The 72,089-nt window shown below is 40.5% G+C and overlaps 1 protein-coding gene and 1 pseudogene across 2 annotated transcripts; one reads left to right on the top strand and one right to left on the bottom strand.

The window, feature by feature from the left end:
- The first annotated feature begins 3,961 nt into the window (after nt 1-3,961).
- On the top strand, nt 3,962-57,544 carry GCH1 (GTP cyclohydrolase 1). 2 transcript variants are annotated; one of them, XM_043920373.1, is made up of 6 exons: nt 3,962-4,479; nt 37,078-37,187; nt 45,087-45,142; nt 53,119-53,150; nt 54,435-54,519; nt 55,512-57,544. In XM_043920373.1, exons 1-6 carry the CDS (start codon nt 4,140-4,142, stop codon nt 55,705-55,707), a joined length of 819 nt encoding a protein of 272 aa, XP_043776308.1. In that variant the 5' UTR covers nt 3,962-4,139; the 3' UTR covers nt 55,708-57,544. The 2 variants fall into 2 exon arrangements, with proteins under 2 accessions (XP_043776308.1, XP_043776307.1); XM_043920372.1 differs by having other exon boundaries at nt 3,965-4,479; nt 55,238-57,544.
- A 5,629-nt stretch (nt 57,545-63,173) lies between these two features.
- LOC122705627 overlaps nt 63,174-72,089 on the bottom strand; it is a 10,738-nt pseudogene continuing 1,822 nt past the window's right edge.

The raw sequence follows: 72,089 nt of genomic DNA on the forward strand, positions 1-72,089 counted from the left end.
CTAAGCTCTGGGATCCCCCAGCCGGGCCCCAACCCTGCCTCACCTGAGTCAGATGCTTTCCCAAGGCTGGCCTACGGAGCTCTGAGGGTGGACGGTGTGTCTGGCTGCCTAGGCCACCCTTCTGGTACTTCCCTTGGCATACCTGGGCCTGCCCCCACCTTCCAGCATCCCCTCCTGGGGCCAGGTGTGGGCCGGTGACCCACCCATCTTGCCACCTACTCAACTCCTGGATGCTCCCAGTCTGCCCAGCCTTGAGTGTCCATATTACACCAATCACACAAAATCATTTGTGAGGAATTTTCTTCTATTTTCTAAACTCTATAAACGAGTTTGTCTTTTCTGTTGCATTTTTTTTTTTTGTATGTAGCTTTTACATGTTACATTATTACCTTTCTTTGTTTAGTTTTGTTCCTCTGGGGATTGTATGTTTGCTGCTTCTTTGCCTCCTATCCACACCTCATATTATCAAGGATGACTTTTTTGTGTTTTCTGTTACAGCAAACCTGTTTGTTTTTCTGACTCTGCCACAGTTTGGGGCTGGAGGAGGTTGTGTCGTATCTCTTTTTCTGTGAGGGACTGTGACAGTTAGGACAGAATTCAGCTGTGGTGGTTGGACTCCCTATTAATAATTCTCTATTTAGCATCTGCCCTTTCTTCCGAGATGGTATTAAAGATCCTCTACCAGGGTCCTGGGCTTTTCAGGTGGCGCTACTGGTAAAGAACCTGTCTGCCAATGTAGGAGACAAAACAGACGTGAGTTTGATCCCTGGGTTGGGAAGATCCCCTGCAGAAGGAAATGGCAACCCACTGCAGTATTCTTGCCTGGAGAATCCTATGGGCAGAGGAGCCTGGTAGGCTACTGTCCATGGGGTTGTAAAAGAGTTGGACCCAACTGAGCATCTAAACGACAACAAGCAAGCACAGGTGATTGTCTGGGGCATGTCTATTCTTCCACTGTGAGGTACTTTTGGGCTGGAGATGGCCTTCTCAACTCAGTGAGGTTGCCCTCAAGCCTTCCCTTCCATCTCAGAAAGTCCGTTCAGGGTTCACATTCTCCTGTTTTCTCTCTTGTTCCATTCCTCCTCATTCAGAACAGAAGAAACGTAAGGGCCTCCATTCACTTTGCTTATCCCTACATGTTGGGGATTTAATGAGACATCTCAGGATTGCACTGACTCCATAGGCTAACTTCTAGAAATTAGAGGCGGAACAAGGACATTTTTCTTGTGTCCATCTTATTATTATTTTTTTTATCTTGCTATTATCTATGTCCATCCTGATCCAGAATCTCCTCCAAAGTTTGGATTTCAAATAAAAAATTTCCATCAAGTACACTTAGAGAAATTCACTTTTTTTTCAATTACCATTGTCAAATGCCTAATGTTAGTTTACCTGTTACCCTTCGCAAGTGATTACATATGTCTGTAGCCCTGCGGTATTTTCAACCTTTGGTGCCGTGTATCTCACTCGTTTGCTTCTCTGTTTTGCTACTGCCCTAGAAATGGGAGAATTTAAAAAAGGAAAAAATTCCCTGGCTTTTTGGTAGAAGGCAACTCCCAGACATCACTTTGTTGACAAAGGTCTGTCTAGTCAAAGCTATGGTTTTTCTAGTAGTCACGTACAGATGTGAGAGTTGAACCATAAAGAAGGCTGAGCACCAAAGAACTGATGTTTTCAAACTGTGGTGCTGGAGAAGACTCTTGAGAGTCCCTTAGACAACAAGAAGATCAAACCAGTCAATTCTAAAGAAAATCAATCTTGAATATTCATTGGAAGGACTGATGTTGAAACTGAAACTCCAATAGTTTGGCCACCTGATGAGTCAGCCACAAGAGCCGACTCATTGGAAAAGACCCTGATGCTAGGAAAGATTGAAGGCAGGAGGAGAATGGGGCGACAGAGGATGAGGTGGTTGGATGGCATCACTGACTCAATGGACATGAGTTTGAGCAAACTCTGGGAGACAGTGAAGGACAGGGAAACCTGGCGTGCTACAGTCCATGGGGTTGCAAAGAGTAGCAAAGAGTCAGACATGACTGAGTGACTGAACAACAACAAAAACAACTCCCAGGTTGAGTCCAAGGTGAAAATGAGTCGCTTGTTGGGTTTAAAACAAACGCTGTTGTAATTCCTGGCTGTGAACGCCTATAGTTTCACTGCTGAACCATTTTATACTAATTAATTCTGTGGAATATAGCCCTCCTCTTTTAATTTATTCCCTCTTCTCCCATTTCTACTGATAACCATCTCTGCCAACTACCTACATTTCACTGTTAAACTGTTTGTATAGTGTTCGTGATTTTAAAGCTTCCTTGTATTACCTTTGGGCATTTGGCTGAAATGCATGGCCTCCATTTTACAAGTAAATATATAACAAATCCAAACACCTTGTACTGGTAATTGGTAACAAAAGTGCTAATGCCTAGTGGCAGTGTTTATAAGAAAACGTTCATTTTTAAGATAAAAATTTCATTAGAAATTGCTTTGGGAAATATATTAATCTTTACAAGGGCTACTGAAAAAAAATCTTATGGACAGCATCTTCTTTGAATCCCTCCATTTAAAAAATACTTCATTTGGTATCTTTGTTTTCATTTGTTAAAAAAAGGTCATCTTTTAATGTCCCAGCTTGAAATAGTTTGAGACCCAGTGGATAATTCTGACTAGGAAGTATCATTGGACAGTCGGCAGAGCAGTTAGAGGGAAAAAATATTATAGGATCTTGCAGGGGTGTGGGGGGCACTTACAATAAATAGTAGGAGAGTGACAAAGAGGCTTTCCAAGGGAGGTTCATATTTCTTCATCAGTATAATTTGATATTTAATGTATACAGAAGTCCAATAACTATTTTTTAAAACCCCACTTACACCAATATTTCAGACTAAAAGTTCCTGGGAGGCTAGGTATTTTCCATATTTCTTTTCTTAAAATTTAGAACAGGGCCATGCCTGAAGCAGACATCCAATAAATAGAAATTAGTAGTAATGACTGAGCCAATTTATTAGTATATATCAATTCCAGGGACTTCCCTGCTAGTGTGTCTGCTCCTAAGCCTTTAAATATCTGTCTATATGTCAGAAATTCAGCATAAGAAACTCTCTGGAGCAAATCATAAAATATTAACTTGATACATGTTTTAAAACTCACCTTTGGCATTGTGAAATAATCCCCCTAATGAGAAAAAAAGGTCCATTTAGAAAATCTTACACAGTCAAAGCAGATGTCACTGGTTAAGAGTCCAGTTGATCAATAACGTTTCACAATCTCTAACAACATCAGGGGAAAGGTACTTAGCACGTCACTGTTAAAATAATCAGCACCAAATTCCTACAATTGGGTTTCCACAAACCGCAAATGGTTCTTTGATGAAAGCCCTAGTTTTTCTTCGCTTGCTAATCATTTTCTGCAGGGTCAAAGTTCTGGCCACCACATAATACCATCCTCCTAGATACAGTGATTCACTTAAGGGCCACTTGGTGTAACATTCTTCCTGACAGCGCCAGGAAGCAGGTGCGTTGGACACCTTTTTAACTAATGAAATCAAGCGTTTCAATTCATATTATTCTCTTGACCTGAAAGTATGAGTTGGTTTCCATACCCACATTTTCCCGGACAAGGCCACCTGTTTGCTCATCTTTTGACAGGACGAGGGGACCAGTACACTTCTCATGCAGCCTCCTCTTTGCCCTAAGAGGGAAGAGTTGACTGGGCATTCAGACCTTGCCTCCCCACGCTCCGGCCACCAGCCCCCTTTAGGGTTTGGTTTATCTGGCCACAGCCAAAGGGTCCAATCCAATCCTCCCGGCTGGTGCGGGTGGGGCTCGGACAAGGTCCTCCCGGCATCTGCCGGCCTCCAGGGCACCGGGCGGGGGCCGGGGCGGGGCGGGGCGGAGTGAGCGCCGTGACGCCAGGAGGCTCGACCAATAGAAACGCCCCGCGGCGCCGACCGAGCCGCCAGCCCATAAAAAGGAGGCGCCGCAGCACTCTTCTGGCTCGCTTGTTCCGGACTCGGAACGTGTTCCTACCTCGAGGCCTACCTTCCTCAGGTGACTCGGGTCACAGCCCACTCCCCGCCCGGGAAGTTCACCTGAAGTCCCTCACGCATCTGAGGGTCCTTCCGGAGCAGCAGCGGCGGGTCCATGGAGAAGGGTCCGGGGCGGGTGACGCTGAAGTCGCGGGGCGCCAGGTGCAGCAATGGGTTCCTCGAGGGGGAGCCGCCGCGGCCCGGGCCAAGCCCTCCCGCCGAGAAGCCGCCGCGACCGGAGAGCAAGAGCGCCCAGCCGGCGGACGGCTGGAAGGGCGAGCGGCCCCGCAGCGAGGAGGACAACGAGCTGAACCTCCCCAACCTGGCGGCCGCCTACTCGTCCATCCTGCGCTCGCTGGGAGAGGACCCTGAGCGGCAGGGGCTGATCAAGACGCCCTGGAGGGCGGCCACGGCCATGCAGTTCTTCACCAAGGGCTACCAGGAAACCATCTCAGGTCAGTGTGCTCGCTGGCCGGCCGACGTGCCGGGTACGGGGGAGGTGGCCGCGGGAAGCTCCGCGCCAGCTCGGGGAAGTTTCCGGAGTTGCTCACTCTTGGCGGAGGAAGCCGAATGCTGGCACTTGCCGAACCCCGCCCTCGGCCCTGGCCCAGCAACGGGCCAAGGACAGGGGCCTGGGTGGGACTCATTTCGGGCTCCTGGAGAGTCAGCGGCCTCTCCCCCCGGGGCCTGTCTGTAGCCGTCCTCGCGGGGTCCTCCCCACTGGCTGCACGCAGCCCTCTCCTCCAGCCTCGGCTGGCGGGACCACGGTTACCGAGCTTCCTTACGCCCCCGGGTGGGAGCCTGAACGTCCAGGGCCGGATACCTGAGGAACGTGCATCTGGGCTCCTGGAAGTGATGGCTTCTTAAGTCATCCTTGCTTTTGAGGTCTCATTTTTTGGTAGGTCTGGGATGAAGTCTGGGCTTCGTGTGTTAGGAGCGCCGGGGAAGCCTCGGGGACCCTCATTCTCGCTGACTTGCCAGGGCACCCGGCTCTTAAGAAAGTCATAGTTATGTTTTGTTCACATCGAGGTCACTCCAGCTCAGGACTTCCCCAGAACTGGATATAGTTCTGGGTACAGGCTTTCCCGGAGTTTGAGGTGTGAAGTTTCTTGGGTTAGTTTGCTTCCTAAAGCCTTCTCCCCCTTTCCTACCCCACTCCGCAAACCCCAGAGCAGGAAAGCGTCTCCCTGGGAGTCGGGGAAGTTTTCTGGGCAGTGAGACCCGGAGTCCCTGTATCACCCACCCCCCATCCCCCATCCCAAAGGAACAGGGTTGACCCAGTGCTGTCCGCGCCAGGGGAGGGTCAGGCTTTTGCCCAGGAGGCTGAAAAGCAAGGGTGCAGGGTCGGAGTGGAAATAATAGAGGACTTCGCTGCCTGTTTTCTGGGTGAGGGTTGTTGGTCAAATTAAAAAAAAACAGGGAGAGTTAAAAAAAAAAAAAAAAAAGCTCTGACTTCCACAGGTGGGACTAAGGACGTTGTTTTCCAGTTCACATCTTCTGTACCTCTTGGTGACTTTTATTTCTTTGACCCAAGAAACCTTCTGCCGTCTCCATTTCTCAAAGAATAACAGAGCTGCTTTGCAAGGTTACCTCCCGGGTTAGGTTATTTCCCCCGTCAAATTTCTGGAGACTTCCTTAATTGATTCTGGGAAAAACAGTTATTTTTGCACTGGTCTCCCCCCTAGCACCCCCGAAAGGAAGGGTGGGAAATCAGTGTGAGAGGGGTGAGGTCCAAAAAGGAAATGACAGGACATCCTAAAGCCCAGACATGGGTATCTAGTTCTGTGTCCTTGTTTCCTTTTTTTACCCAATGTTGGTAAATGTTTGGAGCCTCGAATACAGAATTTCAAAATGCAAAGACTGAAGAATAAACATTCTTCCTTTGGTAAATATTCTATGATTTGGTGATATTCCACGATGTAATGTAGAAACATTTTCTCAGGGCCTTGCTCGTTCTGCCTCTTGTGGACACTGAAAATGTCCTTCACATTTGGTCAAGCTTTGGAAATCTTGCCTTAATAGAATTCATAGAGAGAGCGATTTCTGACTCCGAGGCAAGTCACAGAATTACCTTAAGTGTCTCAAAAATATTTACTTAAATGATTCGTAGAGGTTTGTTTCATGAGCCATAGAACTAATGACTGTAAAGAACACTTCATTCTACCTAAGAAAATGATTCTAGTCAACTGTTAATTTATTATTTAAAAAGTCTGTGGACCTAGGAAAAGAAATCCGATTAGGGAGAATCTAATCATCACCCTGCCCAACAGGGCCTGGGCAGAGGAGAGAAATGGGGAGAGACTGCTTAACGGGTTCTAGGTTTCCTTTTGGGATGATGAAAGTGTTCTGGGATTATAGAGTTTTGATGGTTGCACACATTGTGAGTGTACTAAATGCCTCTGAATTGCACATGTTAAAATGGTTAAGATGATGAGTGTTATGTATATCTTTTACCACAATAAAAACTCACAGACCATTTAAGAATATTAATACCCATTAACTGAATACTTTTCATGCTCCAAGTGCTTTATATGTGTGGTCTTGGTTAACCTTCATTTTTGAGGTAAGCACTGTTCTTTTACCCCATGATAAGGAAGCAGAGTCAGAGAGATTGACAGCTTCAAGTGGTTGAGCTGGTGTTTGAATCCTGGCAGACTAAAGACAGATCTCTTATCTGCTTCCTTATGTTGCTACTTAGTAAGGTATTGTCAGTGTTACTTTCTCTACTAAGCATTTCAGACTGAGTTCTGACCTAATACTTGGATCACCAGCCTTAAAATAAAGTGGAGTAAAGTGGAGTACAATGGTGAAAAATCAGTCTATCATATGTAGTAAGGGTAAATGTTTTGAGAAACTCCCAAGTAGGTTTATTGGTATAATATTTTTCTGCAGGCGGTATGTACTAGCTCCATACGTAGAATGTGTTTCTTATATTGTGGTCAAAAATTTGAAAGCCTCTATCTAGAGGATCATACTTAAGTACTTAATGTTGATTTCTTAGAGGTACATAAAGAGAAGACAGAGGAGAGGATGACAAGGATGATGCTGAACTTAAAGGAATGAACCTGAAAGGGTGGAGGTCCAGGCCTTGGACCCACCTAGGTGGGAGAAGGAAGGATACTTTAAATCTATAGAAAATACAGAAGTAAGTAATAGAGAAAACACTCTTACCCAATTCCTAATTTTCATTTCTTTAGAGATCATAATTCAATGCCCAATATAGATTATTTTGGATAGAAACAAACTTCTTTGAAACTATCACTTTTCTATGCTTATAAATAAGATACTTAACACCTTTTATCTCTCTGTATTAATTCCTGTTACTGGTGTTGAATTAAGTATTGTAAAATATAAAATTAAATAAATTTGTACTTTATATTCCCCAAATTATTATTGTTTATTTTTTCAGTTCCTCTTGAGTGGATTGATGCTAGTTTCTGGTGTTTGGGGAGTCTTTCAGTTCTCCTTGCGCTGCAGTGTATCTTCATGACCCTTGCTTGGTTCACTTTTCTTTACTTTCCTGTGTGTACCTTTTAATGGATGCCTCTGTGGTCAGCTGTAACGGGGCTGTGTCAAGGTTGTGTAAGTCTCCTGGTTGTTGTTCACCTCTGGGTTGTAGCTTGTAGTGGAGGGAAGGCTGGAAGAGAAACGCATCTCTTCCAGGAACTGGCTATCCTTTGAATAGCATCACAGGACAGCTCACCTTTACCTATTGCTGTTCCATTTGAGTTTAACCACATTCAAGTTCTCTTACATATTCAAGATTTTACTTTGCTGAGGTCTTCTTTCTAAATATTTCCTGTATTTCCACTATTTCTGAAATTCAGAACCTTAATTAAATTGGAGGTTCTACTATTCCCTGAGGTCTTTGGTCTTCATGTCCTTGTGTCTGACCCTTCCCTTCCCCTGTCCTCTCCTGGGTGTAAATGGTAACGACCTCTTAGATAGTGAAAGTGAAAGTGTTAGTCACTCAGTCCTGTCTGACCCTTTGTGATCCCTATGGACTGAAGCCTGCCAGTCTTCTCTGTCCATGGAATTCTCCAGGCAGCTATACTGGAGTGGGTTGTCATTCCCTTCTCCAGGAGATCTTCCTGACCCAGGGATTGAACCTGGGTCTCCTGCATTGCAGACAGATTCTTTACCATCTGAGTCATCAGGGACACCCAAAAGTGAAAGAGAAAGTTGCTCAGTGGAGTCCGACTCTTTGTGATCCCATGAACTATACAGTCCATGGAATTCTCCAGGCCAGAATACTACAGTGGGTAACCTTTCCCTTCTCCAGGGGATCTTTCCAACCCAGGGATCGAATCCAGGTCTCCCACATTGCCTATGGATTCTTTACCAGCTGAGCCACAAGGGAAGCCTTAGATAGTACTATCCACCAGAGGTTGAGTATAACTTGTCTCATTAATTGTCCTTTTTATGAGTTTACGGAAATACACGAGAATCTTGACTCTTCTATCACATTTCTAGTTGCAATAGATTTTAGCTTGTCTTGCCCAGGATGCCAGGGAAGTTTTCATAAATCAAGCTGACAGTGCCCCAGGTTCACATGGGAAGCATGTGAACCTGTAGTGCAGGAGGAGGCGATGGCACCACAGGTGATGGACTTCTTGACTGTCTCCCCACTCTGCCTCAACCATGTACACTGCAAGATGACAGCTATTCTCTAAAGATAAAGCCAGGCATTAGATATTCTGTTTGCACAAAATTGAGTCTTAGCTGCTTCATACTGAAATATGCCAGCACTCACAAAAGGTTTTCTTTTTCTTTTAATCACAAACTTCTTCGATTTACCATATCAGAATCCCATGATAAACTTAGAATTGTAACAACTTCTAAGATGTGAAGGGGGTGCAAAAAGTCAACTTATTTATTATCCCCTCCCATATTGTGGGCAAAAGATGAGTTTATGCCCATACTGTGGGCAAAAGATGAATTTATGTCCCAAGTTTTAAAGTATGTTGTAGAAAAGTTAACCTCATCATTGAGAGGTACTATTTTGGGTGTGTATAGTTCATTTAAATCTCAATTCACTACTAAGTTTTGTTTTCATTTTGTTAATGAATTCTAGTGTATTACTTAGTTCTGTGTATTGCTGGAAAAGGTATTGTGAATAAAGGAGAAAAAAATAACAAGACTGTTAAAGTATATGACTGGATTTTAGGGTATAGTCATTGAGAATGGAGGAGAAAAGCTAGTCTTACTAGTTTCTTCTAAAAATGTATTATCTATTAACATTTTTTTTTTCTGGCCTGGGAGGAGAAGTCACTACACATAACTTTGAAATACCAAACAAACTGGTTCTTGTCCTAGTTTCAAGGGACTGCCATATCAAAGTACTACAGACTGAACTGTTCAAACAACAGAACCTGTCTCACAGTTCTGGAGACTAGAAGTATGAATTCAAGCCATTGGTGGAACCACACTCCCTCTGAAAATTGAAGGGAGTCAGGGGCATCCTTCCCTTGCCTCTTGCCAGCTTCTGGGGGTAGCTGGCAGTCCTTGGTGTTTCTTAACTTGCAGCTGCATTATTCCCATCTCTGCTTCTGTTGGTGTCCAAATTTCCCTTTTTTAAGGACATCAGTCACATAGAATTGAGTCCATTTTACTCCAGTATGCCTTGTGGTGCTAGTGGTAGAGAACTCGCCTGCCAATGCAGGAGACATAAGAGACACGGGTTCGATCCCTCGGTGAGGAAGATCCCCAGGAGCAGGGCATGGTAACCCACTCCAGTATTCTTGCCTGGAGAATCCCATGGACAGAGGAGCCTGGCAGGCTACAGTCCATAGGGTTGCAAAAAGTCAGACGTGACTGAAGCAACTTAGCACACTTGCCTCTTTTTTTTTTTTTTTGCCTCTTCTTAATTTAGCTAATGATGTTTGCCTTTAACTCTATTTACAAATAAGGTCACACTCTGAGGTATTGAGATTTAGGATTTCAACTTATCTTCAACACAATTTAGCCTATTCGAGTGTTAAGTGATGTTATTCATTAGACTGTCTGGGAACTTTGCAATTGAATTTAATTTATTCATTGAGTACCACCCACTGTGCTGAATGCTGGGAAGTAGACTGAGTAAAACCAGGTATGGTTTCTTCTCTCATAGAATAGTCTGTTGCATTAAATCAAATATTCAGTAGAATCACATGAATGTGTGATTATAGATTGAGAAATGTAATGATGAAAAGGTGTGTACACAGCTCAGTGAGAGCATTTAACAAAGGAACTTGATCTGTGCTGGGAGATCGGAAGTGTGGATGCTTGAGCTGATGTCTGAATAACAACAAACACAACTGATTACTATGTGCTGAACACCGTGTGCATTCTTTACATGTATTGCCTCATTGATCCTCACAATAAGCCAATGGGGTAGGTAATATTAGCCCTATTTTTAGGGATAAGGAAACTGAGGCATAGAAAGAACTTACCCAAGTCTTGAGCTTCCCTTGTGGCTCAGCTGGTAAAGAATCCGCCTGCAATGCGGGAGACTTGGGTTCCATCCCTGGGTTGGGAAGATTCCCTGGAGAAAGGAAGGGCTACCCACTCCAGTATTCTGGCCTAGAGAATTCCACGGGCTGTATAGTTCACGCGTTCGCAATGAGTTGGATGTGACTTTCACTTTCACTTTATCTGAAAAGTATCAGCATTGGGAGAATGATAGAGAATGAGAATCATCATAATCTCTCACAATTTAATTGCAACAATAGTAATTTACAGATTTGCTTGAATCACCTCCCTTCTCCTCCTCTTCCCTTTTTGTATCTTCTCTCTTTTCTTTGTCCAGCTCTGGAAACTGTTCCATGCCTGGGCATTCCCCCACTGACTCATTGCTGTATACCTCCCTAATTTGAGTCCAGTATTTGGTTGAGTCAGATTGCAGTAATGGAATTTGCCAGGAGAGGGCAACTATCTAATCTTTGATGAATCCTAGGTTATGAATCTAAGATTATATGAACAATTCATAATTCCAGGTAATATAATGAATATGTTCCCTATGGTTATACATTCTCCATTGAGTTTATGGAAATTAGATTGAGGGATAATTTAGATTGTATGGCAGAAAGTGAAGAGGAACTAAAAAGCCTCTTGATGAAAGTGAAAGAGGAGAGTGAAAAAGTTGGCTTAAAGCTCAACATTCAGAAAACTAAGATCATGGCATCTGGTTCCATCACTTCATGGCAAATAGATGGGGAAACAGTGGAAACAGTGTCAGACTTTATTTTTCTGAGCTCCAAAATCACTGCAGATGGTGATTGCAGCCATGAAATTATAAGATGCTTACTCCTTGGAAGGAAAGTTATGACCAACCTAGACAGCATATTAAAAAGCAGAGACATTACTTTGCCAACAAAGGTCCATCTAGTCAAGGCTATGGTTTTTCCAGTAGTCATGTATGGATGTGAGAGTTGGACTGTGAAGAAAGCTGAGTGCAAAAGAATTGATGCTTTTGAACTGTGGTGTTGGAGAAGACTCTTGAGAGTCCCTTGGACTGCAGGGAGGTCCAGCCAGTCCATCCTAAAGGAGATCAGTCCTGGGTGTTCATTGGAAGGACTGATGTTGAAGCTGAAACTCCAATACTTCGGCCACCTGATGTGAAGAGCTGACTCACTGGAAAAGACCCTGATGCTGGGAGGGATTGGGGGTAGGAGGAGAAGGGGACGACAGAGGATGAGATGGCTGGATGGCATCACCGACTTGATGGACATGGGTTTGAGTAAACTCCGGGAGTTGGTGATGGACAGGGAGGCCTAGCGTGCTGCGATTCATGGGGTCGCAAAGAGTCAGGCACAACTGAGCGACTGAACTGAACTGAACTGAATCAAAGATTGTCCAAAGATTGTCTGAATCAAGGTAAATTTGTTACACTCAAGGTTGAGAGAACATTTGCTCATTAGAATTTGGTTTTATTGAAGCCTGAGTCACAGTTTTCTAGAAGAAAAGTGACTGTCTGTCCTTACCTTAGAATGTCTAGCAGATTGCCCAGCACATGTAGACAACTTGATGAATGTTTGAATTAATTTCTTAATGACAAGGACCCTTTCTTAATGTGTGTCTTCTAGCACAGTGCTCTATGCATAAATGCTCAATAAATGCTGATTTTTTTAAACACTAAAGAAAGATGTAGGGGATTTAGCTTTATGAAAAAGTCATGGGAGTTATTTCTGTTGGATCTCCTGAACACTTCTATGCCAGAGGTCATCCTTTAGACATCTTTGTGTCCTTCATGGAGTCGTGCACCTGTAGAAACTCACCTATTTGGTGAGATGGCTTTTTCTATATTCAGTAAACATGTTATTCCAAGGTATCAATTGAAGTGACTGGGAATTGATTGAAGTGAGTGGCCTGTTTGCCTGGCACATCAAAATTCTCATGGGGAAAAATTGCTAGAAAATGTCAGGATTGCAGTCAGTTTTTAAATTATTGTAGAAATATTCAAATGTATACAAAGTTAGAATAGTATAATGAGTTTGTATATGCCTATCACAGGTATCTCTTTACAAATTGCTTTGTTTGAATAAGGATTCAGATAAGATTCACACATTATATCTGATAAATGTCTTCATGTCTCTTTTAACTTGTTGGTTTGGTATTCCTTTTTATCTGCTAACAATTTGTTGAAGAAACAAGGTCATTTGTCTTATAGAATTCCCCACCTCCTGGGTTCTGCTTATTATTTTTTCACAATTTATTAATAGTTTAACATGTTCCTTTAGCTCCTGTGTTGCTTATATATTAGTAGTTAGATTTAGAGGCTTGCCAAAGAAGCTGAAGTTGATTAGTTCAATGAAGACCTACAAGACCTCCTAGAACTAATGCCAAAAAAGATGTCCTATTCATAGGGAATTGGAATGCAAAAGTAGAAAGTCAAGAGATACCTGGTTTAAGAGGCAAATTTAGTCTTGGAGTACAAAATGAAGCAGGGCAAAGGCTAACAGAATGCCCTGGTCATAGCAAACACCCTTTTTCAATAAGAGATGACTTTTCACATGGAGATCACCAAGTTGTCAATACCAAAATTAGATTGATTACATTCTTTGTAGCTGAAGATGGAGAAGCTGTATACAGTCAGCGAAAACAAGACTGAAAGCTGACTGTGGCTCAGATCATTAGCTCCTTATAACAAAGTTCAGGCTTAAACTAAAAAAAGTGGGGAAAACCATTAGGCCAGTCAGGTGCAACTTAGATCAAATCTCCAATAAATATACAGTCGAGATGACAAATAGATTCAGGGGATTAGATCTAGTAAACAGAGTGCCTGAAGAACTATGGACAGAGGTTCATAATATTATAACAAACCATCCCAAAGAAAAAAAATGCAAGACAAAGTGGTTGTCTGAGGAGGCTTTACAAACAGCTGAGTAAAGAAGAGGAGCGAAAAGCAAGGGAGAAAGGGAAAGGTACGCCCAACTAAATGGAGAGTTCCAGAGAATAGCATGGAGAGACAAGAAGGCCTTCTTCAATGAACAATGCAAAGAGTTAGAAGAAAGCAACAGAAAGGGAATGACTAGTGATCTCTTCAAGAAAATTGGAAGTATCAAAGGAACATTTCATCCAAAGATAGGCTCAATAAAGGTCAGAGACAGTAAAGACCTAATCGAAGCAGAAGAGATCAAGAAGAGATGGCAAGAGTAAATGGAAGAACTGTACAAAAAAGACCTTAATGACCCAGATAACCACGATGGTGTGGTCACTCACCTAGAGCCAGACATTCTGGAGTATGAAGTCTAGTGAGCCTTGGGAAGGAAGCACTGTTGCCAGTAAAGCTAGTGGAGGTCATGGGATTCCAGCAGAGCTATTTAAAATTCTAAAAGATGATGTTATCAAAGTGCTGCTCTCAATATGTCAGCCAATTTGGAAAACCCAGCCATGGCTACAGGACTGGAAAAGGTCAGTCTTCATCCCAGTTCCCAAGAAGGGCAGTACTAAGGAATGTTGAGACTACCAGACAGTTGTACTCATCTGCCATGCCAGTAAGGTTATGCTCAAAATCCTTCAAGCTAGGCTTCAGCATAATGGAACCAAGAACTCCCAGATGTTCAAGCTGGCTTTAGAAAAGGCAGAGGAACCAGAAATCAAATTGGCAGCATTCATTGGATCATAGAGAAAGCAAGGGAATTCCAGAAAAACATCTACTTCTGTTTCCTTGACTATGCTAGTAAGGCCTTTGTGTGGATCTTAACAAACTGTGGAAAAACTTAAAGAGATGGAAATACCAAGACCATCTTACCTGTCTCTTGAGAAACCTGTATGCGGGTCAAGAAGCAAGAGTTAGAGCCTTATGTGGAACAACTGATGGGTTCAAAATTGATAAAGAAGTATGTCAAGGCTGTTTATTATCACCCTGTTACATGTACAGGGCTTCCCTGATAGCTCAGTTGGTAAAGAATCCACCTGCAGTGCAGGAGACCCTGGTTCAATTCCTGGGTCAGGAAGATCTGCTAGAGAAGGGATAGCTACCCACTCCAATATTCTTGGGCTTCCCTTGTGGCTCATATGGTAAAGAATCTGCTTGTAATGCAGGAGACCTTGGTTCGATCCCTAGGTTGGGAAGATTCCCTGGAGAAGGGAAAGGCTATCCACTCCAGTATTCTGGCCTGGAGAATTCCATGGACCATATAGTCCATAGGTTGCAAAGAGTTGGACATGACTGAGTGACTTTCACTTGCACTTGCATGCAGAGTACATCATGCAAAATGCTGGGTTGGATGAGTTACAAGCTGGAATCAAGATTGCTGGGAGAAATACCAAAAATCTCAGATATGCAGATGATACCACTCTAATGGCAGAAAGTGAAGAGGAACCAAAGAGCCTCTTGATGAGGGTGAAAGAGGAGAGTGAAAAGCCTGGCTTAAAACTCAATATGAAAAAAACTAAGATCATGGCATCTGGTCCCATCAGTTCAGTTCAGTTCAGTCACTCAGTCGTGTCCGACTCTTTGTAACCCCATGAGCCGCAGCACGCCAGGCCTCCCTGTCCATCACCAACTCCTGGAGTCCACCCAAACCCATGTCCATGGAGTCAGTGATGCCATCCAACCATCTCATCCTCTGTTGTCCCCTTCTCCTCCTGCCCCCAATCCCTCCCAGCATCAGGGTCTTTTCCAGTGAGTCAGCTCTTCACATCAGGTGGCCAAAGTATTGGAGTTTCAGCTTCAACATCAGTCGTCCAATGAACACCCAGGACTGATCTCCTTGCAGTCCAAGGGACTCTCAAGAGTCTTCTCCAACACCACAGTTCAAAAGCATCAATTCTTTTGCACTCAGCTTTCTTCACGGTCCAACTCTCACATCCATATATGACTACTAGAAAAACCATAGCCTTGAAGACGGACCTCTGTTGGCAAAGTAATGTCTCTGCTTTTTAATATGCTGTCTAGGTTGGTCATAACTTTCCTTCCAAGGAGTAAGCATCTTTTAATTTCATGGCTGCAATCACCATCTGCAGTGATTTTGGAGCCCAGAAAAATAAAGTCTGACACTGTTTCCACTGTTTCCCCATCTATTTGCCATGAAGTGATGGAACCAGATGCCATGATCTTAGTTTTCTGAATGTTGAGCTTTAAGCCAACTTTTTCACTCTCCTCTTTCACTTTCATCAAGAGGCTCTTTAGTTCTTCACTTTCTGCCATAAGGGTGGTGTCATCTGCATATCTGAGGTTATTGATATTTCTCCCGGCAATCTTGATTCCAGCTTGTGCTTCCACCAGCCCAGCATTTCTCATGATGTACTCTGCATATAAGTTAAATAAGTAGGGTGGCAATATACAGCCTTGACGTACTCCTTTTCCTATTTGGAACCAGTCTGTTGTTCCATGTCCAGTTCTAACTGCTGCTTCTGTTGCTGGTCCCATCACTTCATGGCAAATAGAAGGGGAAAAGGTGGAAGCAGTGACAGATTTCCTCTTCTTGGGCTCTAAAATCACTACTGATGGTTACTGCAGCCATGAAATTGGAAGATGATGTGTGTTAAAAAGCAAAGACATCACTTTGCTGACAAAGATCTGTATAGTCAAAGCTATGGTCTTTCCAGTAGTCATGTACGAATGTGAGAGCTGGCCCATAAAGAAGGCAGAGTGCTGAAGAATTGATGCTTTTGAATTGTGGTGCTGGAGAAGATTCTTGAGAGTCCCTTGGACAGCAAAGAGATGAAACCAGTCAATCTTTTTTTTTTTTTCCTTTTATTTTATTTTTTTTTCATTTATTTTTATTAGTTGGAGGCTAATTACTTTACAATATTGTAGTGGGTTTTGTCATACATTGACATGAATCAGCCATGGATTTACATGTATTCCCCTTCCCGATCCCCCCCTCCCACCTCCCTCTCTACCCAATCCCTCTGGGTCTTCCCAGTGCACCAGGCCGGAGCACTTGTCTCATGCATCCCACCTGGGCTGGTGATCTGTTTCACTATAGATAATATACATATTTTGATGCTGTTCTCTCGAAACATCCCACCCTCGCCTTCTCCCACAGGATCCAAAAGTCTGTTCTGTACATCTGTGTCTCTTTTTCTGTTTTGTATATTGGGTTATCATTTCCATCTTTCTAAATTCCATATATACGTGTTAGTATGCTGTAATGTTCTTTATCTTTCTGGCTTACTTCACTCTGTATAATGGGCTCCAGTTTCATCCATCTCATTAGGACTGGTTCAAATGAATTCTTTTTAATGGCTGAGTAATATTCCATGGTGTATATGTACCACAGCTTCCTTATCCATTCGTCTGCTGATGGGCATCTAGGTTGCTTCCATGTCCTGGCTATTATAAACAGTGCTGTGATGAACATTGGGGTGCACGTGTCTCTTTCAGATCTGGTTTCCTCGGTGTGTATGCCCAGAAGTGGGATTGCTGGGTCATATGGCAGTTCTATTTCCAGTTTTTTAAGAAATCTCCACACTGTTCTCCATAGCGGCTGTACTAGTTTGCATTCCCACCAACAGTGTAAGAGGGTTCCCTTTTCTATCCCTTTGGATAGCAGCCATCCTGACTGGCGTGTAATGGTACCTCATTGTGTAAACCAGTCAATCTTAAAGGAACTCAACCTTTAATACTCATTGGATGGACTGATGCTGAAGCTGAAGCTGCAGTACTTTGACCACCTGATGTGAAGAACTGACTCATTGGAAAAGACCCCGATGCTGGGAAAGATTGAAGGCCAAAGGAGAAGAGGGTAGCAGAGGATGAGATAGTTGGATGGCATCACTGATTCAATGGACGTGAACTTGGGCAAACTCTGGGAGATGGTGAGGGGCAGTGAAGCCTGGTGTGCTGCAGTCCCTGGGTCCCAAAGAGTCGGACATGAGTTGGCAACTGAGCAACAACTCCCTGCCTCCCTCTCATCACACTGACTCTTAAATGTAGTCAAGAATGCTTCTTGGTTGGTGGTGTATTTTTCTAATATCTGGTTGCAGCTAAATATCTGGTTGTCTGTCATTCTGTGATGTTAAAATGGATCGACTTTAGGTGTTATCAGCCCAATTTGTCCATTTAAGAGTTTCTCACCAGCCTTTCAATTACAGATTTTAGTAGTCCTTGGTGACTGCCTAGATCCAGTGTTTTTTAGAAGTTGAAAAATAGGGGTGTTTAGTTCTTTAATTTCTGAATTTATTAACTGGAGTTCTTTTATAAAGAAAGTATATGGGAAGTCTTTAGGCCATCTTTGCAACCATTCAGTAAATTTAGAAATATTTTAAATAAAGCTTAAAGAGACATAAAGTTGTTAATTTTTCTTATGTATATTTCTTTAATTCTGCACTGGAGATCTGCTTAATTATGACCAATATAGAAGCCATAAAAGAAAACAGTTACTTTATATAAAAACCAAAAATTTTCACATATAAAATACTAACAGAAAAAAAAAATACTAACAGAAATGAAGTCAAATGAGAAACTGGGAAGAAATATTTATAATTCATATTGTAGACAACAGAATAACCATGCTAATATGGAAAGAGATGCTATAAATTAATGTGAGAGAAAGGCCAAAAACAGTTGAAGAGTTGGCAAGACCTGAGGGCACAATTCACAGGAAAGGGAAATCAAATAACTTTTAAATACATGGAAAGTTGCTTGACCTCATCCTTAGTAAAATATATAGACAAAGACCACTCAAAGATATATTTTTTCCTCGTTTGATTGGCCAGAGCCTAGAAACTTGATACTCATTACGTTATTGAAGTTACAGGGAAACAAATATTAACATTGAGAGTGTAACTATACTTATGATAATTTGGCAACAGCTGTTGAATACAAATGCATATATCGTATTTAAAAATCCTGTTTCTGGGATTTGCAAACACAAAATGCCTCATGCTCAAGGTTAGTCACTGCAGCCATGAAAAAGGAAGCACCCTACTGATCCCTTAGAATAGCTAAGTGATGCAGATGAGTTCTGTTTTGTAGGGGAAAGGTGTGTGTGTGGGTGTGTAGGTGGCAATTAAAATGTTATTTCATTAAGAATTGGAGGATGCACAAGTGGTTACATGTTAATCAGGGGTATGAACTGGGCAGATGGCAGATGACATGCTTGACTTTTCACTGTATTTTCAGTTTTCAATTTTTGCAGTATGTGCATGTATTTCCCAATAGGTAAATTAAAAACATTGTGACAAATTTGTTTCAAGTCTAGGAGCAAAAGAAATACAACTTTTTAATGGTTAGCTGATAAGAAAAATCTAGTTACAGAAAACCTTTACCCTGGAATTAGAGAAAAAATATTTAGATGTGTATATTTGCAAGCTTGATCTTCATGGTGATTCTGAGTTTGAATGTGACTTTGTCCCTTAACTATCTGTATAATTATTGGCATGTGTCTAAACTTAAATTTCATCTTTCTCTTTTTGTGAAGGATGACAATGCTTGCTTTGCCTGGGATCTTATAAGAATTAAGAAGGTATGTGAAAAACACTTGATGCTTATTAGTATATTCCTTCTTTTGTGGTGAGGAGGAACTGTGGGCTTGGATTAGTTGAAAAGTGTTTTAAGAATATGGGAGACTCTGGAGCCCTGAGCCACTGTGTAGAAGTCCGGTTACTCTGAGGCTGCCATGCTGTGAGGGTCTCTGCCTCGAGGAGAGGCCATGTCTGGGTGTTCCAGCTGATGGCTTTAGCTGAGGCCCACCCACCAGCTAGCACCAAACCCTAGACATTCGAGTCAAGACTCCTCCAGGTGATTCTAGTCCCCAGCCAAATAGTCATCCCTGCCAAGCCCCAGATGTTGTGGAGCAGAGAGAGGTCAGTCATCTGTGTGCCTTGTCTGAAGTCCTGACCCACAGAATCCCAGGACATAATAAAATAGTTGTTCACCAGTAAACTCTGGGATATCCCGTTATGCACTAAAAGCAACGGGAATAGACGTTGAAATGAGGGTGGTTAGAATTTGTATTTGGGCAGAGGAAAACAAAGTGACTTAAACAGGCCGAGAGATAACATGATAGTTTAAGGCTAGAAATTCAAATTTGTGAATTATCAGTATAAGGCTGACAGTTGCAGCTAGGAGAGCGATTGAGCTCCTCCAAGGAATGAGGCGATGTCAGCATGCTGACGCCAAGAAGAGTGAGAGCAAGACCAGCAGGGACGGCCTTAAAGGGAGGTGTGAGGGGCGGGAGATCCCGGCGTGTAGGAGTGGGCAGGAAATGGCTTAAAGAGGAACCCAGAACAGAAGGCAAAGGTCCCGAGACAAAGAACCTGAGCCAGATTGCCTGGCTTCAAACCCTGTTACTGAGCAGCTGTGCCTGATTGCCTCATCTGTAAAACAGGGCATTTGATAGTACTCGCTTATCTTATAAGGTTACTGGGGGATTAAGTAAGTTAGTACACATAAAGTGCCCAGCGTCTGTGAAGTGCTGTATACATTCTGTCTGTGTTATCAACGAGTCCTGAGATTTTATTTCAGTGTTAGTAGTTTAAATAGCTTAATGTGCTTAGAAGTCAGATTGTAGGACTTCAGAGAGTAATGTGATAAATTACAGAAAACAAGACATTTTTTGGAGGTATTTTTCCCTGACTGGTAGGATCTTGTGAGCTTCCCCTTGGTGTGTGTCGAGGCATCAGCATGCTGGATGCTGGTAAATGAAAGCCTTAGGTTTTGAAGAAAAGAGTGTGGGCACCCAAACCCTGGGAAGTGAGCTAGGTTGTGTGCATGTGAGCTTATAATATCCTTCTGTCGGCTTGGAGACTGCACAAGAGGTGGAAACTGAGGGGCGTCTGGCTCAGGTCTCTTGCCAGAGGGCACAGTGCAGCAGCGTCCAGGTGTGTGTGAGGACAGTGCTCACGTTCCCGTCAACATCATGCCCGCCCAGGTTTTAAGTGACTGTGCTACGTTTTAATATGAAGGTCCATTTAAGATGTGAGAAGTGTAACCCATAGGAACTCTGCTTTTCATTCTGAATTCTAGCAAAGAGAAAGCCAAGTAGTTTTCATTTTGAGGCATCTTTTAACATCCTGACTTTGAGATAGTTCATGAAATTTTTAATCAGGGGAATTTGTGAATAATTGCAAAAATGTAGCTAAATTACACTCTGTTCTAACGCGAATTAAACTTCTAAACTTCTCCACTTAATCCTTTGTGGGAGATATTTGAAAACCAAAATTTTATATATTTTGTCTAAAGCACATTTATTTATGTTGTGATCATTTTATCAATGTGAGTCTTTTTTCGCTTTTTATTTTATATTGGAGTGTAGTTGGTTAACAGTGTTATGTTAGTTTCAGGTATACAGCAAAGATTCAGTTATACATGCATCTTGTGAGTCTGTTTTAATGGTTTTACTGTTTAGAAACTTTTTAGTTCTGTTTTAAATATCTGTTTTTAGGGCTTGTCCTTTTTGTTCAATTAAGTTATAAATTCTTAATCTTTCCTGTTGTTTAAAGCAATTTTTTCTGTAACTACAATGGTATGTAAATTGCAGAGATGCAAGTTTATCTTATCTTCTGTTCAGATAATTAGGCAAAACAGTATAGCAAAATTATGTTGCATCTGTACCAGCTCACCCAGTTGTGTTTCCTACCGCATACCTGCAACTGTGTTGATGTTGCATACAGTTGAAGGGTGTATGTTCTTTTTTTAAAAATTTGTTTGCTTTTTTTTTTTTTTTGTAGTAAAACACAATATAAAGTTTACCATTTTAACCATTTTACGTGTATAGGTCAGTGGCATTAAGTACAGTCATCTGTTGTGCAACCGTCACCACAGTCTGTTTCCAGAAAATTTTCTTTGTCCCAAACTGAAATCTTACTTGTTAGCCCATAACTCCCTCATCCCCGTTCTTCCCAGCCCTTGGTAACCTCCGTTTTACTCTGTGTGCCTTTGAGTACTCTAGGGACCTCCTATGAGTGGAATCACACCTTTTGTCCTTTGTGTCTGGCTTATTTCACTTAGCATAATGTCTTCAAGGTTCATCCGTGTTAAGAACATCATTTTAAAGTTAGAAAATGGTCCTTGTTTTAGCCAGTTACTCATTCTGTAGAATGTTGTATGTTCTTAAATTTGTATTACATTTTTATTTACTTATTTAAAGAAATCTTTAGAATCAAAGATACTTTAACTATGTTTGTATTTATTTGTCAAACACTAGGTTTGTGAATAACCCTGTGCTAACTCTTAAAGGGAAAGGAAAACTGGTTGGCCTTGGCTTGCTCTGCAAGGAGCCCATGATCTGTCTTAGCAGGGACCAGGCAGTGAGTTCTTGCTGAGAGGAGCAAGTGGGGTTCTGTGTGGTCACAAGGAAGGTGACTTCTTATGGCAGAGAAACTTGAAACCACAGATGACTATAGAGGAGCTAAACCTAGAAGGAAATTCTTTTTATCTTTTTTTTAAACAGAAATAGTCCATGATTGTCAAGATTATGCTCTTAGGTATTCTGGAATAAGAAGAATATCTTTGTTACAACTTACATGTGTGGTTGTCCGTATCATAGAATTAAATGAAGCTTTCACAGCAGTTAGGTTTATTTAAACTTTTTAAAGATCGGCATAGAAAGGGCTGGCTCCTTTCTCTGATGTTTTTAAAGTCCGTTCTGGTGAGTCAGCCCTTCTAATGGGCCACTTCACCTGAACACATTTACAGATGTTATAAATGTTGTAAAGGTTGTTCATTTCATCTTGCGATTCTTCCTTCTCATAAATCGCCTTGGTTACTTGTGCCCCACGTTCTGACTTTTGTACCCCGTGAATATCTGTAGACTCTGTTACCTTGTCTTGGCCTGACTCTCAGTCATCTCTCACCTGAAGTACAGTGACGTCTTTACCGGCTGTTTGTGTTCTAGCTTTTCCTGCTCCCATCCGGTAGTGTCAGCGTGATCTTACAGACATGGCATAGGTCTCTGCTTTCTGAAAACACTTGACTCCTTTCCTCCTGTCTTTCCTCACCACAGCTGTGAGGTTTTATTGTGTTCCAGCCTCTTGCCTGCGTTTAAAAATTATCTTCCATCACCATCTCCTCAGGAGGGCAATTGAGCATTTTAGTTTAGTGAATAGCCTGGTTTGAAAAACCACTCTTTCTCCTTCTCACACTGGAGCTGGAGACTCAGGCACACATCCTGCATGAGGCTTGTCCTGCAGTATTTGGTCATTATGTCTGCTTTCTTCCTCTGATTTTTCCTCTTTTTGGGGGGTAGGGGGTTTGGTTGCTAAACATGAGTCTCTCCCCCCGCCCCCATCTCCCCAGCCCAATCAACATCTTTCGCTTCTCTGGAGTTCTGAGAAAAAGCATCCAGGTTTAGAGGAGGAAATTGGCAGTTGCTGAGTTCTGTGCTGAATTTTTTTGAGATCATTTGTCCAGATGCTGTTTCACTGAAATTCATGGCTATCGCTGTGAAGCATGATTTATTTTATGTGCCTGTCTTAGTGTTTATTCCAAGTGGGAATCAGGGCCCAGTTCAAGAGGCCATTGACAAACATCCCAAACAAGGAATTTGTCACTAAAATAGCTTAAAATATAATTATACCGGCTGTATACTTTATGCACTTGTAGTAAGATGCTCATGAGAAGTGATGAAGGTGATGGGTGCTGGAGTTCAGCTGAGAGGCTGTGAACCTGGCGAGGGTGTGGTGGAACTCCAGACCACTTTAAGGTAGCGCTGCTGTGGATCATACCTCTCTAATTCACCGCCCCTTCAGTACAGAAGCGCTTCAGTTAATGCCCAGGGAACTGTGGAGGTGTGCCACTCTGGTTGCCCGTCAGAAACAATTTGCCTTTCAGCCGTGAGGGTAAGGTGCAGTGAGCTGACAGCCACCAGCTGTTAGCACCTTCAGGCTTTGCCTCAGTGGAGGCCAAACTTAGGACATGCTGGGTTTTGTTTGCTTGTTTCATTTTACTCTCCATCTCTTTCTTTTTATACCCCCTTCACAATAAACTGAACCTTTTTGAGCATGGCTTTTTACAAGTGAAGTAGTTTATGAGAAAGACAAGTATTTTAACTACATAATTACTTGTTATAAATGCTCACTGATATAATACTAAGGGTCCATTTGGTGCTTCTCAAGCTATCTTAGTGTGTTAGGCAAGAATCATCCTGGCATAATTGGAAGAACAACTAGTCTGGACTAGTCAGGGCATCCACACTAACTACTTTGTGACCCTACTCAAGTGACTTTCAGGACTGTTGTGGATCTGGTCTGCAGGAAGTGGCAGATAGATTAGAGTTGAATTGTCTTGCCGAGGTCTCTGGACTGTGGGCACACTTGTCAGCATGGCTCTTGGCTCACTCTGTTGACTTCCAGCAGTTGACAGGTGAGGTCCTAGCAAGGACCGCAGGCTTTCTTTGTTGCTCGAGGTGCTGTGTTCCTTTGAAACATTCAAGCTGCACAGATAGTTTCTATGGTAACAGGACTCTCTTATTTTTCTTGTGACACAGATTTTTTTTGAAGTTTCTTCACTGATGCGTTCTTTAGGGTTGGTGGTCTTCTAACCTTAGCCCCTCTGATTGTACAAAGCCTTTATTTAAAGACTTTCACCTCAGGAGTCTTGTAGACACTTCTTCAAGAAGAATAAACAGTTGCTAGTCATACTAGCACTTGAGGTTTTAGTCTGTTGTAAATCTTCATATCATTTAGAAGAGGAATTGTTGGTTAAACTGTAATACCAAGAAAACTGATATTCTGTTAGAGTCGTCATGTTTTATTTTACATTTAATTTTTATTATGTAAAACTTCCAAATATAAAAGTAGATAAAATTGTATAAGGGACAACTGTATACTTACTACCTAGATTCAAAATTAACATTTTGTCACATTGGTATGGCCTCTTCCTTTCTGAGAGCAAATCAGAGGTGTGTGTTTTGAGGTGAAGTGTCACACTCAGAGGTGTTTTTCTTCTTAACCATTTATACTATCCTTAGTAAAACTAGGGCTTTCTAGGTGACTCAGTGTTAAGAATCTGCCTGCAAATGCAGGAGACATGGGTTTGATCCCTGGGTTGGGAAGATCCCTGGAGGAGGAAATGGCAACACACTCCAGTATTCTTGCCTGAAAAACCCCACGGACAGAGAAACCCGGCAGGCCCATGGGGTCTCAAAGAGTCAGACGTGAGTTAGTGACGAAACAACAACTAGTAAAACTATTAATTCCTTCATATCATTTAGTACCTAATCTACATTCAGATTCTCCAGTTATTCCAAATGTCTTTCACTCATGATTTGTTTCAGACTGCGACCCACACGGTATCCATACATTTGCATTTGATCGTTAGGTTTTAATCTAAAGTTCTACTACCGTCCTCCCCTTAATTTATCAGAGATTGTCAGCTCTCCTGTAAGATATTCTACCTTTGAGATTTGTGTGATTCTTTTCTTCTTGTTTTCATTCAACTTGTTTCTCTACCCCTCATGTTCCTGGAAACTGGAATTTAGGTCTAAAGACTTGATTAAATTCAGGGAAAACATTTTCAGCAGGAGCACTGTTTTCTTCATGTAATATCACAATTAGAAGAGATACAATATTTGGATATTGAAGATTGTAAGACTCTAGTTGGTTTGAAAAATAGTCTTTTACTGGTTGCCTAGGATAAACTGCCATAGAGAATTTCCTTTTTTAAAAAAGTCTTTTTATTAGTTTGAAGATTTAATGGGATTCTCCTTTCCCCTGAAACTTCCAGTTTGATTTCAAAAAGTAAAGGTCAAAATAGCATTAAATTACTGAATTTTCCTGTGTATAAACCAAATAAATAGTTGGTAAAACAGAATTTTGCCATTGAGGTGCATCAGTTGTGGGCTCCAGCAGCCAGCTGGTATCAGGCCACTCTTTCTAGTTGCTCTCCTGGGCTGGCAGTTAGCTTGACCCTCTCCTCTCCTTCAGCCTCCATATTTATAACTACTTTTATCTTTCTTTTATTTTTTAATTTTTCCTTTATTTATTTATTTTTTCATATCTTTCTTTTAAAAAATCAGATTTGCTCTCTTCATGTCCTAGTTTTTCCATGTATGGATGTGAGAGTTGAACCATAAAAAAGTCTGAGCACTGAAGAATTGATGCTTTCAAATTACGGTGCTGGAAAAGACTCTTGAGAGTCTCTTGGTCAGCAAGGAGATGAAATCAGTCAATCCTAAAGGAAATCAGTCCTGAATATTTATTGGAAGGGCTGATGTGGAAGCTGAAGCTCCAGTACTTTCGCCACCTGATGGGAAAAGCCAACTCATTGGAAAAGGGCCCTAGTGCTGGGAAAAATTGAGGTCAAAAGGGGAAGAGGGTAATAGAGGATTAGATGGTTGAATGGTATCGTCAACTCAATGGACATGAGTTTGAGCAAACTCCGGGAGATAGTGAAGGAGAAGGAAGCCTGGAATGCTGCAGTCCACGGGATCTCAAAGAGTCGGACACAATTGAGAGACTGAATAACAATGACAACATTTCCTTTGCTGTCATTGACTTTGGATTTCATCACCTCATAGCTGCAGCAACTCCCAGTTTGGTCTGGTCTCTCCAGGTGCAGGTGGCTGGTGATGAGGCGCTCATCTGGAAGGCAGAGGACAGGGGTCAAACTCCAGCTCTTGGACTAACAGTTGGCTCTTCTTCAGCAGGACTTTGTGTTTCCAAATAGAGCATCCATTTCCTCATCTGTTAAATGGGGATGATAACTTTTGACCAATGCAGACTGTGGCAGGACTTGAAAGAGGCCATGAACTAAATATAAATTTTCACTCGAAAGAAAAATGCTCTAAACGAAGGGAATCTAGTTTCTGCCCAGTGCATGACTTGTTCAGGAAGTGCACCTTTATTGTTTCCCACCTCCCTATTTCATTTCACATAGTACCTCCTTTCCTCATCCCCTCTAGAAAACCCTCTCTTTCCTCCTATCCATCTTTAAGGCCTGGCTCAAATCTGTATCTTTAGTTTAACTGTATTTCCTCTCCTGGTCCATAATTTTCCCCTTATGGAAACTATTACTTGTGTAGTTTAGCTATGGTCTTTCTCTGAATATTTTTACATATAGGCTTATTTCTCAGATCTTAAGGTTTTTGATATCACGGTTTGATATGTTTGTGTCCAGCTTGGAAAGCAGTAGTACAGGACTCCTAGGAAAACTTGATCGTGTTACTCTCAGAACTGATTTCTAGTGAGCTGTAGGAGCCAATTGGTTTCTTAAAGGGCTCATATTTTTCAGGGAGATGGGAACAACTTTCTCGTGTGAGGTCCTCCTTCCTCTGCTTTTTGCTGGACCACGTGGTTCTTTCTGCCACCTGCTCTGAAGGTAGCTCCACCTTCTTCCCTTCCTCTCTCCTCTTGCCACCCACCCCACTGCCCCCAACCTCAGTCCCTCTGCCAGGCCTCTTGCGCAGAGCTCACACTGTTCTGCCTGAGTTGTCACCCTCTGCTGTGTGACTGTAGTGAGGGTTTATGGAGAGAAATTATATTGCCCATCATTCAGGCCTTGCTAAACAACAAATTACAGCCAGTAGTAGGTCCATTTTCAATCCTCATCCTCTCTCACCCCTAAAAGCGTGTGCTCCTGGTTTGACTGATTATTGGAATTGCTTGGGTTTTTAAAAGACATAATCCTGGGATTACCCCTTAGCCAGTGAATCAGACTTTGTCAGGGTGGCTTGGGAAACTATATTTTCCAGGGTGTCCTATGATTGGCTATATTTGGGAGCCACTGTTCTGCACTTGATCTTAGCCAAAAGACCGAGAAGCGATTGGGAGCCACTGTTCTAAAAGATGATTTCTTGTCCTTTAATCATTTGTCATGAATGATAGAGGCTTGTACACCCTGCTGGTACTTATCTGTCGTAAAATCCGTCAAATGGTTCCATAAAATGGAATGGTTCTATAAAATCCGTCAATATGAAATCTCATGACATAAGTGAAGCAGAATGCTAAGGATGAATGTATTAAAGGCTTTAAAGCAATGGATAGTTTATCAGATTGGTGTGTTCTTTCTTTAGAACTGCCACGAACCAGACCTTGTTACCACCATCTATCTTATAAGTTCCATTTTCACTTACACAGCTGGATTGTGGAAGATATACAGGATTATCCAATTAAAGAACTGAATTTGACAAATGTGTATGTGTGTGTTTTAATGACTCCTTGAATATACCATGTTTCTTTCTTTAAATAGCCTTTTAAGGATCTTATTTTCATCTACTACAAATTTTCAGAGTAGTAAACTGTGACCAGAACAAGAGTTCTTTGGCTTAGGTAACTTTGAGAGTCACTAGTATATATGATTGGCAACCTTCAGTTTTATCCATGAATCCATCTGAATAAAACAGATGCATTTCTCTGCCTCAGTACAGAAAGCCACTAGCCTTTGCTGTGCACATCCCAGAAGCTGACCAGTGGGGTGGAAGGGTAATTCTATTGTAATTTGGCATTGATTTCCAACACCCCCGAACTGTGCAAGCCAGAACCTAGGAGTCATGTTGAATTCCTTTTTCAAACCCATCATCTTACCTGTAAGGGCCCTGCCAGCCAGGTCACAGTCTGTGCAGAGCCTGAGAGAGAGCTCATTCCTTCTACTTTACTGTACTACTTCTTGAACCACTGTGCGTGTGGGTCCCTAAGAGCCAGTCAAGTAGTTGTGGGTAGAGAGGTTTTATGTGCTTCCGTTTTCTCATTTCATTATTTTATTGTCTTATGAATAAACTATTATGAACATTACTGTTGTAATCAAGAAAAAGGTCTTTAACTTCTATATGAAACATGTCTCTCACTGATAGATGTTGTGTTCGTGATAAGGCCAGCTGAAAGGATGGGTGGTATCAGCTGCATATCTGAGGTTGTTGGTATTTTCCCTGGCTATCTTGATTCTAGCTTGTGATTCATCTAGCCCGGCATTTTGCATGATGTACTCTGCATAAAAGTTAAACAGGTGACAATATACAGCCTTGTCTTATTCTTTTCCTAATTTTTAAACTGTCATTCGTTTCATGTGAGGTTCTAACTATTACTTCTTGATCTGCATACAGGTTTCTCAGAAGACAGGTGAGGTGGTCTAGTATTCCCATCTCTTTAAGAATTTTCCACAGTTTATTGTGATCCACATGGTCAAAAGCTTTTGCGTAGATGTTTTCCTGGAATTCTCTTGTTTTATCTATGATCCAACAAATGTTGGCAATTTGATCTCTGGTTCCTCTGCCTTTTCTAAACCCAGCTTAAACATCTGGAAGTTCTCAGTTCATGTAACGTTGAAGCCTAACTTGAAGGAATTTGAGCATAATCTTACTAGCATTTGAAATGAGCACAATGCTATGGTAGTTTGAACTTTCTTTGGCATTGCCCTTCTGTGGGACTGGAATGAAAACTGGCCTTGGCCAGTCCTATGTGTTGATTATAATAAAAAAGCTGTGCATTAAATCCCTAGAATTTATTCATCTTTAACTGTAAGTTTGTACTCTAGGACTAACGTCTCCCAATCTCCTTCACCCTCCCAACCCCTTGTAACCACCATTAGACTCTGTTTCTCCAAGTTCAGCCTTTTTAGATTCCACTTATAAGTGAGATCATATGCTGTGTGTCTTTCTCTGATTTATTTTGCTTAGTGTGATGCCCTCAAGGTCTATTCATGTTGTCTTAACTATATTTTAATTGCTTAGAAGCAATATGAGAATTTACCTCTGCCAAGGATGACAAACCTAGACAACATTTTAAAAAACAGAGACATTACTTCACTGACAAATGTCCATATAGTCAAAGCTGTGGTATTTTCCAGTGTTCACGTATGAATGTGAGAGTTGGACCATAAAGAAAGCTGAGCGCCAAAGAATTGATGCTTTTGAACTGTGGTGTTGGAGAAGACTCTTAAGAGTCCCTTGGACTGCAAGGAGATCAAACCAGTCCATCCTAAAGGAAATCAGTCCTGAATATTCATTGGAAGGACTGATGCTGAAGCTAAAGCTCCAATACTTTGGCCACTGGATGTGAAGAACTGACTCATTGGAAAAGACCCTGATGCTGGGAAAGATTGAAGGCAGGAGGAAAAGGGGATGACAGAGGATGAGATGGTTGGATGGCATCACCAACTTGATGGACATGAGTTTGAGCAATCTCCGGGAGTTGGTGATGGACAGGGAAGCCTGGCGTGCTGCAATCCATTGGGTTGCAAAGAGTCGGACATGACTGAGCAACTGAACTGAACTGAAGTATGGCAGGAAGGAAAATTTCCCAAAATAACCAGACTTTTACTTTTCTGCAGTGCACTGGATCTTTCCTGCTGACAAACTTGCAGTTTGTGAAATGAGTTCATGGAGCATACCAAAGCATGCAGCAGCTCTGCCTGCTCCAGCAGATGGTGTGAATGGTTGTCTGAAGTCATCTTAGCTTCTGTCATTATGTCAGTCTGTGGAATGTTCGGGTTCATGCTTATTTTGGCCAGTTTTCACAAATGTTAGCTTTGTCTTGTTAAGTGCTAAAAGCTGTGTGTGTTATAAGTACTAACAAGATGTGTAGTACCATGATGGAAATGAAAGTGGCAATAGTGATTTTCTTTGCTCTTTTAATTTATTTTAATGTTGCTCTTAGGACAAACTTTTCAGACAAGAGGTAGAAAGCAAACATCTCAATGCCACACTCAGGACAGAAGCCTTTTTTTAATTGCAGAGTGTGATTTAGTGTGTTTCTGAAGGAGTTTGTAGCATTACAAACAGTCTTTCCTATGAAATCCTACTCTAGTTGCTTGCTTTTTTTCAGGGGGAAGAAAACCCTACCAGCATGTGTATGAGCTCAGTTTAAAGAATCTTTTTTCATTATTAATGAAATATCTCAAATATATAAGAAGACGTGTAAAGAACTTGTTTAGCCAGCATTCATCTGATTTTAGCCAACTTTAATATTTTGCTATAATTGCTCTTAAAAATGCATGTAAAGCTCATCGTTATCTCTTTCTGATTCTGTTTCCCCCCCTTCACAAAGTTAACCACTGCCATGAATTTGTTCTCTTACTCTCATGCCTATATTTATATTTTCATTTTATGTGTATGTCCACAAACAGGTAGTATTGTTTTTATTTCTTCTAAATGGTTATATTCTGGTTGATGGAATAATTAATTAACAGTCAATCTAAGTAAGAAATGGAAATTTTTATTCCAGTCAACCTGAGGATTATAACCCAAGAGACAATGTCTCAGAGAACTTTGAAAACTGTTCAGCAGAGGTAAGCGGGGTGGTCAGGACATATGTGATTTTGACAAAGGGGTGCATGCAGTCAAACATACATCTTGGTAGAAGGTTACTGTTGCTCATGAGGAGGAGATATCTTAGTTGATGGTTTTAATGATATTTTTAAAATTTATTTTCATTTGGCTGCGCTGGGTCTTAGTTACGGCATATGAACTCTCAGTTGTAGCATATGGGATCTAGTTCCCTGAGCAGAGATTGAACCTAGGCCCCCTTCATTGGAAGCATGGAATCCTGGCCACTGGATGGCCAGGGAAGTCTGTTTCAGTGCTTTTCTAAGTAAGATGTATAAGTGTTCTTCTGATGCATACTTAAATACCAAATATATGTTATTACCAATAATACTGCAGTAAGAATTCATGAGTTTCTTTAAAGTCTCTTCTATTTTAAGGAAGTAAATCACAGGGTAAAGACTGACATATTAATTAGATAAAATGGAAGATCTCTGTTTAGCTCTGGCTCTGCGCATGGCATATAGGGTCCTGTGTGGAAACTCCAAAGCCTTAAGCTGCAGTACTTACTTCCAAGTTTGGGAGAAATGAGCACGCCTAACAGTGGTGCAGGAAGTACAACACAGTAAGTCCTGTGTGCTGGTTGCGGCAGCTCTAATGTTAGAGGTTTCAGGCCAGTGATTCAGCTGTTTCTACACTAAATCAGTTGGGCTTATCTTTGTTGGCCCCTTGAGTTGATTTAATTCCAGTCGAGAGCACAGAGGTCTGATGCCTTATTAGGTCTCACTCTCTGTGTCTTTTTCTGTCTTAATTTTGAAAGCAGTAGGCAGACCCCATTCTCTCTCTCCTGTCACTTAAATCGGGCACATGTTCAGTGCTCCAGGTCTTCTTCTGTCATTTTTAAATACTGTCCTCCAGACAATGCATTGGCTGTGCAATTCTTACTTCCTCAGAGATCTCTCATTTTTGGTGCTGATCACAAAACATCCAGGATAGTGCTAATTACTATTACCATTCATGCAAAAGAAATTTCATTAGATGTAATTTTCCTTTTGTGTGGAATTTCCTCTAGGAGTTTCCTTCTACCCCTGCAAAAACAGGTCTGTGTTCCTTAAGATATGTGTTTGTGTTACTAGGAGTATTTGAAGGTGTAAAGATTCTGTAGCAGCACAGAACATGGAATACTTCAAAACAGCTGCTTTCAGAGTGTGGTTCCAGATGCATTAGCATCTTCTGGGAACTTGTTAAAAATATAAATTCTCAGGCTCACCCAGACCTTCTAAATCAGAAGCTCCAGGGGCAGGGTTCAGTGATTTTGTGTTTTAACAAGCTCACTGGAGGAGTCAGAACTCCTGGTTCAGAGGGTGCGTACATATGTACTTTGGGTTATATCGTAGGCCTGCCTTACTGCACTTTCAGGAAGGGACTAAACACTTGAGGGATGGCTGCCCGGCAGGGTTATTCGTTGTCATTGCTTAGTCATTAATGACATTCAAAAGGTATATTTTTATACATTTTGTGTGTGGTGGTGTTATAGATGGACCTTTAACTTTTGGAGGCAGCTCGGTTTCTTTTGTTGGTTATGACCAACAGTAGGAATTAGAATGCTATAAATCCTTGTTTCCAGGGTTACCTCCTTGCTGCTGATAACAGGCAGGAAATTAAAACAATCTGTGACAGTGCTTTGTTCTTATTAGCTACAGATGGTAGCTTTCAGATATGTTGCAGCAAAACATAAATAAATATAGCAGGGAGACTTCATTACTGAAGAAAAATGACTCGGCTGGGTCAAATTTATAGTCTGGGTCCATTTTAATGAAATGGGATATAGGCAACATATCAGTGTTCCATTAGCACACAAAGCATGACGACATATGAGGTTGCTAGTTTTCTTCTTTTTGGTTTAGTTTTGAGTATGTAAAACAATTGCATGATTTCAAGGTCAAAATTATAGAACAGATTTTATTCAAAGATATCTCACTTCCATGGTATCCTTTTCCCCTTGTTCTCTTGGTCCTGTATGGGTAATCATTTTGTTTGCTTTTTGGCTTATTTTTCTAGTGTTTCTCTTTGAAGATAAGTGTTTATGTGTTTATGTTCATAACTCCTCCTTTCGACTTTTACACAAAAAGTTGCATAATATACCACAATTTTTTTTAAAGAAAGCTCTATTAATTTGCAACATGTATTCAATAAAATTTACCAACTTTATGTGTACAATTTGAATTTTGACAAACTCATACAGTTGCATAGCTACCAATACAACCAAGGTTTAGATGGTTTCCATCAATCAAACAAAGAATGTCTTCATATCCTTTTGCAGCCATTCCTCTCTCCCATCTCTATGGTCTCTGATACACCATCTGCCTCCTTTCTTTTTTTTTTTTTTTTTTCTTTTTTCTTTTTTCTTCATTGATATGAATCAGCCATGGATTTACATGTATTCCCAATCCCGATCCCCCCTCCCACCTCCCTCTCCACCCGATTCCTCTGGGTCTTCCCAGTGCACCAGGCCGGAGCACTTGTCTCATGCATCCCACCTGGGCTGGTGATCTGTTTCACCATAGATAGTATACATGCTGTTCTTTTGAAATATCCCACCCTCACATTCTCCCACAAAGTTCAGAAGTCTGTTCTGTATTTCTGTGTCTCTTTTTCTGTTTTGCATATAGGGTTATCATTATCACCTTTCTAAATTCCATATATATGTGTTAGTATGCTGTAATGTTCTTTATCTTTCTGGCTTACTTCACTCTGTATAAGGGGCTCCAGCTTCATCCATCTCATTAGAACTGGTTCAAATGAATTCTTTTTAATGGCTGAGTAATATTCCATGGTGTATATGCACCACAGCTTCCTTATCCATTCATCTGCTGATGGGCATCTAGGTTGCTTCCATGTCCTGGCTATTATAAACAGTGCTGTGATGAACATTGGGGTACACGTGTCTCTTTCCATCTGCCTCCTTTCTATCACTATATTTACTTTTTCTAGAATCTCACATAGTTTTTGTGTGTGTATGTATGTGACTTCTTTCACCCGGTATAATTCTTAGAATGTTCAACCATAGTGCACCAATCATTATTTTATCCCATTTTATTGCTGAATAGTGTTCCACTGTTTATACATTACAGTTGATAGACATTGTTTGGTTGTTTCTTTCAAACTTTTTATTTTGAAATACTTTTGGACTTATAGAATAATGACAAAAGTAGTACAAAGAGATTCCATATAGCCCTCCCCCAGCTTCATCTAGTGATAACATCCCATATGGCCACGGTACAATACAACACTGTGACCTAAAACACAGGCTTTATTTCAATTTTAGTTTTTCTATTGCTTTTAGTTGTTATGTGTCTTTGGTCTCTTTTAATGTGGACAATTCCTTGATCTTTCCATATCTTTTGTATTTTTCATTTACTTATTTAGCAGCACTTCATGGTTTGTACAATCTGAGTTCCCCAATCAGGCCCACAGCAGTGGGAGTGCAGAGTCCTACTCAGAGGACTGCCAGGGAATTCCCTCTGTGTCTTTCTTTAAAAGAGTACTTGTCTGGGTATTTTGTTGGCAACCTACTCCAGTATTCTTGCTTGGAAAATTCCGTGGAAAGAGGAGCCTGGCAGGATATAGTCCATGGGGTCACAAAGAGTCTGACACGACTGAGCACAGGATGCACATCAGGTATTTTGTAGAATGTCCTTCGATTTGTCTGGTGATGAGACTGCAGTTTCAGATTTTGGGGAAGAATACTACAGAGGTGATGTGCCCTGCTCATGGTCTTATGTTAGGTGCTGCATAATATCAATATGTCTTATTACTTGTAGTTTATTGTGTTAGTTGCTCAACTATATCTGACTCTCAGACCCTAGCCCACCAGTCTTCTCTGTCCATGGGATTCTCCAGGCAAGAATACTGGAGTGGATAGCCATTCCCTTCTCCAGGGGATCTTCTCAACCCAGGAATTGAATCCCATTCTCCTGCATTGCAGGCAGATTCTTTATTGTCTGAGCCACTGGGGAAGCCCCCTATTACTGGTAAAGTTAACCCTAATTACTTGATTAAAGGAGTGTCTGCCATGTTTCTCCATAGTAAAGTTACTGCTTTTCCTTTTCTGTAGTCTGTTCCTTAGAAGCAAATTGTTGCTTTTTAAATTGTGATGTACATCAATGTGGGCTTTCCAAGTGGCGCTAGTGGCAAAGAGTGAAGTGAAGTCGCTCAGTCGTGTCCCACTCTTTGTGACCCCATGAACTGTAGCTTACCAGGCTCCTCCATCCATGGGATTTTCCAGGTAAGAGTACTGGAGTGGGTTGCCATTTTCCTTCTCCAGGGGATCTTCCTGACCCAGGGATTGAACCCAGGTCTCCCGCATTGCAGGCAGACACTTTACTATGGAGACATAAGAGATGCAGATTTGATCCCTGGATCAGGAAGATCCCCTGGAGGAGGGCATGGCAACCCACTCCAGTATTCTTCCCTGGAGAATCCCATGGACAGAGGAACCTGGCAGGCTATAGTCCACAGGGTTGAAAAGAGTCGGACACAACTGAAGCAACTTGGCACACATACGTGCACGTACATCAGTGTGCATGGGAACATAGTTTGGCAACTCTCTTAACCATAATTATAGTAATAGTAATATTACTATCTACCACTGATCCCACCTGCATATTTCTAAACACAAGTGGATTATCTTATTTAATTCTCAGGATATCCCTATGAGGTAGAAGCTTTTTTCATGACCATTTTATAGCTGAGAAGATTGAGGCATAGAGTGCCTTGCTCAAGATTCAGCAGTTAGTGATGGAGCCAGATGCTAACATAAGCGTAACTCCAGGGCCAACATTTAACACATGCCATATGGTTGTTGTCAGAACTTAGAAGGGTATGTTCTCATTCTTTGCCAGAGAAGACAAATGAACACTTCCTATATTTGACAATTCTCTTTTGTTCTTTAAGAAAAAAAAATTTGTTTTTACTTTCAGGAGATTTCCTTGTGTGACTCAAGATTTTAGTCAGCTATGAGTGGCAGTACCGTTACATTGAAATCATGGAGAACTCCAGGATCCTTTGGGGAGCATTGAGAATCTATTTTTGAACTTCTTTCAAAAACACAGCTGAAGGTTAGGGCCTCATATTCAGAATAGAAAACTGCTTTTGGAGAAGGAGTATCTACTTAAAAGAATGGCCCTGAGCCTTCTCCTCCCTGGATTTTATCAACCTCTCTCAACAGGGGTGTTGTGTTTATCTGTATGTCTAAACCCCACATGTTCACTTCTGTTTACCCCACTAATGACTGCTCTGCGACAGTCAGGTGTGTCTCTGAATAGCCTAACACAGGCAGTGACAGCTGTGTTTAATGATGACTCAGTATCAATGATGACTCTCTTCTAGTAGCGACGGAGCCACGGAAGGTTGGGCTGTGTGGGTGGACATTTGCACATCTTCTCTGTGACTCACTCAGCAGCCTGCCTTTCCGAGGGGAAATAGCAGTAGGTGGCTACAAGCTCTATTCATCTCCTCCCTTCTGTCTCATGCTGTGTGGATTGGGTATCCCCAAATCTCTGAAATTACACAGCTAGATGACTTGGTTATACCCAGTCTGCCACGCTGTTCAGATATGAGTGTAGTTTTTAACAATAAAGTTTTTGTTTCGAAATGTCTGTTGTAAGCCTGGTCACATGTGACCGTGTCCACAGGGTAAACCAGACACTGTTCATCACCCAGAGCCAACCTGAATAGGCACACACATAAAAACTATAGTGTTAATTTCCTTAGGAAGGGAGGAAGGCAACTATTTAGAATGAGTCTGATGCTTGCATACAATAGCTAGAAAATATTATAAGAGTAGAAAATTATTTAGGATAGTAATAACAGAGGTCAAGTTTATGGATATCTGGATATAGCTTCAGAAGTCAGAAAGCTAATGTCATATTATACAGAAGTATATGCTGGATCAAATTTTATTTAGTCAAAATAAAGGGCAAAGGTTTTTAGAGCCTGCAGCAGCTACCTGGAAAAAAAGATGGTGTTTAATCTCATTATTTTAACTTTTTATGTCATTATTTTAACTTTCTCTCATATAGAGTTTTCTACATGTTCATTATAGACAAAGTGTTAGGTACAAGAAGATGTGAGGTAGAAAGTGAAAGTAGCCCATTTTTATCGCCAGAAACACCCATTCTTTTGTTTTGCATAGTTTGTCTCCTTTCCTCCTTTTTCTTTTCCTCTCTTATGCTGCAAATACACTGGTAATCCTGCATTTTAAATGTAATACCATATGCTAAGGATTTTCTATCATTTAAAGAAAAGACTTTGCTAATTTGGTGGAAGAAAAATAGCTAGTTTTAATTTGCATGCTGTTCATGTTTTAATTAGGATTAACATTCTTGACTGTCAATTTATATGTAACCTATGGAGTGCTAACTTCTCTATTCTTTATTTTGCTGTAAAATTGGAAACATTACTAAAGCAAGCCTCTGGTTTCAGATGTCCTAAATGATGCCATATTTGATGAAGATCATGATGAGATGGTGATTGTGAAGGACATAGACATGTTTTCCATGTGTGAACATCATCTAGTACCTTTTGTTGGAAAGGTAAGTTTTTCTGTGTTGTTTCATAACAATGTTTAAAAGCACAATGACAGTTTTAAAGTTAGGATAATTATATTTTAAACTGTCACCTGGTAATTCTTAATATCCCAGATACACATGAATATCTATTCTTTATCAGCCCAACTAATTTAATGGCTGGAAAGGAACTAAATAGAAACAAGTAGCAAAAGCCCTTCAGGGCAAGCATTTCACAGTAAATACCATGTTAATAGGTTAAAATAATGAGATTAAAGACCATCTTTTTTTCTAGGTACCTGCTGCAGTCTCTGAAAAACCTTTGCCCTTTATTTTAACTAAATAATATTTGATCCAAGCTATACTTCCGTGTAATATGACATGAGTGGTAATGATTGCAGAATTCCTTGTGGCAGAGGTTATAGTATTAGTGGATTTGTTTCCAACCCTTTTAAAATATTTTAGGAAAAATGCATCTGTGAGCTAGATAAAGTTAATTAAATACCCCTCTGAGAACAAGTGGGTTCCCAAGAGTTGTCCTGTTCTCTTCCCTCCTCCCATATCATAATTTTATTTTATATTTTTACTTTTTATTAATAATTTTTGAATGGAAGACTTATAGGAAATAGTGGTATGAATATACCTATCACCTAAATTTAATGTGTTAACATTTGCCTCACATTTTTTGTTAAAGTATTTCTTTCATTTTTGCGAAATGAAACGTAGAAAAATGTACAACTCATTAGGGTATTCCCTACTACCTCACAGATCAAGAACTAGAACACTATCAATGTCTGGAAAGCTCAGCTTGTGCCCCTTGTTAATCCCCAACCCATCTTGTCAGCACAGTATATGGATTTCTAACATTATAGATTGATTGGTTTTTCTTGTTTTTCAATTACTGTATATAAATAGGTGGAGTCTGCAACATGTACTCTTTCGTATTTGGCTTCTTTTGTTCTACATTGCAAGAGTCATTAATGTTATTGCCTGTCATTGTAGTTTGTTTATTTTCATTGCTATATATAATTCCTTTGTACAAACATACCACAATTTATTGTTCTGTTTTTGGTGGATATTTGTATTTTTTTCCTCTCTCTCTGTGTTTGAGTGTTTTGGTTGGTGGTGGTGGTGATTTTTTTGTTTTTTGTTTTTTTTTCTTTTTGGCTATTACAAACAATACTGCTACCAGCATTCTTTTGATGTACAGATGCATCATATTTCTTTTTAACATTTTTATTTATTTTTTAATTAAAAAAAAATATTATTTATTTATTGGCCACATCATGTGGCTTATAGGATCTCAGTTCTCCAACAAGAGATTGAACCTGGGCCATGGTAGTGAAAACCCAGAATCCTAACCACGAGGCAACCAGGGAACTCCCTAATTTATTTTTTACTTCAAGTATAGTTGCTTTACAATATTATATTAGCTTCAGGGCTATAGTAAAGTTGTTCAGCTATATACGTATCTATATTTCAGACTTGTGCATTATAGGTTACTATAAGATACTGAATATACTTCCCTGTACAATACAGTAAATACTCATTCCCTATCTGTTTTATGTATAGTAGTTTGTATCCTAATTTATCCCCCTCCTCTTGCCTTTCCCTTTAGTAGCCATATGTTTGTTTTCTATGTCTATTAGTCTGTTTCTATTTTGTATATTATTTTTGAGATTCCACATATAAGTGATATCATATGATATTTGCCTTTCCCTTTCTGACTTATTTCACCTAGTGTTCTCTAGCTCAATCCATGTTGCTGCAAATGGCAATACTTCATTCTTTTTTATGGCTGAGTAATAGTCCACTGGAGAATCCCAAGGATGGAGGAGCCTGGTGGGCTGCAGTCCATGGGGTCGCAAAGAGTTGGACACAACTGAGCGACTTAACTAACTAATAGTCCACTGTATACATATAACTGGGCTTCCCTGGTGGCTCAGACGGTAAAGAGTCTGCCTGCAATGTGGAAGACCTGGGTTCGATCGCTGGGTTGGGGAGATGCCCTGCAGAAGAAAATGGCAATCCACTCCAGTATTCTTGCCTGCAGAATCCCACAGCAGAGGAGCCTGGCAGGCTACAGTCCATGGAGTCGCAGAGTCAGACACAACTGAGCAACTAACATACACACACACACATACATATAACACATCGTCATAAACCAGTTGTCTCTTGATGGGCACTTGAGTTGTTTCTATGTCTTGGCTATTGTATTAATGAATAGTGCTGCTGTGAACATTGTGATGTTCATATAGATAGTGCTACTGTGAACATTCTTTTTGAATTAGAGTTTGCATCTTTTCTGGATATATGCCTGGGAGTGGGGCTGCTGGATCATATGGTAACTCTAGTTTTTTTAAAAGGAACCTCCATTCTGTTTTTCCACAATGGCTACACCAATTTGCATTCTCACCAACAGTGTAAGAGGGTTCCCTTTTCTCCACACCCTATCCAGCATTTATTATTTGTAGACTTCTTGATGATGGTCAGTCTGATTTATGTGAAATGATACTTTGTTGTGGTTTTGAGTGCATTTCTCTAATAATTAGCATTTTTTTCATGTGCCTGTTGGCCATCTGTATGTCTTCTTTGGAGAAATGTCTGTTTAGGTCTTCTGCCCATTTTTTGATGCATTGTTTTTTTCAATATTGTGTTGTATGACCTGTTTGTATATTTTGCATATTAACCCTTTGTTGATCCCATCATTTGCAAATATTTTCTCTCATTACATAGATTGTCTTTTTGTTTTGTCAATGATTTTCTTTGCTGTGTAAAAGCTTGTAAGTTTGATCAGATCCCATTTGTTTATTTTTGCTTTTATTTCTTTAGTCTTGGGAGACTGATCTAAGAAAATATTGCTATGACTTACGTCAGAAAATGTTTTGTCTATGTTCTCTTCTAGTAGTTTTATGGTGTGTTATGTCTTATATTTAGGTCTTTAAACCATGTTGAGTTTATTTTTATTTATAGTTCGAGGGAATGTTCTGATTTCATTAATGTCCATGTAGCTGTCCTACTTTCCCAACACCATTTATTGAAGAGACTGTCTTTTCTGCATCGTATATTGTCTCCTCTGTCACAGATTGACTGTAAGTAAGTACGTGGATTTATTTGGGGGCTTTCTGTCCTGTTCCACTGATTTCTGTGCACTGGAGCTTTGTAGTATTGTCCAAAGTCTGAGAGAACTATGCCTCCAGCTTTTCTCTTTTCCCTCAGGATTGTTTTGACAAATATAGTGAATTGTAAATGGCAATTCTAGTAAATTTTAGTGTTACTTGTTTCAGTTCTGTGATTAGGTATTTTGATTTTTACAAATAGTTTACAAATTTGGGAAACTCAGCAGTGGCCACAGGACTAGAAAAGGTCAGTTTTCATTCCGGTCCCTAAGAAAGGCAATGCCAAAGAATGCTCAAACTACCACACAGTTGCACTCATCTCACACGCTAGTAAAGGAATGCTCAAAATTTTCCAAGCCAGGCTTCAACAGTACATGAACCGTGAACTTCCAGATATTCAAGCTGGATTTAGAAAAGGCAGAGGAACCAGAGATCAAACTGCCAACATCTGTTGGATCATCAAAAAAGCAGGAGAGTTCCAGAAAAACATCTACTTCTGCTTTATTGACTATGCCAAAGCTTTTGACTGTGTGGACCACAACAAACTCTGGAAAATTCTGAAAGAGATGGGAATACTAGACCTCTTGACCTGCCTCTTGAGAAATCTGTATGCAGGTCAGGAAGCAACAGTTAGAACTGGACATGGAACAACAGACTTGTTCCAAATAGGGAAAGGAGTACATCAAGGCTGTATATTGTCACCCTGCTTATTTAACTTATATGCAGAGTACATCATGAGAAATGCTGGGCTGGATGAAGCACAAGCTGGAATCAGGATTGCCAGGAGAAATATCAGTAACCTCAGATATGCAGATGACACCACCCTTATGGCAGAAAGCGAAGAAGAACTAAAGAGCCTCTTGATGAAAGTGAAAGAGGAGAGTGAAAAAGTTGGCTTAAACTCAACATTCAGAAAACTAAGGTCATGGAATCTGGTCCTGTCACTTCATGGCAAATAAATGGGGAAACAGTGGCAGACTTTATTTTTTGGGGCTCCAAAATCACTGCAGATGGTGACTGCAGCCATGAAATTAAAAGACGCTTGCTCCTTGGAAGAAAATCTATAACCAACCTAGACAGCATATTAAAAAGCAAAGACATTACTTTGCCAAAAAATGTCCTGTTTAGTCAAAGCTATGGTTTTTCCAGTAGTCATGTATGGATATGGGAGTTGGACTATAAAGAAAGCTGAGCGCTGAAGAATTGATGCTTTTGAACTGTGGTGTTGGAGAAGACTCTTGAGAGTTGCTTGGACTGCAAGGAGAGCCAACAAGTCCGTCCTAAAGGAAATCAGTCCTGAATATTCATTGGAAGGACTGATGCTGAAGCTGAAACTCCAATGCTTTGGCCACCTGATATAAAGAACTGACTCATTTGAAAAGACCCTGATACTGGGAAAGATTGAAGGCGGGAGGAGGAGGGGATGAGAGAGGATGAGATGGTTGGATGGCATCACCAACTCAATGGACATGAGTTTGAGTAAACTCCAGGAGCTGGCGATGGACAGGGAGGCCTGGCGTTCTGCAGTCCATGGGGTTGTAAAGAGTCAGACACAACTGAGCGACTGAACTGAACTGGGGATTGCATTAAATCTGTAGATATGTATTTGGAGTCATATGGCCATTTTCACAGTAAAAATCCTTCTAATCCAAGAGGATGGTATATATTTCCATTTCTTTGAATCATCTATACTAGCAGCACTCCTCCCATGCACCCCTGCCTCCCTCAGCAAGCATTTTGGACTGGAAGTGTGGAAGCCAGGTGGAGCCACAGCCAGTCTCCCTTCACTGACTGCTAGCAAGCTAGCATGTATACATTCCTTGCGAGAAGAGTCCAGGCCGCTCCAGCCCCTCTTCTATTCAAGCAGACCTCCCAGTAGGCAAGGGGGCTCCGCAGGGGGAGGGTCTGCACCTGTGGGCCTTCTTTCGTAGGGGCACTGGCCCTGATGCCTTCTTTTTTTTCCATAATCAAATCTCTACCTGATTACATGGAAATCTTTCTTATAGCTTTGGTTATATAAGAAATCTTTTGTCAGTTTCTAGTTGGTTTTCTTTGTGAGTTGTTCCACGTGTAGATGGATTTTTGATGTGACTTTGGGGGGTGGGGGAAGCTGAGCTCCATATCCTCCTTCTCTGCCATCTTGACCGACCTCTCACATGAATTTCTTTAGCAGTGTACCTAGGAGTGGAACTGCCGATACAGGGTATACCTATGTTCAACTTATTAAATACTGACTTTTAGCTTTCCAAATTGGTTGTAGCAATTTGGTACAGTTTACATTTCATTTACTCTCATGAGTCCTAGTCACTCACATCCTCATCAACATTTGGCACTTTTAGTGTTTTTAAGTTTAGTATTCTGATGTGTGTGTAGTGGCATCTCTTTTTAAACCTTTTATTGTAGAAATTCTCAAACATATCTAAGAATAGGTAGATTAGTATATAATATTCCATGTTTCCATCAACCAGTTTCAACAGTTGTCAGTAAAGGGCCAGTCTTGTTCTATTAATATATGCGTCCCCACTGGACTGTTTTGAAGCAAATCCTAGATGACATTTTTTTTCCTGTAATTTCTTCCAGCATATTTCTCTAAAAGATAAGGATTTTTTTTTTGAGAAATATAACTGATTGGATTATCAACCTTAAAAGTTGGCAGTAAGTCCTTTAATATATTGAAGTATCTTAGACAACAGGACTCTTCATTACTAATTATTAATACCCATCTCTAAAATATTCTTACTTAGCCACAGTAGCACTACCGTAGACAAAAGTGTGCATGTTCTAGTTGCTTAGTCATGTCCAACTCTGCAACCCCATGGACTGTAGCCCGCCAGGCTCCTCTGTCCATGGGATTCTCCAGGCAAGAATACTAAAGCAGGCTGCCATCTCCTCCTCCAGGGCATCTTCCCGACCCAGAGATTAAACCAGCATCTCTTGCGTCTCCTGCAGTGGCAGGTGGGTTTTGTACCACTGTGCCACCTGGGAAGCCCAGACAAAACTAACAGTAATTCCTAAATAGCATCTAATAACTAATCCATATTATATTTTCTCAGGTGTTTCAACTGTCTTGTGGTTGGTTTGTTTAAACCAGAATCCAAATAAGGCTTATACATTTGGTTGTTATGCATCTGAAGTCTCTTATTTTAAAATAGTCTCCCCTGACAGCCACCCACCTATCCACGCTAATGACATTCTTTTACTCAACTAACTAGGCCAATTGTTCTATAGAGCCTCTCAGTTTCTGAATTTGCTCTCCATTCAGTCTTTGGATTTTTCCATATACTAGATTTGATCTAAAACTTCTTAAGTTTAAGGTTAAAAACATATTTGAATAGAGTAGTTCATTGGGATGCTGAGAGCTCTGTATTCCATCATATCAGGAGGCATATATGGTCTGGTAGTTCCACAATTAATGATGCTCGACTGTGACAGCAGGGTTCAGGATTTTAAAACATGAGGGAACGTGTGAGCTCGTCTCCACCTTTTAAGTGAGAAAGCTAGGCTTAGGAAGCTATGACTTGTCCAAGAAGACACAGGGGGTTAGTCTGGGGCCAAATCCAGGAGCTTGATCCTGTACTCAGCCTCTCTCCACTGTACCCTTTTACCTTCTGCTATGGTTGCCTCTGTGTCTGTGCTCTCATTAGCTCTGTTTTTGAACATATTATTCAGTGATGATTGTCTAAAGTGGTCATTTAGATGATGGGATCTTAAGGAAGACTAAAAATTGTGCAAACAAATTATAGCTCTGCATATAAGTATGTAAATCTCGATGATACTTCTGTATCTTGGTTCTATGGGGAAGTTTCCACTCTAATTTTTCTTTGAAATACCCAGTGTCCAGGTGCTACATAATTTTTTCTTTCTGCTGACCAGGAAGGTGATGAGTTGGTATTCTCAGACTCCCGAAGCATAGCACCCATTACTATGACCAATGACTAATTAGTCATTAAAATGACTAATTACTGATTATTGAAGTGTACAGTAAATATTGGGTGAACAAATGCAACTAAGACTGGCAAATTGTCATGCAAATGAATTAGTCATTTTATATTAGGTAAATTGATTGCCTATAAATGATCGTTTATTAATCTTTTTGGAGAACTTAATGTCCTCTCATACTTGACTGAAAGGTAACATTTTCATACTAGATATTAACCAGTGCTCTGTAAGATTATAGAAATGGCTTTGCTTTATAGTAGGTCCTACAAGAATTTAGGACTTAGGATCCAGGTTCATTCTGAGTCCCAGCTGGTAACTGTGTCCTTTTTTCCCCTGTCAGGAGGATGGTGTTCTCCAGCAGCTTAGAAATGGGGCTTCCCAGCACGACAGAGGGCCTCGGCACCCTCTTTCTGTGCAACAGAGATCTGCAACAGGGTGGGATTCAAGGCCACCATGATGTGTGGAATGGCAATATTTGTAGTTACAGTTTTAGCTGTTTAAAGGACGCCTTCTTTAACTACATTTTAATGTTGCTGTGGGATAATTTGCACTTTCCTGAGAAAGTTTCCTCTCAACAGAGGAAGGATTTTAAGAATTGTATCCAGAGTTTAACTTCACAAGGAAATACCACAACTATACTTCAAGCTTGTCATTTTATTAATAATCATTCTTATTTCCCTTTTATTTCATTTATGTAATTTTTCATTATTTATGCAAGTGCTTCATTTTCTATCTTAAAGTATCTAGATGTTTTAGAAATATGTTTTCACTGTGCTGAACTACATAGTAAGTATACTGTATTGTTTCCTTTTATCACAAAGAAGTACTGTGTTTCACTTAGTTCATGATTTCTGTCTCTTCTCTGAAGGTCCATATCGGTTATCTTCCTAACAAGCAAGTTCTTGGCCTCAGCAAACTTGCTCGGTAAGTATGACTGTAGTGAATAAGAGGACAGGTTTATAGGACCTGTCCCTTCATGGTGAAAATCTTATCAAGCTTTGTCTCTTGATCCATGTGGATCTCACTTGGAAGGCACATTCCAACTTACTTCATGGTTGCAGAGATAATATATAGACATATATGTAGTCTGTCTAAGACAGACTTAGAGGACCTGAAACACAGATGCCCTTTTCTTTTCACTCCTCTGTTGGCCTGCCTTCCTTCTCCACCTCCCACCTGCACAGCCTTGAAGCCTTACCTCACACTTTTCTCGGCAGAGCCTTCCTGACTGGAGAGGCCCTGAGGGTAAGTTCAGCTCAGCCCTGTTCTTTTTTTTTTTTTTTTTTTTCATTTTTTAATTGAAGGATAATTGCTTTATAGAATTTTGTGGTTTTCTGTCATACATCAACAAGAATCAGCCATAAGTACACCCAGCTCCCATTCTTTAAGGGTGGTTTAGCTAAGAGGGCTGAGAGAGGAAACCTGGGCGGAGGTGTAACTGCACTGCACTTCTGACTTTTAAACGAACCCCCATTGGGCCTCAGCCCTGCTTTCCACTGTGCCTGGGTACCTCCATGCCTCTCTCTGGGTCCTGCAGGGCCAGTTGGTTCACTTCTGGTTCCTCTCACTCTTCAGATCCAAGACTATGCCTTCCTTGACTTTTTCATCCCCGCCGCTCCCCCAGCTCTATTCTGAGAATGCTTACTCTCCTGTTTCTCTTTGTGCTACAGTCCTTTTTTCTCTTTATCCTGTGGGTTCAGGGCTTTACTACTATTCTTAAGTTTTAGGAAAGAAGTGGTGATATACCAGCATGGTCGCCTGTGTTTAGCTAGAAGTCAACCTGAGGGTTAGTGTTTATATATCTCTGATAGGAACAGTGGAATATTGGGGGCCAGACCTAAATACCCTTTTGTATAGTTTCCTTGTATAGCATTAGTGACTCCTGTGTGATGAGGAAATACTGGGAGGTGTGTGTATTGGAGGAGGTTAAAATGAAGGAGTAGGTAATGAAATGCAGTCATTGTCCCCCTCCTTCTAAAAATAAAGCAAGCTAAGTTGGATAACTTGACTGAGGTGAAAGTGAGCATAGCAAACTTGAAATAAACATAACTTTGTGACCAACCGACTATCCTATGGCTCTGATATGTTCCTGTTTCTTCGCCACTTAGACGATCCTGAAACAGTGGTCCAAATCCTTTCCAATTCTGTGTTGGACTCTGTAAATACCACCCCAGCAGTCTGACACCTGCTTTCCACAGCAGTTCTTTTTACTTTGTTTTCATGTCCATGTTCTTACTCATTTCTTCTAGGGATTAAGGAGAAAGTAGGTAGAAGAGAGAAATTTAACTTCCCTAGTTTCTGACCTCATTCCTCAATCTCACAACCAGACAGAGCTCCTTGGTACCATGAAAGGATGTTCTTAAAATCATAACTATTGCTTTACTGCAGTCAGGCTCTTAATACAAATATGCAAGCATGTTGGTGTCTTTCAGTGATCTGTATCCAATGGCAGTGCCAAGGAGTGGCTGAAAAATAGCACGGGTGGTGGTGGTGGGGTAATTTACCTTATTATAATTTCTATTAGCAACCTTCTCCCCAATAACTTTTACTCCCAAATGATAAAGTTATATCAACTGAATACAAGTGTCTTTATTGTAATTGGTTATGCTTACTGTTTTCTAATAAATAATCTAAGTAAGTTCAGTGGGCTTGCTGTGCAAACATAGAAGTAGGCCCAGTCCCCTGGTACCCTCTTTTCCAGCACGATTGCCAGTCCTACACTTCGTATAGAAATCTTGGCCCTGCTCCCACCTGTAGACTCTCTGTGTGTGAAAGGTGTAAAATAGATAGTTTTTATACTGTAAAAAGCCTGGCAGACTACACTAGGCTGTGGTCTTAATGTAAGCAGTCTTCTCTAGAAGACCTCACTGTGTGTAGACCATGAGCAGCACTTTATAGAAATGGGTGTGAGAGTGATCTAGTGAGGTCCTTGAAGAAGTGGTGACTTGAGGGTGGAAGGGAATAGCCTTTGGTTATTTCCTTTCCTAATGGGAGAAAAAGCTCTCCAATAATTAAGCTTTTATGAACAATACAAAGGGGTTAATTATTAGCATGGGGATTTGTCCTTAGACGAATAGGATTAAAACGTAAGACACCAAAAAAAGGAACCAAAGAACTGAAAACTGAGTGTATATTAGTTTCAGATATTTTGTAAAGGTTTTAAATAAAAGATCTATTAAATAAAAAGAAGGCTAAGATATTATCCAATTGCTTATTCCTTATACGAAGTTGGGAATATTTAGGGAATGAAAAGGAATAAAGCTGAATGTCTTAGCAAAATTTCACCGCTCATTTTAATCTTGTATGTGAAGTTTGTTATATGCTTGCCTTCAAATGAATGACCTTTCATTTCCAGGGAAGTCAAATATCAAACAGTAAAGCTTTAAGTAACAAGAAAATGCCAGAAGTAAGTTGATCTGGTTTAACCCTGGTAGAATTCTAGAGTAAATTTAGTTTGAATAGAAATTCCTTCTGTTGCTGAAAATCCATTGAACATGTATTTGTTTTCTTGCTTTAGAATAATTGAGTGAACACAATTAAATCTTGAATATAGAATTGTAGTGCCTCACGTGGCTGTGGCTCAGCTGTTGGCAACTACTGTGAAAGGACCGTGCCAGTTACTGTGGCTGCTGGAGGGAAGTAGGACACGGCCACTGCCCTCGAGGAGAGCCAGCAGTAGGAGGCAGCAGGTGCCAAGGCTCGCCTGGTCAGGAGCCCTGGGTGCAGAGGACCCACGATGGCTGTGCCTGGCAGGGTGGAGGAGACCTAGGGGTGGAGGGCTGAGCAGAGCTCTGAACAGAAGAGAAGCGCCTCTAGGTATAGTTAATGAACAACCAAACGAAAATCAGAGGGTAGGAGCAAGACATATTCCAGTGGGTGGGCAGCAGGTCAATTGATCCAGGAGGTTCAGACTGGGAGATAGTTAACAATGGTAGATTAGATTACAAAGGGAATGGTTTTTTTTTGTTTGTTTGGTTTTTTTTTCTCATTTTTCTCTTATAAAAGTAATGTGGCAGTTAAACTTAAATACAAGTGAATGACTAAAGGGAAAACTTTTCTTTCCTATTTCCATTCCCCACTAGAGATCTTTCACTATCCTTCTGGAAGATTTCAACGCGAACATGTGGCCTTAAAACTGCTCGCTAAATAAGACAAAAGGGGATCATGTCCTACATCTACTACTACTTTAAAAAAAAACAACGTGAAATTCCTTGGGCAACTTTTAGTCTAAAAAGTCCAAGTTCCTTTTAATGGCCACATTGTATTTGTTAAAAATTAATTAATTACTTTTGGCAGAGCTGGGTCTGCGCTTTGGTGAGCGAGGGCTACTCTCTAGCTGCAGTGAGCGAACTCAGTAATTGTGTCACAGGGGCTTAGTTGCTCCATAGCATGTGAAAATTTCCCGGACCAGGGATTGAACCCATGTTCCCTGCATTGGCAGGCAGATTCTTAACCACTGAACCACCAGGGAAGTCCAGTATTTCTTTAATATAATTCACTTAACCAGTCTTTGAGCCTACAGCTTGAGACTGTTGTCAAAAATGGATGGGGGAAGAAACTGTCGGTGAATACATTTTTATCTATTTCCATACTTTGAGTCTAAGAGTAGAATAAAATTACTGGGTTGAGAGTAGCTGAATTGTTTATATTACCAAATTGCTCTCCAGAAAAGATCCTACAGATCTGTACTCTAATAGTAGGTTAGTGGCACGTGTTTCTTTACCGTTTTGCGAGCACTGGCAAACATTGAAGAGTCTGAAGTCCAAACAAGGTAAGTAAAAATTGGTACCTATTGTTTTAATTTGCACTTAGAGTGAGGTTAAATTTGTTCAGAAACTTCCTGATCTTAGTCTTTGCTAATTTTTCAATTAGGTTGCTTGTCTTTTTATTACTGGTTTATATGAGCTTTCTGAATATTAAAGCTGGGAATCATTTTCCAGGCTTATCATTTGTCTTGTTTTCTAGTATCCTTTTTCATGAAGTTTAAAACTTGCATAGTCATAAATTCATGTTTTGGGGGGTTATTTTTATGACCTTATTTTTATATGTAGATCTCTGCTCTATGTATTTTGGGGCGAGGAGTGAGGAGGAATCCCTCTCTTGCTGTTGTATGCTCACTGACCTCCTGTACCACCCCGCTTCCCTCGCATTGCCATGCTGCTTGCTGGCTATCCTTCCTGCTACTCTTGGGACTTTGATGTTCCTCCTGGATTTTGTGTTAACTTCCTGACTCCTGTCCTCACGTCGCTTAGGATCCTCAGCTCTGCTCTCGTGTGCTGCTAGGGTGTTCTTTCTCAAGTGTGGGTTTGACAGTGCTTCCCCCTTCATAGCTCTATAGCTCTTAATAAAGTTCAAACTTCTTACTTTAGCTAAGTCCCACTGTGACCTGGCTCTATTTCTTCCTGTTCTTTTGCTTTTTTCTCTAGCCACACTTGAGAATTTGCAGCCTGGTATCAAGTCTAGCTTGTCAAGTCAAATGATATGAAGGCATCAGAAACACTTCTGAGATTTGCAAAGGTTAAATTATACCATCCATGGGTTCTTCCTATAAAAAGTATCACCAGATTACTTTCCCAGTTGCCAGAGGAGGAAGAGGAGAGAAAGTATAATACAGAGTTATTATATTATATATATTATTATATATATTATATTGTAATACAGAGAGAAAGTATAAAACAGAGGACCTAGCAGAGATGTTATAAGACCAGTAAGTGTGTGCATGCTCAGTCATGTCCAACTCTTTTGCAACTCCATGGTCTGGTAGCCTGCCAGACTCTTCTGTCCATGAACTCTCCAGGAAGAATACTGGAGTGGGTTGCCTTTCCTGTCTCCAGGGATCTTCCCAACCCAGGGATCAAGCACGAATTTCCTGCATTGGTCGGTGGGTTTTTTCCCACTGAGCCACCTGGCTCGTTGGATTAAATGTAGTATCCAACCCTGTCCCCCCTTTAAAAAAAATAAAATGCTAGTTAAAATTAAGGCAAAATTTGTCAAAGGGGATAAAGTGGGTCCTCTTATTTTGAGAAGGTTGTATAATAAAAGTGGTAATGAGGACTTCCCTGGTGGTCCAGTGGTTCAGACTCTGTGCTTCTAATGCAGGGGACATGGGTTTGATCCTTAGTTGGGGAACTAGGATTCCACATGCTGTGTGGCTTGGCCAAAAAAAAATTAAAAAACAAAAAAAATTAAAAGTAGTCATGAATCTTCATCAAATGAGTTCAAAACAAAACATGAACTGGCTGAAATGCATAGAGCAACTGACAAACCTGAAGGAGTAGGAACACTAATTACCTCCCAACCTTTGATATGGACAAAAGGATACACGGGAGTGGGTAATCCTTCCCTTCTCCAGCAGATCTTCCCAACCCAGGGATCAAACTCAGGTCTCCTGCATTGCAGGCAGATTCTTTACCAACTCACCCACCCGGAAGCCCAAGAATACTGGAGTGGGTAGCCTGTCCCTTCTCCAGGGGATCTTCTCAACCTAGGAATTGAACTGGGGTCTCCTGCATTGTAGGTGGATTCTTTACCAACTGAGCTATCAGGGAAGCCCTAAAGGATATACCATATCATCTCAATAGATGTAGAAAAGCATTTGACAAAATTCCATGTCCATTCATGATAAAAACTAAGAGTATAAAGGCAATATACCTCATTGTCTTGTATAGTAATGGCTATATATGACAAACCCACAACTAGCATCTTACTCAATGGTGACAAGGTGAAAGCATGATCTATCATAATTGCTTATAAGTTTAATAATTTTATCTAGAGATGAGAGGTTATATAACAAAACATATTCCTTAAAAATTTCTTAACAACTTACTCAAAGATTAAAGAAGAAGATGGATGGGAATGAGCCAAGCATTAGAAAACCTAGATAAGCTAGTAACCATTAGGAAAAGTAAAATTAATGTTGGAAGAGGAGTGGCAGGGAAGGGGCTAAACCTAGTTAGTGTAGTAGGCATTTTTTCAAACTTTTGAGTAACCATTGACTTTCATGTTAGTAATTCAAGAGCGTGAAAAAACCTAAAAAGCTGTATTAGATGAAGTTGCCTGTGCCTGATAACAAAGCCTGACAAAGCTGTTTAATTATAGACTAATTTCAATTATGAGTGTAGTCATTAAAATCCTAACTATCAAAAAACTTTTATCATCCAAGGAGCTTTACTTTAAGAATACAAAAATAGTTTAGATTAAAACAGAAAACTGTTGATTCCAGTAACATGGTAAACTAGATTATAATGATATCTTGGTACGGCATACTTATGCTATATCTTGGTATAACATATGATATAAGGTGTATCAACATTTCACTCATTGGGGGAAATATAAAGCGGGCATCTCTCATGATGCAGTGGCCACAGGGTCCCACATTGCTCATGGATGGCCACCTCAGGATTCCCCCAAAACTTTGCATTCCCCACCCACATTCCCTGATATCTCTGCTTTCATGGCAGTTTCCTCTGCCTTGGCTGGCTTGGCAGTTGTTGGGCTGCACCCCACAGGCCTGCAAGCCTTGGATTGCCCAGCCTCAAGACCGAAGAACAAACCCCAAAACAGCAACAGAGATATCAACAGTTTGGTGCACAGGGGAGCCTTATGAGTTCAAAGCAAGGTCCTGAAACAACACCTCATTGTGCCCAGCAGCCACCTTAGCTACTTGGGAAGGAGGAGGCTGCCATTTATAGAGGGAATTGACATCAGGTTGACTCATCAGTTACCAGGGAAACTAGCAACTGGGCATTGGGCAAGCACAGAGGTAGTTAAGAAAATTGGATAGTCGTGTGAGAGAGGCAGGGCCTCATTGAGCAGATGTCCAGAAAGCAAGACTACAGCCATCTTGAATGGCCTGACAATACACTATATGATTATCTTTAATGCTGAGAAGACAGGGATTCAATACCTATTTCTTACTTGAAAAAGAATAAGAATAAGAAATTATAAACTGGGTATAAGACCCCTGTTTGCCACATACTTGCAACACACACAGTAGACGGTCAATAACAAACGATGCTCTTTCAGCACGGTAGCCATTGTCGACCAGCAATATGCAGGCACTGTGGGTGGCAGAGAAAGGTAAGAGGCGTTCCTGTGAGACTTGGCGGCCTACCTGTGACTGCCTTCTTTGACTATCACAAGTAATAAAGCAAGTCGTCAGTTCTGTCTGAATGGCACAGTGGGGAAAAGGGCTGTAACACACCTTGTAGGCGAGCTGATCCTTAAATTGAGTCCAGATTCATGACTAAAATGCCAAATTTTAGGGGAAAGATCCTTCACATGAATTGCAATCCTCAAATGTGTAATTCGGTGGCTATCCCCATATTTTACAGCCAGAAGAAGAGGTGTTGAAAGGGGAAATGCATCACTGGACAGACTGTTGTAAGCTGAGATCAAGGGCTCCTATCGAGATTGCTGTGTGATTATGTATTATAAAGAGATGTCTGAAGAAGAAGTCCGTTTAGCTCTAATCTGATTATCCTAATAGGTTTAGTTGGTACATAGTTGACGTTAGTCTGCTATTAATTAACAAATAGTCTTTATTTTTAGCTTGAGATTTAAGCTCTGATTAAACAATATGATTAATTAGAACACTTGAGACATGGTCTAAAATTGGTGATTTGGGAGCTTGAAAATTACTCACCTCTAATTGTTGTTTTTCCTCAGTGAATATTTACACTTCATTCTGTCTTTGCAGACCTAGGGAAGCACCGCTCTATTGTGGTTGGTGGTCTCCTTCAGACCTCCCTTTTCTCATTTACTTGTATCCTTCTCCTCTAAGCATCTATCCACTGCCCACACCCTACAATTACTTCAGTAAAGCAATTATTCTTTAGACTTACGGGGAAGGCTTCCAGTTTCACTTCAGTTTAAAATTAAAACAATTCTTTCTTTTCTAGGATTGTAGAAATCTACAGTAGAAGATTACAAGGTAACTTTTAAACTATTCTATTTACAGAAAACCATTTTTTATTAAGGGAAAAGTGTTCTTTGTTCTTACTACAAGTGTGATATGTATGTCTTATAGAAATTAAGGGAGTTCCCTGGCGGTCTGATGGTTAGGACTTGGTGCTTTCCCTGTGGTGACCCCGGTTCAACCCCAGTCAGAGAACTGAGATGCCCTCAAGCTGCATGGCATGGCACACAATAAATAAATAAAAGAGTAAAAGAAACCTTGTTGGGAATATAAAACAGAGAGAGAACGTCCACTATATTTCAAGCTTCCAGAAAAAAATCATTGCATTTGCAGATTCCACCTTCCCTAATGGCTCAGATGGTAAAGAATCTGCCTGTAATGCAGGAGACCTGGGTTCAGTTCCTGGGTCGGGAGGATCCCCTGGAGAAGGAAATACCAACCCACTCCAGTATTCTTGTCTGGAAAATCCCATGGGCAGAGGAGCCCGATGGGCTATAGTCCATGGGGTCATGAAGAGTCAGACAAGACTGAGTGACTAACACTTTGACTTTCGTATTTTATTGTATATACCAACATTTAAAAAATCAACTTACTTTTATTATAGTATTTGAAAACAGGCTTCACCCTTTTTTCCCTTATCAAACTTTTTTTTCCCCCCACATACACATAACCATGTCTTTTATTTGCTGACTGTTCAGCATTCCATTGTACAACTGTGCTGTGGCTTAATTTAACCAATTCCTGCTCTGATATTTGGAGTTTTCAAATAAATGCCAATTTAACCAGTTCCTGCTCTGATATTTGGAGTTTTCAAATAAATGCAGTGCTGCAGTGAACACTTAGTTCAAAGATATTGTTTATTCAGCACAGGAAAATTTAGGTTAAATCATTGGTTGTCAGCATGGCTCTAAGAGCAATTTAATAATTGGACTATAGCCCCTTTGTTAATCCTGTTGCAAGCTGTGTATTCATTTCTTTTACTCTCCGTCCATGGGGGTGCTGGTTGTCAATATTCTCTTGGTCTTTCTGCACATGTAAGAGACAGCCGTCATTCTAATCTGTTCCCTCCAGTGGTGCTGGAGGGCACCAGGGCTTCCTCAGTTCCCTTTGGCATCTGTACTGCAGGTGAGGGAATCGAACAGGGGCGTCCTGTGGCCTGGACAGCAGAGCAAGCACATTGGTGAAGGGTGCTTCACCAAAGTCTTGCTTTTAAGATTTCAAATATTCTAGAAACAGCAAAAGCTTCCAGCTGTCTGTTCATGTCAGACTCTTAAACTGAGTTCCTTGTCACATCCACAGTTCAGGAGCGCCTTACGAAGCAAATTGCCGTAGCAATCACAGAGGCCTTGCGACCTGCTGGAGTGGGGGTCGTGGTTGAAGCAACGTAAGTCTGTTTGCATTTAATAATGTCATAGTGGTTTTGGGGGTTGGAGGTGTAGGGAGTCATAGGCTTAGGTGTAGTGAATGTACACAACAATAACAGCTAATGATTTCTTTAGCTCTTTGATTCTTTGAGCAGAGTTTTCTGAATACGTTGTCACACATTTAAAAAATAAAGAGTTGTACCTAAAAACAGGTAAAAAGGGCAACTGAAGACACTTCTTTAAGTTAGAATGAATTTTGAGAATTATGTACATCTTGTGGGCAGTTTTCACCCATTCTTTGTGCACTGCTGGCTAACGTCACCCACCTTGGTCTCCATTCTCTGGATCCCGCTTGGTGAGACCAGTGTACCTCAGTATTTCTCTGAACACCTAGGCTAGCTAAGTGCTCACTTGGTCCTGAAGATGGATCAAGTGAGAACTCTGAATTTCTTTTTCTCTAGAAGTTGTGTATCTTTGTAGACCTTTGTATTAGTTTCACCCAGGAAGAAAATTCCACTTTTCCTCCTCTGACTGGATGCCTTAAGGACCCAACCATTGATACAAATAAAAGCTATAAGGCTTACGAACTTAAAAAAATGTTTTAGGCCAAATTTATCTAAGAAGTGACTTTTTGACATACTTGCTAACTGTGATTTAGTCTTTTGGGCTGCTCTTATTTAAAACCCAACCCAGCAGCTGTCTGCTCCATGAGACTACCTTTGTTGCCTTGTTTCATAGACACATGTGTATGGTAATGCGAGGAGTGCAGAAAATGAACAGCAGAACCGTGACCAGCACAATGTTGGGGGTGTTCCGGGAGGACCCGAAGACCCGGGAGGAGTTTCTGACCCTCATCAAGAGCTGAGCCTCAGCTTGTGCCACATGGTTTACAGATCGTGCAGCTAGAAGCATCGTTTTGTCTGGTCTTAATTGTTTGTACATTCCACTTTCAGTTGTTACAGATGTGAACTCTCATCCTTGTCATTAATTGTATTTAATTATTTATAGCAAGTCAAATAAAAGTAATTAATAAAGGGGTGAGCCCTGTATTTTCTTCTTGCCACCTTTTAGTGGCAACATTCAAGAAAACTGCCAATAGTATAAGTTGCAACCCCATGGACTATAGCCCACCAGGCTCCTCTGTCCCTGGAATTCTCCAGGCAAGAATACTGGAGTGGGTAGCCATTCCCTTTTCCAGGATAGTGTAAGTTACTTGTATAAAACCACTGCCTTTCAGGTAACCTGAGGGTGCTGGGAAGGGAGAAGGATTCATGTGTTTTGTTCAGAGTATGGTAATTTGATTCAGAAGCACAGGAATGTTGGGGATGGGAGAAGATTATGGTCAATATGTTTATTTTACCCTCTCCAAACAAAAATGGTGTGCTTGAAATAATTTATGTACAGTGTGCAGCATTGCTCTGCAAATTGAAAATCCAAAAGGCTCCACTTTAATCATGATTATTTAACCACCTGACACTTTATTTTTTATATATTTTTTAAACTATCCAGTTGTAACATATGTCACCAAGGGGAAGGTAGTGGACTATCTATGTATTTTAATTTCACTGTGAGTTAAAAAGGCAATTTCTACCCTCTATTCTTTTTAAAATTCAAGTACAGGAGATTAGTTCCTGGAGTTGTTTACGAGTATATTCTCATGTCAATATACAGGGATTTAGACATTTAACTCTCTGTGCCTTGAGGAGAATATCACACCATTTAGAGTGTAGATACCTTTGCCTTTTTTTTAAAAAAAAAAAAAAGCCATTATTTTATAAGACTTAGTCCTGACATTGCAAATAACTAGTTCTCACAGTTCTACCTTTTCATTTTTCTTGGGAGCTTACTTTGTGAGTTCCTTGTAGATGCCTCAAAAAAATTTTTTTTAACTTATCAAATGTTTTTCTAAGTATTTACAGAAACTTTTGAAAGTGTCCATCATTTTCGGGTTTGCAGAACCATAGCTTCTGTGAATGTGAGAGAATGCAGATTGCACTGTGAACTGTTTTGAGCTCTGTCCCATGTCTAATGAAAGCGGTTTTGTTGGTGTCTGTGAAAATGCACCATCATTTTCTGGAATGAGTGTAAAATACTGGAAAAGGGTATACGAGTTTCCCGTGTGGTCCAAGTGGATCTTATCTTTGGTGTGACTGTTCAAGTGGGATAGGTCTTTTAGTCCAGGAAGCTGCTGCCTTATTAATGATTATCTTAAAATTTCCTCCACTGGGGCAGTGTGGGCCAAATTGAAACAAACAACAACAACTAAAACCCCAACTCTCTGCAAAAACAAATACAGTTATTCCATGGAGAAGTCTCTGATATGGAGAAGGCTGACACTGTGCTCTTCAAATTTATCCTGTTACCTTAACAAGGATTAACCGCATACTTGCTGTAACTCTGGTAGTTCTGCCTCTGCCACTCTGATGCTATTTGGCTTATGCAAGGGCAAGATGGCAGAGGTGTTTTTTTTTGTTGTTGTTGTTTTTTAATTTTAACTCTTCCCTACTTTTAGTTCCTTTATTTTCTCTATATTTGGAGTTTCTAAAGTAGTTTGGTGGTTGATTCGGAGTTCCCTTTAAAATTTAACCTGATATAGACATTATCCTACCTAACATTTAGACAGAGATAGAATTAACATTCATCTCATGCTTAATATTTTCAAGTTTTTACAGCTGTGACTTGGAGGACCAAAGAAATTGTTAGCTGTTAATTCATCTTCCTGAGATCAATTGTATTCCTTTTTAACTCTTTATTTTAAGATTCCCTAGAAGTGTTCTCATAAAAGTTTAAAATATCCATGGTATCGGTCTAGAGTGTTGGTAAATGCAGAGTAACTACCTTGTCTGTTTTACTCTGGTCTGTAAGTTCTTCAAAATTACCTTTTCATATCCGTGGCCTTGAGTTCATTTTGGGAGTTTTTAAGAATTTGATGCTTTTAAATACACTGTTCAATTTAATTGTTCAACTTTTATGTATGGTGTATATTGTTCCTGAAGTTGGTTTTATTTAAATTATTAAAGTGTTTTGACTTTGTTCTTGTGAAAATAGTTTCTTTTTGAACCACTCAATTATTTTTATTGCATTCTGTCTTAGCAAAGATGCCCTTCATACTGGCTTCTCTCAGCCACCAAACTATTAGACTATAAATCCCAGAACATAAATTTACCCCCAGCTCTCTGTCTCTCTTTGGATATTACTTTCCTCACCCTCCTGCAGTAATGGGAAGGGGAGGTCTAGGGGAAGAGTAAGGAATCTGAATGACCCTCATGTCCCTGTTCTAAGCCTAACTTTGAATAACTGCAGCTCCTGAGAACTGGCACTGCTTTCTGTGTGGGAGCAGCTGAGGAGGGAAGAGCTGGCTGGGGCAGGGAACTGGGCAGTGCAGGGAGTAGGAGAGTTTCTGTCTGTTTCGTAGGGAAGAGCCTGCCTGGAAACTTCCAAGTAGGAGGGAAAGTTTTGCTGCCTCTTTTCTGTCCATGCCTGGTGGCCTCATCAATCCATCTCTTGGGCAGTCTTCCCATTCCCCACTCCAACTAGGCAGAGGCCCCAGCCCTCACTGATTGTCAGCCTGTCCAGGTGCTGGGGCCACTGTAGGGGCCTGCTTCTCCTTGAAGGATCTGATAGCCTATAGATAGTGAACCTGATCACCTAAGCTAGGAAAGCACAAAACATTCATGGTTTTTTTGGCCGTGCCACACAGCTTGTGGGACCTTAGTTTACCTACCATGGATCCAATCCACACCCTTGGCAGTGAAAGTGCAGAGTCCTATTCACTGGACCACTAGGGAATTCCTGAAACATTCCTAAAAACCACAACGCGTAGGTGTCAGTAAAACAATGAGCTGCCCGCTAAGCCCAAGTTGCTGCTTCTGAGTTTTTTTCACTAAAGATTGAATTGGGTGAAAGAACAGAGCTGGAGAAATTAGGCCCTCTGACTCTGGACTATACTACAAAGCTGCAGCAATCAAAACAGTACAGTACTGGACAAAAGTCGAAACAGATCAGTGAAACAAAATAGAGCCAAGAAATAAACCCTTGCACTTAGGGCCAATGTATGACAAAGAAGGCAACAATATACAGCAGAGAAGGCAGTGTCTTCAGTAAGTGGTGCTGGGAAAATTGAACAGCTATAAATAAAAGAATAAAATTAAACCATTCTCTAACACCATGTAAAAAAAATAAACTCAAATTGGACTAGAGACCAGATATTATAAAACTCCTAGAGGGAATCAGAGGCAGAATACTTTCTGACACAAATTGCAGCAATATTTTTTTGGATCCACCTTCTAGAATAATAGAAATAAAAGTATAAATGAACAAATGGGATGTAATTAAACTTAAAAGCTTTTACACAGCAAAGGAAGCCATAAACAACATGAAAAGAAAACCTATGGAATGTGAGAAAATATTTGCAAACCATGTGACTGAAAAGGGATTAATTTCCAAAATATCCAAGCACCAAATACAGCTCAATATATATATATATATATAGACAAAAAAAAAAAAAAGAGCAAAAAATAGGCAGAAGACCTGAATAGACATTTTCCCAAAAGACATACAGTTGACCAGCAAGGATATGAAAAAATGCTCAATATTGCTAGGTATTAGAAAAATGCAGATCAAAACCACAATACTGTATCACCTAACACCAATCAGAATGGCCATCATCAAAAAGTCTGCAAGTAATAAATGCTAGAGATGTGTGGAGAAAAAGGAACCCTTGTACATTGTTGGTGGGAATGTAAATTGGTGCAGCCACTATGGAGAACAATATGGAAGTTCCTCAAAAAACTAAAAATTGGGTTACCATGTAATCCAGCAATCACACTCCCATATACCTTCTGCCCTACTCATGTGCAACTTCCCCTTATCAACATCCCCTGCCACAGTGGTACATTTGTTACAACTGATGAACGTACACCAATACATCATAGTCTCTCAAAGTCCATCGTTTACATTAGGTTTCACTCTTGGTGTCGTACTTTCTATGGGTTTAGACAAATGTATAATAATATGTAGTCACCGTTATAGTATCATACAGAGTAGTTTCACTGCCCTAAAAATCATTCATGTTCCAAGATTTTATTCTTGGTAATGGAATTATTTTCTTTATTTCCTCTTTAGATTGTTTTTTTGGTTGATGTGTTTTGAGAGCCTTTTTAAAGCTGTAGATTCACTCTTGTTCCCTTTCTTCCATATTCTGTTTTACCATTTATTTGGTCATTTGCTCTTTAGAAGACCTATGTTTACCCCCAAGAAATGTTAAATGCTGGAATGTCCAGGTTGGTTGGCTGTCCAACCAAGGGAAACTTCAGCCGAGAGTGAGAGAAGGGTTATTTTCTTCTGCAGCACTCCTCCATGACCTTGTACTCCTACTCCTGAGGCAGCCTGCCCCACCCCCGCCCCCCCAGTTTGGTCCTGCTCAGCCTTCACCTGGGACACAGTGCTCCTTGTTTTGTAGCTCAGAGTCATCCTCCCAGGTATGGAACAGAATTCACTCCTCCTTTTTGGGGAGGCTCTGTCCTTTCTGGACAGGCGTCAGTTTTAAAACATCTACCACATGACTTCCTTGGCGTCATCATGGTGGTTTCCTTGGCTTTCAAGATTTGAGTTAAGGAGGAAATGTTATTGTGGGACTGGAAATGGTGAATCCCACAAGTCTGGACATCACTTTGCTGGCCTGATCCTGGGGAATTCCAAGGTTTTAGATGGGCCAATTGGAGTGTTTGTGTGCCTGACTTCAATTACTTACTTACATTTCCATGGCCCTCTGAGCATGAATACCAGGCTCTGGCTGACTGGAGGGAAGTGAGTGACACACCCAGTCTTAAGTTTAAGTAGCTTCTTTTAATGCTCTCCATAATGGTGTAATTATGACTTGCTTACAAATCCTGTTGGGATGACTCCTGGGCACATGCAATGCAAGGCCCTAATGCGTCCATCCGCTTTTCCTCTTATTTCACATTCTCTTGTTTGGTTTGAGCAATGTGTCCACAACTCTGACCTTTTGAGAAATCCTTGAACTTTGGGAACTGACCATGCTGCCCAGAAAGCTGTGGTTTGGCTGTTGATCAGTGCTGAGAAGGCTGTGTTGAGGGAGAGCTGTGATGAAATGCCAGGATGTGTACCAAAACTTCCTCTGAGGCTGTCATACTTAGGTTTTGTTAATTTTCTCCTGGTTTTAGAATGAGCTTCTCCTCTTTTTCCCTGGATCGTCTCATATTTGAAAATGTGCCAAATGAATAGACAAAGACACTCGTCTTCTTGGAGGTTTCTCATGTCACCCGTGTGATGACACTCATCTTTAAAGTCATATTTGATCTTGACTGGTATATTTCGTTATGGAACTTTTTCTTTTTGTAGGGCAATGCCACTTGTAAAATCTAAGGGTAAACTAAACGAGAAACAGAAATGCTAGTAAGTAAAAATCAGTTTAAAACAACCAGGGACCCTGTAATTATTTCACAGCGGTCATTTGGAAAGTAACTTTAAGCACATCTAATCTCAGGGCAAAACTTCTCATTTCTAGGTCCTTCCGAAAGCTGACTCATCTGTAAGCAAGAAGCATGTGAACTTGAAGTTCTCATCCAAAATCTTATCTGACTTTTTCTTGCTAAACAGTTGTCAAAATCACCTAACAGAGGGCTGAGGGTGCCTTATGTCAATGCTTGATCATTTTAGCAGAATTCCCATATAAATTGAATATTTAGAAGGTAATTAGAACATTAAAAATATCTCGTGTACTTAAAATACCAGTAGGTCAACAATGAATTCTCGTGAACCTTTAACTGGTGGTTTGGGCAAAAAGTTTGTTCAGTGTTTCCTGTAAGCTGGCACTCAGTTCAGTGGCTCAGACGTGTCCGACTCTTTGTGACCTCATGGACTGCTGTACTCCAGGCTTCCCTGTCCATCACCAACTCCCAGAGCTTACTCAAACTCGTCCATCAAGTCGGTGATGCCATCCAGCCATCTCATCCTCTGTCATCCCCTTCTCCTCCCGCCTTCAATCCCTCCCAGCATCAGGGTCTTTTCCAATGAGTCAGTTCTTCACATCAGTGGCCAAAGTATTGGAGTTTCAGCTTCAGCATCAGTCCTTCCAATGAATATTCATGACTGATTTCCTTTAGGATGGACTGGTACTAGTAACACTTAATTGTCTTTAACTTCATTTGAAACAATTCTTTTAGATTGTATTGTGACAGCTGTCATATCAGTGTGCATTTAAAAAAAACAAAAATTGCTGAATTTTTGTGTAGCCATTTAAATTTTGAAGATAGAAGAAAAAAGCAACATTTTTGGCATATTATGCTTTATTATTTCAAGAAAGGTAAAAACACTACTGAAACACACAAAAAAAGATTTGGGCAGTGTATGCAAAAGGGGCTGTGACTGATAGAAAGTGTCAAAAGTGGTTTGTGAAGCTTCTGAAGCTTTCTCCTGGAGATTTCCCACTGGATGATGCTCCATGGCTAGGTAGACCAGTTGAAGTTGATAGCGATCAAATTGAGACATTAATTGAGAAAAATCAACATTATAACATGTGGAAGATAGCCGACAAATTCAAAATATCCAAATCAAGCATTGAAAATTATTTGCATCAGCTTGATTATGTTAATCACTTTGATGTTTGGGTTCCATGTAAGTTAAGCAGGAGTGGGGTGGGACCTTCTTGACTGTACTTCCGCACGTGATTCTCCATTTAAAAGTAAAGAAAACATTTCACTTTTAAAACATATTGTAATGGGTGATGAAAAGTGGATACTGTACAATAATATGGAATGGAAGAGATCATGGGGCAATTGAAATGAACCACCACACCAAAGGCAGGTCTTCATGATGTGCATATGGTGGAATTGGGAGTCCTCTATTATAAGCTCCTTCTGGAAAACCAAATGATAAATTCCAGCAAGTACTGCTCCAAACTAGACCAACTGAAGGCAGCACTCGACAAAAAGCATCTGGAATTAGTAAACGGAAAATGCATAACCTTTTGTCAGAGAAGTGCAAGATCGCATGTTTCTTTGATGACCACGCTTTGTTACAACTGGGCTGGGAAGTTCTGATTCATTTGCCTGTTTGCCAGACATTGCACCTTCAGATTTCCATTTATTTCAGTCTTTACAAAGTTCTGTTAATGGAAAAATATTCCAATTCCCTAGAGGACTGTAAAAAACACCTGAAACTGTTCTTTGCTCAAAAATATAAAAAGTTTTGGGAAGATGGAATTATGAAGTTGCTTGAAAAATGGCAGAAGGTAGTAGAATAAAATTGTGAGTATATTGTTCAATAAAGTTCTTAGTGAAAATGAAAAATGTGTCTTTTATTTTTACTTATAAACTGAAGGAAATTTTTGGCCAACCCACAAACACTGTAAAAGAGAATGTTAAAATCAAGGTGAAAACCCCAAACCCTGAGAACTGATAATTTACATTTCCTGTATTTTAGCTTTTTTTGAGAATGGAAGAGAAATCTTCCAGATTTCAACAAACCATATGTTGATAGGATGAGACAAAGGATTAAGATTCATATCTTGGATCATTCCAGACAGGCATGTTAGATGGTGACTAGAGAGGAGATTAATTGCTAGCTGGATTTGAGCTCAGGCTTGGGCATGGAGGACACTGGTTTGGAAGTGTGAGGGGTTCCCTGAACTCTGGTGCAGTCTATGAGGGTTTCACTCAAGGAAGGGTATGATGTGGGCATAAAACCATTCTTCAGACAGTTGGAGATGGTCTCCTTTTAGAGCCAGGTACACCAGCTGTCCTGTATCTTCCATTGCCTTTAGCCCCAGGCAGTCCTCTGTGTATAGGGTGCTCTACTGTGAGGGAATGGTTTTCTTGGCTTGGCCACTTCTGTTAAATCCAAACTGCTCAGAATCCATGGGGTCCACAGTGGAATCATTGACGAATTTCACCATCCCAAACTTCTTCAGGGCCATGAGGTTTTTCTTGTAGGACTCATTGACACGTCTCTCATTAATATCTGCCCAGAAGATGCTGTGGTTGTGGTAGATGTCCTCCTTTATGGGGTTGTGCCAGTATTCTGCTTGCACCAGGCGTGCTTGCATAGCTTTGTCTGTAAGCCCAACATCCAGTGTTTTTCTATCAAGTCATAGATGTGAGAGCTCTCTCCCGGGCACAGAGGAAGTCTAAACACACCTTGATGCTGTCCCCCAGCTGAGATGAGATTGCTCATGGGAGGTGATGGACATCTCTGAGCCACTGCCCGTAGAAATTGGCCTCCCTGGGAGAATCCCATAGCATTGTAGCCTTGCTGAAACCTAGGATCTTTAGCAAGAATCTGGCGAATTGTTGTTACTTGGGAGCTGAGATTCAAAAAGAAGCTGTTCACCACATCCTCTATCAGCGTCTTTCCAATCCCTAAAGATAAGATATAAATTTCAGGTATTTTCTCCTCAACCATTTTTTAAAATATCACCCATGCTTAAGGGATTACAACAGCTGTCTCCCGTCCCATGCCAGAAATAATGATCATAATGCATCTTACATTCTGATAGTTACAGAGACCACTTACCACTTTAGACCCATCAGTGGCAGTGGCACCAATGGGTCACAATGCCCTAGCACTAGGGGCGTGCAGGACCCCGGAAGGAAAACGAGAGCCGAGAGCCACCATCTTGACTCAATCACATGACCGCACTTTCAACAGCTTTGTTAAGAACATTTATTTCATTTTATCAGTGAGCAAGTTGGGGCTTAGGGAGAATTAAATGACCTGCCTTCTGGCCACTGGGTTAAAGAGAGGAGGTTCCTGTCTTGGCTCTCCATCTGTCGATCATCTTGTTAACCATTGGTCCTAAACCACGAGATCACCTCTAGCTCACCGTTGTAAATGAACAGTCTTTTCCAGTTGACCTCTGTAACTCTGAGTGCCCATTCTTTTGAATTGGAATCAGATTTTTTTTTTTAAATTTTAGATTTTATGATCAGGCCCAGTCACATTTAATTATTGTGCAGTATTTGCTAAAACAGAATTTCCCACCCACAGAATTTGTCAACCTCAATATGTAGAATCAGATTTTTGAAGGTGTCCTCAATCAACTTTGCCCTTTGAACTCAAAAGTGCTGCTGGGAGTAACTTTAAAATGGGTGCGGGGTGGGGGTGGGGGGTCGTGAATCAGCTGTCTGTAGTTCTAGCTGATTACACAGTCTTAAATGCTCATACTTTAAAAATACTGCATATATATTTTAAACTGGTAATATGCTGTACTTAGCACAAAATTCAAATGGCAGAAAAAAATATTAAGGAAAAGCGTACTCCCACCTTCACCCTTGAATGAGCCAGGTAACTGCTATCACCACAGATATTTTATGAAATGCTTTATTATTACTGCACAGTGATGAGAACCCTTTCCTTCTCCAGCCAGTCTGACTGTATGTTCTTTCCGATGGTAGACTACATGGTTCAAAAGTGGTAAGTGGTTTCTGTAACTATTAGAATGTAAGATCCATTATGATGATAAATTTCTAGTGCTTTTTAAAAGTCAATGTTGGGTGCTTTCTCAAAGAATTGTTTAGTGAAAACTTCTCCCCTTCAAATGCGACCATTTTACAGAACTTTGACCATTTTAGCAAAAGAAAAGTGATTCTGGTGAGTTGAGTGTCTAAAGCAGAGGTTCATTTAAAATTTGGTTTTCTTTCACTTTTTGGCCTGTTTTTTTTTGAATAGGCAATACATTCACATAAAATGTGAAATGCACAAAAGGATATACATTGAAAAGTTTCTCTCTGTTCCCAGCCACCACTAGAAACTCCCCAAATCATTGTTTTTGTATCACCTTCTTACATTTGCTTCCAAAAATATTTAAGGCTTATGTAAGCAAAGTCATACACACAAAAAATTATTTCTATATTATATATATTACATATCTGTCTGCTTATTTAAATCAAAGATGCTTGACCATATGTGTTCATCAAAATTACATGGGCAACTTTTAGATAATCCATGTGCCTGCACCCTGGAGGCCTTATTCACTATTTGTAACTGTTATTTTTAAAAATTTCCCTTGGATATTCTGGGGGGCTTCCCTGGATATGAACCACCAGCCTGAGATACAATCATTCAGACCTGTGGAACCCACCAGGAAGCTACTGGGCCCTTGCCCAGGCGACTTGGGCAGGAAAACAGCCGTGCGGGTCACTCTGTGAGCAATCGGTTCCACCACCCAGGGTTAAGGGCATCTGCAACCACTCAGCTGATAAGTCTAAAGGTAAATTGTCCCTTAAAAGGGACTGTCTCCAGATTAATAAAATCAGTGCTGCAATTACCTCTGTATAAATCACTTAGTTCTCTGGCCTGATTTTTTTAAATACACCCTACTTTTCCCCCTCTGATTTTTATAGTTATTCATCATACAAAACATAGAAAATATAGTAAAGCATAAAGAAAAAGAGGTACCCATAATTACATAGCCCAGAGATAACTACTGGGAACATTTGCTTTATTTTACTTAGTTTTTAAATTGTGCAAGTAATATATGGGCACTTCTGGATTTAAGCAAATCTACCCAGACATTATCTGTATGTATTTAGTATGTAACACTAATACCTAAAGGGTAAGGAAGGACTTAACCCACATACATTGTTACACCCAACAAAAATCTACAGTGATTACTTAATATCCAACCCATTCTGCATTGACTTTTCCCCAGATGGTCTCAAATTTCTTTTTAGAGTTCATTAGCAACACTGACAGATACTCTGCCAGTTTTTTCTCCCTGCTTCTCCCCAGGCGACTGTCTACAATACTTGAATACTGTGAAGTACACATAGCCTTTCCCTCTCTTGTGCTGTGTATTATGCTATGTCGCTTCCGTTATGTCTGACTCCTTGCACCCCCATGGACTGTAGCCCACCAGGTTCCGCTGTCCATGGGATTCTCCAGGCAGGAATCCTGGAGCGGAGTTGCCATGCACTCCTCCAGGGGATCTTCCCGACACAGGGATCAAACCTGCATCTCCGTTGGCAGGTGGGTCCTTAACCACTAGCGCCCCCTGGGAAGCCCTTCCCTCTCTTAACTTTGTATTTTATGCTGGTGTGTCTTACCTTGTAGCTTGGTTTAAATGGTTCCAAGACATTCCAGGATAGAAATGTTATAATGTAGCAATCAATTTCATAAAGATGGACTTTTAGGTTATCGCTAGTTTTTTATTATTATAAATAATACTACAGTAAGTATCTCTATTTCTTGAGAATAAGGCTCAAGATCCAAATTTACTGGGACAAAAAAGTCCTCACCCTTCTTTCTTTCCTTCCCCCAAGTGACAAGAATGGAGAGCTTAGAAGGAGCCATGCACTGCTCATCCCCTGCAACGTGGCCATCCTCTGCCTTAGAGTAAATGTTTAAAAATGTTTTTTATTTATTTATTTGGGTGTGCCGGGTCCCAGTTGCAGCATGTGACATCTTTCAGTTGTGACATGTGGTATCTTAGCTCCCTGACCAGGGACCAAAACCGGGCCACCCATATTGGGTGCATAGAGTCTCAGCAACTGGACCACCAGGGAAGTTCCTTATAGCTAAAATTTTTATAGCACACAAAGTAATTTCGTTCTTTATCCAGGGATACTTTACATCTCATTTGTCTTGGCAGGCTTACATTTTTTAAATGGAGCATTTTATCAAAACAATTGTAGATTTACATACAGTTGTGAGAAACACTATGCAGAGATCCCTTGTATATGTTCCCCCAAGGCTAAATTTAGCAAAACTATCATACAATATTACAACCAAGATGTTGATGTTGATACAATTCACCAATCTTATTCAGATTTTCCCACTTTTACTTGTACTCATGCATGTGTGTATTAAGTTTTATGCAATTTTATCACATATGTGGGGTGGTGTATCCACCACCATATTCAATACTGAATGGTTCCAATGCCACAGAGAATTTTCATATTGTCTTATTAGAATCATACACCCTCCCTTAACATTTTTAAAAGACTCTTGATAATATTCCAAACTACTTCCTGGAAAGGTATTAGCAGAATTGGATATCAGTCTAAAAATGTAATATATTACTGGAGAACAAAATTTTCACTGTCCTACCTTTATTTAACATAAAAGACTTTAACCGTCTTTTAATACATTTATTATCAACTTGAGTCTCAAAGAGTATTACAAATCCTTTCCTAGAGGATATAAGACAGGCAGTTCCTTCATTTCTTTGGATATTCAATTCTTCAAAACATTATTGTCAGCAAAAATCAAGTCACTGAGGCTGCCAAATGCAATAAGCATACAGACTTCTATCTTTAACAAACCTGATACTAACTTTATAGAAACTCTTCTCATGGTTTTGAGATAATAGTATTTTCCTTAATGGGGTTTTCTGGCTGAGGGCAGACTGGAAGACTGCGAACATTATTTCTAAAAGGGATTTGATCTAAATCAAAAGATATTTACCTTTTCTAAGTACAATTCAATGAAAAATCATTTTATTTTCTTTGAGTGGAGGTCACCTCTGGGAGGAGGGGCCCTCACAGTCTCTCTCCCTGAGAAAAGAGCTTACTCTTTCTGCTCGTTATTGGTCAGGGTAATCCAAGTCATCATTGCAGCAGGCTCCTTTTGTGGGGTCAGAATTCTTACTGGTCTACAGTGACTCAGTGGGATCTATCTTTTATTATAAGCTATCATTTCTCCTAAAGGCAGAGCACTGCTGAACTTGGAATTGAGAAGATTATAAACAACAATATAGGGATGAATTTGGACTAGAAGGAATGTAAAAAACAACACAGATGGGGATAGGTGGAATTAAAAGGGACTCTCCACAACAAACACATCAATACAGCATGGGAAGTTACTTGGGCCAGGAATGCACTTTAGGATAAATCATTCCTCAGTTAGCCTGGAAAAATGAAGACATACAATGCATAGAAGATGCAGTTTAGTTTTAGCCATGTAGTCATGCACATTTCAGATCTAGAAATCATATATGGAATATAAGCAAAGATCTGACTCTGAAAGACTCTCTCTCTTTCTCTCTCTCTCTTTATTATATATATATGTATATATATATATATAAACATTAAATGCATATATCCCTTGCCCCAACTATTCTACTTTGGGGAGTTAATTCTCTTCATGTATTTGTAAACATATAAAAGTGACATTTGTATACAAGGGTATTGTTGCAGCATTGTTTATAATAAGAAAGCTCTTATTTATCAGTCAGCTCTGAATCCAAAGTATGTGAAATGATTACATGAAGTTTGGATTGTGATTTTTAGCGTCTTTCCATCCAGAGGCAGAACAGAATCTGATCCACTGTTCATTTTTATCTCCTGGACTCACACTGAACAAAGCTCTGAGCTTGGGCAAGTCACTTGATTGGTTCTTACTGAGAATCCTTTGAGGAGTTAGCTTCTCATTCTAAGAATAGCACATGGCCAGGAGTTGTGGTGTGCTTGACTGTCTTTTACATTGGAAGCCTGAGCAGGGAGGTTTGGGGAAATTTGCTGGTTGCTAGAGTGTTCTGTGAGCAGAGGAAGTGAGGGATGCGGAACTGTCCTCATCATGTCTTCCTTCTTACTCTTCCCTTAGGACCAGAAGCAAAAGGCCCCAAATCTACTTTATATAAAAGCCACACAAGGTGTTACAGTTTGGAACAAAAGTTCAGGCCTGAGTTCCTGTGATTTTGAACAGTCTTAAGCAACATCTGTATTTCACAGTCTGTTTTAAAGACATTTAATTGCTCTCATAATTTGTGGTGTACTGAGTTTGGGGAAGAGCATTCCTGGAGGTCTGGAACTCCAGTGGAACACATGGAACACAACAAAATGAGGTATCAGTGAGAAATGTAACCATGGAATATTACTTGTCTCTGTCATAAGAAATATTTAGGGTCAACATGTAAGCACTGATTACTGAGGTAACTAAAAATTGTGAGAAAACCTCTCTTGGGAGGAAGGAATATGAGTTAAATCCTCATCTGTCATGACACAGTTTAAGTGACATATAAACTGAACAATCATGAAAGACCAATTATGCTCAATTTTTAGGTAAGTAACTACAGGAGAAACAGCTAACTGACTTTAAAGGAGTGGTCTCTTTAAGTGGGGAGGTGGGGAGGACTCTGACTAGAATTATAAGCCTTCTGTTACTATTGGACTTGGTAAAAATTAAAAGTTAAAAATATATCTTTATCTACATATATAGAGCCAAAAGAATAAGGGTAGGCATACTGTCTGTAATTAATATTTGAAATATCCTTGAAATGTTAGAATTAAAGTTTTCAGGAAAAGAAAGATAAAAGTGAAGGATGTGAATTCTTGGATGAAATAAAGGAATCATTGCTTTCATCTAATCAAAGCTGGCCTGAAATTTTCCATCTTTATTTCTCTGTAATTTGTGGGCCTTCTGTGTTCTAGATCAGGACTTGGCAAACTTTTTCTGCAAAGGGCCTGACAGTAAATATTTTAGGTTTGACAGGTTACATGGTTTCTGTTGTGGCCACTCTTTATAGCATGAAAGCTGCCCTAGACAACGCATAAGTGAATGAGTGTGGCTGTGTTTCAGTATGAATTTATCTAAGGACACTGAAATTTGAATCTCATATAATTTTTATGTGAATATCTAATATTCACATATAATTTAATGCCCTTTTGGTTTTCCTTCAATAAAAATGTGGAAATCATTTTTAACTCCTGGATCTTACAAAAGCAGATGGTGGGCAGGATTTGGCCAGCAGGCTGTAATTTGCACATAGCTCCCTTCCTTGACACCATAGGTGCCACTGATGGGGACAACACGGATCTTCCCTACACAGCTTTGTTCCCTCAGGTCTCACTGTGTTGTGTGTTGAAATATAAAGATGAGTGAGACCACCCTCTGGGGAAGTCCCTGCTACAATTGGCCGGCTGTATCTGAAGCAAGACTTCAGTGACTGGACTAGTCACCTTAACAATGAAGGAAATCTTGAATGCAGAACCTCCAAGTAATCTTGGGCCAATAACATCAAAACATGTGATTAACAGTGGGCTATGGCACCATTTTGAGCCCCCACCCTTGTCCAGCCCCCCATTATGCTGTCCAGAGGCTCTGTGGGTCAAGGGGTCTCTGGGCTTGAACTCATGGTGAAATAATAATTTGGGGAATAATCATCACATTTGTGTTTTGCTAAGTTGTCCTATTCCCAGCCCCAAGAGTGGCATCATGCTTGGAAACTCATCTTCTCATGTGATTATAGTACCAGACCAAAAACTTTATAACTTTTCTCTTGTGATGGTGCTTTTAAAGATTTTGGCACATAATGAGCATTCAGTGAATGCTAGCTCATCACCATCATTCCCCAATTGCCTATAGTAGAACTTTCAAGCATCACAAAGTTTTAGGGTGGATGCCTCAGAGCTTATTCCTTGCAAGTCATTCATTTTATAGATGAAGAAACTGGAGGAGCTCGACTGACTTGTCCCGAGTCACACAACTGTTAGTGTCAAGGCTGATGACAAACTTTTCTCCTTGAACATCCCAGGGTGAGTATATCTGTTTGGAACTCTTTCAAAGGCTGGAAACTCTTCCAAACTCTTCAAAGTGAAGAGTGATATGGTTAAAGGAACATTTTCCAGGATCCCAAGGCAACTTAAGAGCAGCTCAATTCCATTGCTTAGCCTTCTCTAAAACTGTCAAGAGCAAAACTACAAAACTAAAGTAATCAAAATGGTGTGGTATTGGCACAAAAAACAATAGAGATCCTGGAAATAAGTCCTCACACCTGTGGTCAATCAATCTTCAACAAAGGAGGCAAGAATATACAATGGGGAAAAGAGTCTCTTCAGCCAGTGGTGTTGAGAAAGCTGGATAGATGCAAGTAAATAAACAAAGTTAGAACCCATCCTCACACTGTATACAAAAAATAAACTCAAAATGGTTTAAAGACTTATAAGGTATGACTCCATAAAACTCCTAGAAGAGAACACAGGCAAAACATTCTTTGACATAAATCATACCAGTGTTTTCTTAGGTTGGTCGCTTAAGGCAACAGAGATAAAAGCAAAAGTAAACAAAAAGGGCCTAATCAAAATTTAAAAGTTTTTCCACAGCAAAGGAAACTATAAACAAAATGAAAAGACAGCCTATGAAATGGGAGAAAACATTTGTAAAAGAGGTTTCATTTCTAGGATATTCAAACAGCTCATAGAACTCAATAACAAAAAATAGCCCAATCAAAAAATGGGCTGAAGACTTAAAGAGACATTTCTCCAAAGAAGATTTATAGATGGCCAACAAGCACATGAAAAGATGTCCATCACTGCTAATATTAGAGAAATACAAATCAAAATGACAGTGAGGTACCACCTCACACCAGTCAGAATGGCCATCTTTTAAAAGTCTACAAATAACACTTGCTGGAGAGGGTGTGGAGAAAAAGGAACTCTCCTGCACTGTTGATGGGAATGTTAACTGGTGCAGCCACTATGGAAAATAGTATGGATGTTCCTCAAAAGACTAAAAATAGAGTTGCCATATGATCCAGCAATCCCATTCCTGGGTATATATCTGGATGAAACTATGATTCAAAAGGATACATGTACCACTCTGTTCATAGCAGCACTATTTACAATAGCCAAGA

This window comes from Cervus elaphus, chromosome 12 (assembly GCF_910594005.1).
Source record: "Cervus elaphus chromosome 12, mCerEla1.1, whole genome shotgun sequence".
Lineage (NCBI taxonomy): Eukaryota > Metazoa > Chordata > Mammalia > Artiodactyla > Cervidae > Cervus > Cervus elaphus.

What these genes read in the sequence shown, in the direction of transcription:
- GCH1 (XM_043920373.1), top strand. Translation starts at nt 4,140, where the DNA reads ATGGAGAAGGGTCCGGGGCGGGTGACGCTGAAGTCGCGGGGCGCCAGG. An exon ending in TAGTACCTTTTGTTGGAAAG is followed by an intron (nt 37,188 to 45,086) that starts GTAAGTTTTTCT and finishes TCTTCTCTGAAG; the next exon opens with GTCCATATCGGTTATCTTCC. An exon ending in GGCCTCAGCAAACTTGCTCG is followed by an intron (nt 45,143 to 53,118) that starts GTAAGTATGACT and finishes TTTCTTTTCTAG; the next exon opens with GATTGTAGAAATCTACAGTA.